Here is a 72089-nt window from a genome sequence, read left to right as displayed (position 1 = left end):
ATGAAACGAATCCAAGACCCCAAAAGTCTTAAATATATCCTTAAGCATGCTTTGGCTTGTCTTAAGTCTTTTAAGATTCTAGGTAAGCAAAACCAATTGCTAGTAACTTCCAAACTACTCTTGGTTAATAAATTAATACCATAATTTATTACATTTCCACAACATGTACCAATATTGCTTGAGTTGCAACCACAATCAAAATGCTCCTTTGGGATGCCTTACCATCTAAGTATCCTAAAATAGCACCTCGCTTTGGCGTAAACCTACTATCTTAGGTCCTTAGAATTTTGTAAGTGCTTGATTTGGAAGGCAATTATAAACTCAATATTACTTTGGACCTAGTTGTTTCTATGTTGGTTTGATTATTTAGTGAACTAATTTAAATCAAACCTACAAACAACATTCATGCATAATATACATTCTTTCAATATATATAAGTGCATAAATAACTTTGGTGAACTACTATGGCCCAAAAACTTGGTCTTGAAGCATCCAATCTTCTCTTCACCTTGTTAGCTTGGCATCGTCTTGAACTCCATTCAAAAGCTAACTTAAAATTCTAAATAATCTAGAAGAACTTGAAATAATAATAACCTAATTATTACATCAAAACTTCAATGGTACACAGACCATATTTATCTATCCTAGATTGGCTATACTAGTCACCTTCAATACCTGCAATACATAAAATAATATCTATGCATTCTTCCATTCGTGTCCTAAAACTAATGGCCCAAGTAAATTTGCAAGTATTTACATGATTTAATAAAAATCACGTTCATGTAAAACGCGTCCTAAAAGATTAATCGATTCCGAATTATTAATCCTTAGAATTATTCTAATCAAAAATTTATTTAATTAAAATAATGGTGCCTTACGAAAAATAATTAAAAATAATTATTTTAAATGATTTCATTTAAAAGGCTCCCACTTAAACCAATATTTAATTTGGACATTTTAATTTTAAATATTTAAAACTCACGGCCCGGTCCAAGTTAAATAAAATAAAATAAATAAAAGGTCCACCGTCAGCTCCTTCATGCAAAATTAAGCCCAATGCCCAAAATTAGACCTTGACTGAAAACGAAGCAAAATAGCATAATTGTGCAACATGGGTTAGGCTTGCGCCCAGCCCATCGAAGCCTTGTGCATTGCGTGGCACACGAAGACAAGGAGCATAACTGCCCCTCTCCTCGCATAGCGCAGCGCACAGCCACGCAGCACTCGAGCTGCTGCTGCCTGCTTGCTTGCCTCGGCCGGCACGCGTTGGCACGCCTTGCCTCGCGTCGCTGCACCAGGCCACGGAGTGCAGCGTGCACGGGCTACGCCTAGCCGCACATGCCGCACACCCCTATGTTCCGTGCCTTTTGGCTCGTGCCATACGAGCGAACCATAAAAAAAATTAATTTCACGAAACATTATTTGCATGACATTTTTTTTTATAATTTTAACAAAATTAATCGTTCTTGTTACAAAACATAATAAAGTGGGTGATTTCCGATTCATTTAATCCGATGATCTGTTACATGCAAATGGTGTGGCCTTATAGGTTCAGTCAAGAGTAAGCTGTGAGCCTAATATAGATTAGAACTCACTGATCGGAAGCATTGCTCCAGCTAGCTGTTCTGATGACTTGATGTCACTGAATTAATTTCTTGTAATTAATCTGAACCTTGGTATTGGACTAATGCACCTTGGGTGAAGGATATATTTCCTTCAATTGGGCATCAAGATCTATAGGGATAGATCTAAGAGGATGATTGGACTAAGCCAAAGCACTTACATTGACAAAGTGCTAGCTAGGTTCAGTATGATGGAAGCCAAGAGAGGCCATCTACCCATGTCACATGGCATATACCTAAGCAAGACTCAGTGTCCCAAGACATCTGATGAGCGTAGAAAGATGAGTGGAATTCCATATACTTCGGCTATTGGATTTATCATGTATGCTATGATTTGTACAAAGCCGGATGTTTCGTTCGCACTCAGTGCAACGAGCAGGTACCAGTCAGACCCAGGTGAGGCGCATTGGACTGCTGCCAAGAATATCTTAAAGTACTTGAAAAGGACAAAGCTAGAACCAATTTCTGGTCTATGGTGGTACAGATGAGTTGATTGTTAAAGGCTATACGGACGCAAGCTTTCAAACCGACAAAGACGATTTCTGATCACACTCTGGTTTCGTGTTCTGCCTTAATGGCGGAGCAGTAAGCTATAGCACTTTTTGCAGATTCTACAACTGATGTCGAGTACATTGCTGCCTCAGAAGCAGCAAAGGAAGATGTTTGGATTCGAAATTTCATCGAGGAACTTGGTGTTGTCCCCTCCATTAAAAGATCAATGGCTTTGTATTGCGACAATAGTGGTGCCATTGCCCAGGCAAAGGAGCCTAGGAGCCACCAGAAGTCTAAGCACGTACTGCGGTGATTTCACATACTTCGAGAAATCGTTGAACAAAAAGAAATCGAGATTTGCAAGGTTGGAACCGACGACAACATCACGGATCCATTGACTAAGTCGTTGCCACAAGTGAAACACAACGCACATGTAGCAACCATGGGAATCAAGCATGTTGGAGAATGGCTTTGATTTTCTAAGTTTTGTTTTAGAACATCTGTTAGATCTATGTTTAAAACGATTAATTTAACCATTTCATATTTATGAAATTCTTTATTACATATTCATTTAATTTTGGTTTAGTATTAAATGAAAGTCCAAGTGATTCAAAACATTCAAATGGGATGTCAAGATGGATTCTTTGACAAAGAAACACCCATAAGTGAACTTGAATATTGAAGTCACAAAGGATCCCTAATGTAGGTCATTGAAAGGTTGGACGACCAATGAGTAATGAAGATTAGATGGCAAGTAGATTTATAGTTCAGTTTCTTGAACTAGATGAACATGTTATGTCAGAAATCTTTTGCATAGATACTTATTGGATCTTGTATCGGATTGACCACGAGAACACTTTAAGAGATTAAAGTCATGTCATAAGTAGTTCTCATTAATGGTGATTAGAACCATTCCTCAAAACATGAGTAATTATGATTGCTCGTTTGAAGATTAGTTCTCTTTGATGCTCGCTAAACGTCGCACCGTAAAAGGAGACTATAAAAGAAGTTATTGGGCGTACTATGAATCAAAGTGATTATTCATAGATTTGAAGATTGGATTGTCCTCCTATCTTTGATAGGATATGGTGTCGTTGTGTAACAAGGCCTCTTGGAGAGTTAAATACTGTGAAAATGCATGGCCGTGCTCAGAATGGTTAAGGCTTAACCTTCTGTACAAGTTTAACAGTTGAACTCAGTAATCCAAGAAACACTTCTGGACCTAATAAGGATGGCTAGGATCTTACGTTATGTTCAGCAAGTAATACTAAGCGACAAAGGAATGTGAATGCACACTTGTCTGAATGACAAGTAGGAGACTGAAGGAAATATTTCCTTCACCCAATGTGCATTAGTCTAATACCAAGGTTCAGATTAATTATGAAATAATTAATTCAGTGAGATTATGTGATCGGAACAGCTGGCTGGAGCAATGCTTCCGATCAGTGAGTTCTAATCTATATTAGGCTCACAACTTACTCTTGACTGAACCTATAAGTCACACCATTGGCATGTAACAGATAACCGGATTAAATGAATCGAAAATTCATTTAATATTTTTTCGGGAATATAGTTCGGAAAAACATAAATATACGATGTTACGTTGGATCGGAATTGTATATCGTATTGCGTATATTCTTAACCTAGGCGAAACGTATAACCGTATCGTACAAAGGTGGATCGTCAAGTACTATATGATTAATAATCTCCGTAAGGCATTGGACGCAAATACGAGAAGGCAACGCTGCCGGCCCAACGAGCCAAGCGCGCAAGGCCCATCAGGCACAATACGCCATCGCGCATGAGCAAGGCCCATGCTAAAGCTGGGCGCGCGCGCGTAGATCGACCAGCAGCAGCGCACACAGCGCGGCCCAAGGCCCAGCGCCTGTGTGGTTGTGCGCGTATGGGCTTGCGAGTAATGATGGACGGTCTTGGCCTTGTGCCTTGGCCGGTTGGTGTTATAACTGAAAGGTTATAACACTAATCCACAACTTATGTTTTTCCACAACTTTAACCTAATCAGTTTTCTAACCTAAGTATAGAGAAAACCTAAAATCTCTTTGTGCCTTCGTTAGAAGTGTTCTTCCCAAAAGCAAACAATCTTGAGTGACCTCTAAGCCATCGATCTCAAGACAGATCTGAACGTGTCGGTGAACCAAGTAGAGGAATGACATCTCTAGTTCTTGTTCGTGTTCGTGATTCGTTGAACTAGGGAAAACACGCTATAAATGTAAGTATTGCTTAATCTGTACTTTATACATGTTTCTTGGCTTTGGGGTTATTCCGCTATCATGTTATGTATTTAACTGTAAACCCCTACAAGCCGCAATAGCCAATTCAGAACCGTCAATCTACAATCGCCCGTTGCTTCAAGGAACGATGATGGAAGATAAAAGACAACGACGAGGAGGGAGAAAGAGAAAAAGAACGCATAGGCCTCTAAGGGTTTTGGGTGAACAAAATCATGAAAATAAGTGGGGAGGGAAACCAAAGAACAATTTTTTTTTATAAACTATTTCTTGTTTAATTTACTTTTAATTTTTAACATGTTTTAGATGGTTGACAAAAAAAACGTTGCAATATCTCATTAAAATATTAAAAAACTAAAAAATGTTGCAATAAAATAGTTATAATATATAAGCGTTGCAATAGTTTTTCTATAGCAACGTTTTTCTAAAGTGAAAATCTACTCAAATTAATACTTATTTAACTGTTGCAATAGCTATGATATAGCAATGCCAGTAAAACTGTTATCTAAAAGGGCGTTGCTATAGCCCTAGCTTACACAATCAGCATGGTGACAACTCACAATTCCATCATAGCTCATGTCAAATTCATCCTCTAAGTCTGATTGACTTACCTTTGACGGAGTTGGAAGGAGTTCCATGAGTTGCTCAAGTTGTTCAACAGTGAATATAGTAGGTTGAACACTTGAGCTTGAACTGCTGGCACTACCTTGTACATTTGCAGCTGTTCTACCACCTCCTCTTCCATTTCTACCTCTTGACCATCTTCCACCCCTAGCATTGTTTCCATAATCTCTAATTTTTCCTTTCTGATCTTTATCTTTTCTGACCTCTTGGATGCCAGCTAGGAAAGCCTGCAACAGTCCAACACTTTTCCCTAGTATGTCCAGTTCTGCCACAGGCTGAGCAATTTTCATAAGTGCCACTACTACAAAATAGGCTTATAGCAACGGCAATAAACAGTTACCATAGATCAATTAACCGTTGCAATAGGCCTATAGCAACGGTTAAAAAACCGTTACCAATAGGGGGCGTTGCTATAAGTTTATGGCAACAGTTTCCCGGTTTTAGGCAACAATTATGATAAACTGTTGCCATAATTAACTATGGCAACGCTTTTTATAGACAACACTTTTAACCTAAGGCAACAGTTATTCAACAACTTAAGCCAACATTTACACGTTTAAGGCAACGGTTTTTGCTAACTTAAGGCAACACTTATTAGTTGGTTGTTGGTTGGAGTTTAAAACTAAAGCAACACTTTCTTACACTTATGGTAACACATCTAATTGTACCTATAGCAACATTTTCTATCGAGTTATGGCAACACTTTTAGTTTTAGTTATAGCAACACTTTCAATCGAGCTTATGGTAACGCTTTCAATTAAGCTTATGGCAACACTTTCAATTGCGCTTATGGCAACACTTTCAATTGAGCTTACAGCAACGGTTTCAATTTAGCTTATGGCAACGCTTTAAATTGAGTTTATATGCTTTCAATTTATCTATAGCTACATTCTCAAATGGATTTAGTTATCCATATACCTGTAATACAAAGCTTTCAATTGATCTATAGCTACATTCTCAAATGGATTTAGTTATCCATATACCTGTAATACAAAGTTTTCAATTGATCTATAGCTATATTCTCAATGGATTTAGTTATCCATATACCTGTAATAAATGTCAACTACATCTAATAAGATTTTCATAACAAATAAGTTAAAATTTTGTAAATTCATAAGAATAATAATATCTATTACAATTGTCTGAATGGTTCAATAAATGTTCTAAAACTACCTCCATTAAAATTAAATAATCCTGCAATAATCTCTATACGTTAGCTTTATTTCTTAAAACCTGTCTAATATTTATGTTCCCTATAAATCTCCACATATTTAAAGTAGCTCATACTTCTTGACTATATGCACCATCCTGCACAACAAACAAATCAAGTATAACATTTTAATAAGAATTCAATATCAATGAATAAAATCCAAATATTTAAGAAAAAAGAAGCTCAACATGAATGACAAAAGATAAACCTTAAAAAATAGGAATGAACTTGTTAACCAAATAAGTTTACAAAGGCAACCTATGATATACAACAAGCTAAGATTTTTGCAAAACAAAAGAAAAAAGAGGTCAACTTCATGCAGTCCTTAAAACTGGTTCTATATGCCATTTCACAAACACAGTAGGCACCAATCAACAGCCCATATGGCGATAAGCACCTTATGGCATTTATGCTAAAGCACAAAACAGAAGGGACATTCATGGAGTAATTATGGTGAAATCGTCCAAGTACATGGTGAAATTACCAATTAGGACCATTCAAAGCTCATTCCTTTTTCTGAGTGGGGCAATTGTTTAGTTGGAAAAAAACCCAAGTGATTGCTGCCCCATAAAAAAAAGGGCCATATTTGTTAGCAGTTGAAAGTTATCAGTTTATGACATCCAAACAATTCTCATGGACTCGTCTTTCAACAGATAAAGCCAAAACATAAATGAATCAAAACATATACTTTCTATTCTCAGTTTCATTTACCAACGATTAAGTTAAGTTAACAACATTCTCTTGCATTTGCTTAGTTGCAATGACGTGATACATCATTCGTATCAACAACTAGCTAGTTTTGTGGTCATATCACATTAATCCGTATCATATTACGGAGTACGTACTCCTTTATATACTTGGCTCAATGTATAGACACGAATTTCAGAAAGTGGTTACAGACTTATCACACTAATCACAGGTTATACATTAATAAACTTTCCCATAACTATATTTCTATACTGAACTCTCATTTTTCTACCATAACTATACGTCTATACTAAACTCTCATTTTAGGGAAAAACCGATAATTCATATTAATAATAGGGCCAATATTGAATACCCAACTCCAAAAATGGATCGATCAAACATATATTATGGACCCCATTGATCTTTGGTCCACCGGATCAGATATATGTACTTGTCAATTTATTGCATGAACATATTGTTGTACACCTTCAATCATTTCATGAACATATATAATGCCTTGATGAATTGATATGATAGCTTTCTAAACCTACTAAGGTTTGATCATTATTGATGTTCTTTGTATTATTTCACAATTTAGCATTCCTGCGTTTTGAAGGCAAAATACTGCGTTGTGGAACAGGTGCACAAAAATAAGGAGAAGGAATATTATGAATTAGAAAACATACCAGTAGGTAAGAAACCTATATGCTATGGACCATCTGCAGTGGCTGACACTATAGCTTTTGCAATCATTTGAGGTGTCAAACTAGGATCTTTTTGGCGTAGTTGTGCAATTGACAGAGCTATCACATCAAGAGTAATATTCTCTTGTTGACTTTCAAATTCCCTACGCATTTGTTGTAGTTTTAAGGCCTCTAATTCAAGTTCCTTTGACTTTCTTTGCATTTCAGCAGCTTCTGTAGCAACTTGTGCAGCATGGACTTCCTTTTCTTTTGCTAACTCTTCTTTTTCAGCACTTATATCCTTCTGCACATCAGCAATAACAGCAGTTTTAATGTTCTCCATGACTTCCTCTGGTAAAATCAAAGAAGTACTAGTTTTTTTCTCCTTCAGCTTCATACGAGTGACACCACGTCCAACTAACAGCTCTGATCCCCGACGTGTATTCCCCATTACTTCAACAAATGAATCCTTACGAGAATCACTGCTTTGTCCATCTTGCAAAGCTTCCAACTTCCTCATTGCTTGCTATATTAAAGAAAATAAGTTGGTTAATTCAATGTGTATGATACAATAGCTAGTTTGTATGTATATTAAAATACAAGAATTGTATAATAATTACTATCTTCTGTTCAGTATCATCATAAGGCCGATCATATGTTTTTCCTTCCTTTCGTCGTCGAGTCTCTTCAAACATCTTTCTTTTTGATGGTGCAACACCATCTTTCCGTAACTAAGAAATGAATTATAAGAAAAACAAAATATATCAGTTTTTCATTACAAAACCATTATAATTAAGCTCAATATGAATTGCATATCGCACCATCTCTTCATGCTTCATGGCGAAAGAAACAGGACCAACTGTGTGCAGGTTGTCTAGTTCTCGACGATTTTCTGAATTCTGCAAACTTGTTTTCTAACAAAAGAAAAAACAAATAATGAGCATATCTTGAAACAGGTAATTTTAGAGAATTAGGTTATATTTTGAGTGTTGTATGAGGATATGAGCAGGTGTATTGTAATCATGCACCATGAAGACACTTCATCATATAGTCAAACCTTTCTTTTCTTTAAATTAAAAGATACAAAAACATCTGATGATTTTTTAAGAAGCCAACTATTCACTATTCTGCTCTTTTTTTTTTTTTTTTTTTGGGTAAAATAGAGATATTTTATTACCAAAGGGAAGAAAAAAAACCAACACAACAACCAAACAACGCAAAAGAGACAAAAGCTACGGGAGCACAACCCGCATCCCTAGCAGTAAACAACAATAAAGCAACAGCAACAGGACACAAAATTTAACCAGAAGCCCATCAACACACGCTGAACCAGGAACTAGAGCACTAGCCAGCAGCAAACAAACCGCACTCAGCAGAAACACTAGCTGAACTAAGAAAACAGACTGACTGCACCTAAACACCAGATCCAGGGAGAAAACCAGGAATAAGACAACACAAACAAAACTGAATGCAGACACAACAGAACAACATTTGCAGCCTGCCAAAGCTAGCAGCCTGAAACCAGACCAGCACTACCCAAAAGCCCCTGCAGAAGCAACAGAACTGTGTCCGCAACTAAACGAACAGAAGCAAAACTCAACCAGCAGAGACCAAAATTAAGGCACTAAGCCAGAGAGTTTAGGATAGTGGAGGCATCTGATATAAGTATTGAGCTGAATCTGCTTCAGTAATAGAGATTCATCAGTTTGTACATTCTGAAAACGCCTGAGATTCCTCTCCCTCCAAATTGTATAAACAGTAATACTAAGTAGCATTATTTCTGTTATATCCAGCAGGGTACCAGACATACCAAACATGAAAGAAAATCGAAAGAAAATCAAAAAAAATATCTAGGCAGCATCCTAATATGACTCCAAGCTTAACAAAAGAAAAAACAAATAATGAGCATGAAAGTAGAGCAAAATCATAATCATCTAGTACCTTTGCTGCGGTCGTCTCCCAATAAGCTAGGAGCGTCTTGTAGTGTTCTTCGGGCACTCTTTCTGGAACATCATTCAATCTATCTTCAAGATTGTCATACTTATAATAATGTTTTTTTTTTCAGCGCACATTTGAATCCTCTCCAAGATTGATCAAGGGTGTCCATTACCCAATCTTGAGATTCAGGTGGAAGGATGTACTTGCTCTAAAATAATGATTTTTTTGTTATACATCAAAATATAACAAATAACATAAAAAGGAAAGAATTAAAGTGTAAGGATCGAGCTAGTAAAGTAAGACAATGAAGCTTACATTCACGAATTCCCATATTTTATCCTTATTTGGAACTGATTTCCAATTTGTATAAGTCAAGGGAGCCCAATTGTAGTCATGAGCAATGGTTCCTAAGAATCTGGTTAGCTCTTTCCTCGCCTTTTCAGGTCCAACTGGTTGTCCTTTCTCATTACAATAAATAGCAATACGGTCTTCCCATTTGCGAGCATGGACATCAAACAAATTTGTCGGGCCTCGGCCTTTCTTTTTAGGACCTGCCATTAGTACACATACACGGCATAGAATCATTCATCGTGACTTGACGCCAAATAACATATTCTTTCATGCTCGGAATAACATTAAAATTGGTGATTTCGGCCTTGGTATGTTTCCACTTTTTTAACTAAGATAAATGATTGTATGAAAAAGTCATGGGGATAGTGGATTATACAACTTTTGCATGCTTTGCCTTCTGACTCTAATCATGTCAAAGAAAAAAAATCTGGTTTGAAACTGAAGAATAATAAGACCCATCTACCAGTTTAAGACCTTCAGGTAATTTAAAAAAATAATAAGACACAGAATTATGCTCCCCCTTATCAAACTGTCTCTGCCAATCAATCACAGAATTCTGCTCCACACCTCAGCTGAACACTAAAAAAACAAATGTTCCATAGTTTCCAGCTTGCTGTTGCATGACACATGACACACAGTTACAGAACACTGAAACACCCATTATCTTAACATGTCATCAGTATAAAGCCTTTTTTATTCATTTTTATCATAAGACTTAGCAGAACAAAATATATGATATGAACCAAAAAGGTGGTGTTTGAAAACAATAACCTTGTTGTGAGAGATCACTTTCTCCTTGGTTTTCCATTGGAACAATGGCAGAAAGTGGGCGCCTAGCTGTTTGTCGGTCTTGTTCCAATCGTTGCACTTCTTGCTGTAACTGTAGTGCTTGAGCGGGATCCATTTGTTGTTCAGTCAAAAGGAAATCATCCATTGCCATCGATGGGCACAATGGTTGCTTCTTATTCTTCCTAGGTGGTTGTTTTCTCGTCCTTGCCTTCTAACACCAAGAAAATAAATTGCCAGTAACAAAAATAACACCAACATAATTTTTTTTGTCGGTCTGGCACACACGCAACATGAGTGGAGCATGACAAACATAAGGACATTATACTGAGTGGTGCAACCTTATTTCCTAGTTTCCTGTCAAGGCTAGAAGTCTAGAATACTGGTTGTTACTTGTTTTCAATAGTAAATACTATACGACACATGAATACGCAAATCATTAAAATTATATGCAAATCATTTTAAAAAGCAAATTATATGCAATCAAGTTAACCGCATATTGCATATAAGTATAACAAAATCCCATAAACAAGTCAGAGTCAGAGTCTAAGGGAAGAAAAATCATTACTATTTTGTATGTTAAGCATAATAAGCCATTTGTTACGCATAATAAGGGGACAAAAAGAAGGAATAAATCTTTGCACCTAAATCTTTACATAATATAAACAACCAGTTGAAGAAATTAGGACTCTTATCATCGGCAGATTTGGAAAAAAAAGAAAGCCTGGTGATCTGATTGACTGATTTCACTCCAAAGGTTTAAGGAAACTACACAACTCTCACGGTATATAATGAATCAACCATAAACAATATAGGCACACCAATATAGACGCTTCTACCTAATTCCTCTTTCTTTGTAATACAGATTACATAAGTCTGTAATATATTCTACAAATTAACATGGCTTTTGGGAAAAAGAAAGTCAGTCAACAACCAGTAGAAGAAGAAGAAGATCAATATCCCATACTTTACAATGATGATGCCATGGGATTCGAAAGTGAAGATGATGATTCTGGGGATGAAGTAACGCCTCCACCACAACAGGAGGTGAAAAACACAAGCCGTAGTTATCTGCCTTTGTTAAATGGTGAAATCACAATCCTGTCAAGAAAAGTAGAAGGCAAGAATCCAGGAGGTTCAAAGTGGTGGACTTGCAACCATTGCAAGGAAACACATAAAAGCTCCTATACCAGAATGCATGTCCATATTTTTGGATCGCGCCCCGGCATAAAAGCAGACGTTAAACGTTGTTCTGCACTACTGAACAACCGTGATGCATATAGAAAGGTGATGCGATGCAGAAAGTTCGGGGCAAGTGTCAGCAAGATTGAAGAACTCAATCCTCATTAAACATACAACACCAACTCCTAGCAGATCCCCACTTGAAATAGCATTTGGGACCATGGAAAGGGCAACAGTTGATTTGAAAATCATGAGGTGTATTTGTGCAAATGCCATAGCTTTTAATTGTCTAAGAAGCCCTCAGTGGCAAGAGATGGTACATGCTATTAATAATGCTCCAAAAGGTTACAAATCACCATCATTTGAGAAAGCACGTACCACTTTGCTTGATGAATGTAAGAGGAGCGTCGAAAAAGATTTGGCTCTAGTAAAAGATACTTGGTACACTCATGGTGTATCTGTTGTCTCGGATGGTTGGTCTAATTGCAAAAGTGATCAACTTATCAATGTCATTGCAACAAACAGTAGAGGTGCCATGTTTATGTATGCTGGAGTATTCAATGCGGTGGAGAAAACAGGGAAGGTGACAGACAATGCTAAGAACTGCATAGCTGCTGGAAGAGAAATAGAAAAGGTACACAAACACATATTCTGGTCTCCATGTGTATGTCATACTTTGAACTTGGTATTTAAAGATCTTGCTGCTGCTTTTGATTGGATGCGAGGCACTTACAAATGTGGAAAAGAAGTGGTGAATTTTTTCACTAGTCATAAATACTTGTTAGCATTGTTTAAAGCTCGTTCAACTAGAATTTTATTGAAGGTAGCAAAGACCAGATTTGGCAGTCACTACAAAATGTTGAAGAGGTTACTCTCTTGTAGAGAGGCACTTGAAACTACTATTTTTTTCAAGGCATGTAGAGAGTGGTTGAAGAGACAAGATGCAGATACAAGAGCTATGGGTGAATTGATAACAAGAACTATTCAAGATCCACATTTTTGGAGTGAAGCTCAAGAAATTGTAAGTTTCACCAAACCACTTTACAAATTACTGAAGTTCTGTGATGGTGATGGTCCTAAGATGGGGGAAATATATGAGAGAATGGATAACATGATTGGTGAAATAAAAGATATTATGAGGGATAGCAAATATGTCTCTGAGTTTGCTAAAGTAGAAACAATATTGGTAACAAGGTGGGATAAGATGACCATTCCTCTCCATTGTTTAGGTTTTGCTCTTTCACCTCATTTTTATGACAAGATTTACTTAGAATCTCCTGCTCCTGGGGGGTATACTAGAAGGGCTCCTAATCTTGATAAAGAGGTGGTTATGGGTTGTATGGAAGCATTTGGGAAAATAACTGAAGACAAATATGAAGAAAAAAAGTTACGTGATCAATTTACTGAATTTCAGTTGAAGAAAGGGATATACTCACTGCCACAAGCCCAAATGGATGCTGTCACCATGGAAGCTATTGATTGGTGGTCTATGTATGGATCACAAACTCCCGAATTGGCAGAGGTGGCTAAGAAGGTGTTAGCTCAACCCATTAGTAGCTCTTCGGCAGAGAGGGCTTGGAGTACATTCGGGCTTGTTCATAGCTTGAAAAGAAACAGATTAAATTGTTCAACGGCAGATAAGTTAGTTTACATCCATTCTAATCTTCGTCTTTTGTCTAGGTTCTCTGAAAGTTACAAGCAAGGTCCCTCTAGAAAATGGGATATTGATCCTGAAAATTCTTGTCTTGAAGACTCACCTGCTGAATTAGAAGACATGAGATGGGCTGGATTGGATTCAAATGTTGAAGATGAAGAGGATCTCACGATAATAGATAACCCATATAAAAGAATAAAGGTGGAAGCAAGTGAAATAAAAAGTCAGAAGGCAAAGGGGAAGGGGAAGAAACAGATGCAGTAGTAGAATTATTTGTTTGTTTAATGTTCATGCAGTAGAGTTCTTTGTTGTTTAGAATTCATGGCAGTAGAGGATCTTTGCTTTTTAATTACTTCTTAGTTTGTTTAACGTTCTTTGTTTTTTAAGTACTTTGTTTGTTTAATGTTTATGCAGTAGAGTATTTAAACTTCTTTGTTTGTTTAATCTTCTTTGTTTTTAGTTTTTTATCTATTGAATTTTATTTAGTTGACTTATTTTTGAGCATCAGTATTAATTATTAAATGTTTGATCAATATCCCATACTTAGAAAATTACTAAAAGTCAGACTCTGCAGTCTGCACAGGTCAGCTAGTTCTGGTTGTACGAGTACTTAAGAATTTAGGCCTCAATTTTAATGACACTAAAACACACACACACACACACACAAAAAAAAAATCCCATAAACCTCTCACGAACCGAAAATCAGCTACCCGCGAACCGCGAACCCGAACTCGTACCCCGTACCGAAGCGAACCACGAACCAGGTAACTCTGCTTCCAAGTGGTGATTACTAATCCTAAGTCTTGTTTGTTTTAGTTGCCAATCATTGAATAAAGGCACTTACTTAAAATACATTTGCATTTAATTTTCTTTTAAAATTTCACGTAATCATAAATGTATATGCCATCATTTGCATCACCTTTTATATTTGTAAAATTCTTGAAACATGGAATTGAAGGCAGGCATGCACCATCACTTAATGCACAAACTAGAAAGTTATCAACATCCATTTTCATGTGAATGACTGCTGGAAATCAGATCAGAAAGGAAGAAAATACAGTATATCAGTAATAGGGGTAACCTGATGGGAGGCCTATTTGGGTTCCTTGCAATGACATGCTTATACAAGGTGTTAGGTGATGTTAAATAATACGGAGTAGAACATTGGCTAAATGTCTGGGCACGTCTGTAACTTGTTCAGTTGTTAAAGTGTTTGATCAGGTTAATTTTTAGCAGACACTATGTCTGTTTTGTTATAAAATTGACATAGAATTTCATCTGTAATTGTTGTCAGATTTTGGCGGTCTAACTGCAGTGTCTAATGTCTTGACTTGGAGCCATATTCAGCTTTGAGAGGTACATGGAGATAGCAACTAAGGCGATCTCCAATAAGTGATTCAGTAAAAGAACCAAGCACAAAACAGAACCAAGCAAAAACAGAACCAAGTAGAACAAAATTCAGAAATTCAGAACACTAGACACAAAAAAGAAGAATGATAATTGGAAAGTAAAACCTTTTTTGGTATAGATTTTGCTGCGGAATTGGTTGTGGCTTCAGTTGCCACCTTTTTCACTCGAGAAATCTCCACCTCATCATCATTAGAGTCATGATCATTTTCAGGTACATAGTCTTGATCATCTTGGTTACAATTGACATTCTCCTTTCCTTTTGCAAAACGTTTATTTTTATCCCGCATTTGTTGAGCAATATCAAATAACCCGAGGTCTCTAAATTTTTGGGCATTCTTTTCTATGGTCATGGACCTTATTTTCTCATACGGTGCTAATGCAGTTGTAGTTGAGCTTCTGTCAGCTTTTTGGTTTCCATTCTTTGCCATTTTCTACTGCAATAATGCAAACAAAAACAAACAAATATTCAAAAGATTAGTTCGAGGGATGAAAAGAAAATAAACGAATTGTAGGCATCCATATTGGAAAAATAAGTAAACCTTTTAGAACAATGGTTTGACGATATGACACAAGCAGAATATAATAAAATCTCTGAATATTTCACAAAAGAGAGACAAATCAGAAATCTCAAAATTCAAGACAGCCACAGAGACTGTAATATTACCACAGAAATACAATGCACTAATTACAGTGCATAAAGAAAGAAGAAAAGAAACTAGACATTAGAATTTAATTTTCAGTGCTATACTAGTGTTATTAGAATTTTTGAATATTAGAAACCACAGCACAGGAAGTATTAGAATTTAATTTTCAGTGCAATACTAGTGTACTCCAGGAGAAGATGCAAAAACGAACTAAAAAAGTCCATGATAGATTTTCAGCAGGGCAATTGAGTAGTTGGTGTCTGCAGCATATCTATTCTACAAGTTTCCAAAGTTACTAGGTCTAAGTCTGTCATGCTGTTGGAATGCCTTGATTGTCAGCCTTCTAAGTTCCAACTAATATTTGAGGTAGATTGCCTACTAATTTTCAGGAAATCCACAAAATACTGTGACCTTTTTAACAAAAAATTCCAAACAAAATGATAATTTTTTTTGTTTTCATGATATAATGGAAAGGGGGAAGCATCAGGGTTAAATTAGAACAGGGGCATTTGAGAAGAAAATGTAAATGATCATTAGAATTGCTGCTGCATTAAGTTTATGGATGTGCTGCTATTGTACTCGATTGATAAATTTGGAAGCAATAACAAAACCAAGTTGCAAGCTAGCCTAAAACCTATACAAACAATAACAAAACCAAGTTGCAAGCTAGCCTAAAAGCTATACAAACAATATCAAAACACATCAGTACATTAGTAGTACATTATAACTAACCACCACAAAAAAGCGGAACTAAGTAAGCAGGCGGACCTGACTACCAGAACCGAAGAACTCGGAATAAACAACAAATCAGAAAACAGCAGCCAGCATGGTCGATTTTGGAACAAAACACACAAAGTCAACATTTAAGGTTATAAGTAGGCAGAACATTACTCAACAAAGAAGCTGAAAAAATAAAACTAAGCACTAAAAATAACCTAAGCACAAAAAATAGAACTAAGCAGACCAGGAACATCAAAAGGTTCAAACTCATCTTTGGGGTATCTTCAACAACAAAAATTAAAAGGTTCAAACGCATTCCCTTATCCAAATATTACCAAAAAAGTATATAAAAAGTATATTAAAGAAACTAAAACTGATTGGATTGGTTATCCTTAGGTAACCCCTATGACTCAGGAATCGGGATATCCTCAATAGCAAGCATCCAATCCCAATCCGTATCATCATGGTCAGAGTCAACTTCAGGCTCGGTCGGAACATCTAACAAATCACTTATGTTTATAGATCGTACTTCACCACCGGCTCTTGCATGAATATCATTTGCATCAACATGAGGCATGCCATTACAATTGAAATCAACAGGATCCTCCCAATATGTTTCCTTATTAAGCTCTTCCTCAAAATCAAAAAGATCTCTTGGAACATCCTGCATAACATACTGAATATCATTTTCAACTGGATCTTGGGAGAAGTAAACTTGTTGAACTTGAGAAGCCAATACAAAAGGATCATCTTTGGAACATTTCTTCTTGAAATTGACATATGTAAGCCCACACTCATCGACATCACCAAGGAACCAATCACACTTAAATAACACAACACTGAATTGAGACCAAAAGTCTAATTCAATAATTTCTTCTATAACACCATAGTAGGTAACATCTCCATCTACAGGATTTCGGTCCCTTGAGCTAGCAAAACTTGAAGTCAAGGCTGTTAAAGTGACTCCGCTGTTTTGCGTCTTTACTCTTGAGTCGCGCTCTCTTGTGTAAAACTTATAACCATTAATACATTATCCAGTGTACCTCCTGGCCTTAGGATTAGGACCCTTAGACAACCAAAAAATGTCACCATTAACTTGTTCCATTTGAACCTTTTCCTGAAACCAAACAATAAAATCTCTACTATGACTTTGTGCGGTATCCCATCTACGCTTTCGACCCTGGCTATTCACCCAAGTTTGGTGTTCTCTAAATTTGAAGAAAAAAAATGTATAAGTCATTATTAAAATAAAAATGAAGTAAATAAAAAATATTTATAACATCTTACTTGATATAAGTTTCCACTGTAACATCGCCGCAATTGAAGATGATATATCTATGAGCTTGCTTCAAACTTTGAAAATCAAAAGTAAATCCCTTCCCTTTTCTTTTCCCTTTTCCTCCAGGAGGATATCCTATCTTAGGAAAAATAGATGATTCCTCATCCCTATCAGCCACCCCGAAATTCCTAGCACATCTTCTGTCCAGTCTAGTGTTTACACCTTCACGTAAATATCGAGAAATAAAAGTCAAGCATTCTTCCATCATATACCCTTCTGCTATGCTTCCTTCGGGGTTACTCCTATTTCGGACATATGACTTCAACCTACCAAGATACCTCTCAATAAAGTACATCCATCGATATTGCACAGGTCCACCAAATTTGATTTCCTCTACTAAATGAACGGGTAAATGCATCATAATATCAAAGAAAGCAGGAGGAAATATCATTTCGAATTGACAAATTACATCAACCACTTCAGATGCTAATCTGTCTAATTCTTTAAGATCGACAATTTTACTACATATACCCCGAAAAAAATTACCCAATCTAATCAAAGGTACTGCTACAGTTTTTGGCAATGTTTTTCTAACAGCAACTTGAAGCAAGTGATGAAGCACAACGTGTGCATCATGAGTTTTGTAACCAGCAAACTTTCTTTCTTTAACTTGTACACATCTCCCTATATTCGATGCATACCCAGAAGGTAACTTTGTTTCTTTAATAACTTTAAGGAACAAATCCTTCTCTTCATTACCCATTGTATAAGGTGCCGGTGGAAATAACATGTGGTTGCCATCATCAGAAAGATAAGGGTGGAGATGTGGCTTTAGGCCAAGGGCCACTAAATCAAGACGCGCATTGTTGTGGTCCTTAGACTTTCCTGGAATGTCTAACAACGTGCCAACAATATTGTCAAAAACATTTTTCTCAATATGCATGACGTCAAGATTATGACGACATTTGATATTAGGCCAATATGACAATTGAAGAAAAGCTGGTTTCTTTTTCCATGGACCTTTACTTCCTCCACCTTTCTTTGGTTTCCCGAAATCATTTACAAAGTTCTCTAACTCATTTACTAGGTCAGTGCCTGATAACGGAGAAGGTCCACACCTATCCTCTGTTTCTCCATTAAATGATTTCTTATCCTTTCGCCATGGATGACTTGCATCAAGAAGCCTACGGGTGTCCATATAACAATTTTTTTTGATGTGAGGCAAATATTTCGGTGTCACATCATGGTTACAATTAGGACATGCATAATTTCCTTTAGTAGACCATCCAGATAACATAGCGTAAGCCGGGAAATCATTTATCGTCCCCATTAAAGCAGCATGCAATTGAAATGATTGCTTTTTAAATGCATCATATGTCTCAACCCCATACTCCCATAATTCCTTCAGTTCATCAATCAACGGTTGCAAATAAACATCTATGTCATTTCCAGGAGACTTAGGGCCCGAAATTAACAAAGACAACATAAAATATTCAGGTTTCATAGAAAACCAGGGTGGAAGGTTATAATTAATCAACACAACAGGCCATGTGCTATGAGCAACACTCATAGTTCGAAATGGATTAAATCCATCGCTGGCAAGAGCTAGTCGAACATTTCTTGGTTCCTTTTTAAAGTCAGGATACGTCTCATCAAATTCCTTCCAAGATTGTGCATCTGCTGGATGTCTAATTTTGTCATCTTTTGTTCGCTCTTTATCATGCCAAACCATTGACTCAGCTGTTTTAGAACACATGAAAGTCTTTGGAGTCTAGGCTTCAAAGGAAAATGCCTCAAAACCTTTGCAGGGACGTTCTTAGACTTCCACCTTGATGTTTCACACTTGGGACAAACATCAGCTCCTTCATACTCCTTCCTGTAAAGAATGCAATCGTTGGGACAAGCATGTATCTTTTTATAATCAAGACCCAAATCCTTGATTATATTCTTAGATTCGTTATAGGATTTTGGAAGTCGAGCCATAGGAAACGCCTCTCTTAATAACTCTAAGAGATCCCCAAAGGCCGCATTGCTTAAGCCATTAAGGACCTGGAAGAGAAATAAACGGATTATGAAGGATAACATTGAGAAAGTTTTACAACCCGGATAAAGCTCTTGCTTCCCTTCTTCTACTAGCTTATAAAACTTTCTAGCCTCCTCATTTGGCTCACTTGGAACACCTTGATCTCCATCTAAACCTTCTTCCACCTCAATAAAAGTATCATGTAATAAACCATCGATATCATCATATGTATTTTGATCATTAATTCCAGACATATCGTTACTTGTAGATGAAGATGCTTCCCTTTGAACGACCCACTCCCTGAATCCCTTTACAAATCCGTCAACAATCAAATGATCATAAATGACGTCTCTAGAATGGCAAAAACGCCTAGAACACTTTTTACAAGGGCAAAAGGTTTGTCCTCCAATAGCATCCTTTGCAAAATAACCATCAAGAAAAATATTCAAAGCAGCTTTAAAACCTTCTGACCCTCTAGGGAAGTTCATCCAATTTTGATCCATTGTTAAATATATTTCACAACGACAATGCCTAAATTACACAAAAAAAAGTCTATAGATCACAAAAAAGTCTATAAAAAGTCAAGAGATCTAGAGCATACAAAAATAGGAAAAGGGCATAAGAAGTAGAATAGGGAATCAATTCAAAACATCAACTTCAACATAGATACCAAAATAATTATGGGCAAAAATAACGAGTAACTTAAGTTACAACCAATTTAAATAACAAGTAATTTCAGTTACAACAAACCAAAAAATAATCAAAACGATAAAGTTAGTCAAAAACCCAATAAAGAAAGCACAAATCAATGAGTGGAAGTACCTTTGATTCCAAGAGAATTTTTGCCCAAAACCAACAGCAGTCAAAATGTGCTCAGTCTGCACCAGCTTAACGGAAGGGCTGCTTCATAGCAGAATTTCAAAATCAAAAAATCAAATCCAAAATAACAAGTACCAAAAACCAAGTTCAGAATCATTATTGTTGAATTAGAGAGTATGATATTGATCGAGCATATAAAAACAAGAACAGAGTCATAAATAAGTAAAATAGGGAATCGACACTATGGTTTTACTTGGAATTAATTAATTAGTATCCTTAACAACATACACGATACACAAAAACATTGCAATAAAAGCAATTCCCCAAGTGAGCTTTTCTCTCTTTGTCTACATCACAACTCAGTTACTCTTTTCAATTAATAGATAACAGTAGCCAAGACAGTCATGTTCTCCCAACCGTGTCCTAAATATATCCCCCGCATTCAAGCTGCTGGCAATCAGATTGGAAAAAAACTAAGCAATAATAGTTTCTATTGATGTCAAAATATTGCACACCAACATCTGAAAATACAGAGTAGTTGTTTCACTTAGATATGGATAGTTCAATAACAACCAACTAGGACAGCAACCCAACTTACAAGAAGAACATATCAAGTTGAACAAACAAACAAGTGTTAAGTAGCATACCCAACAGCTACATTAGAACCAGACCCAACAACAGTGCAACATCAAACCCAGACCCAGAACCACAGCTACACCCAACCAGCTGCAAAACACACACAACCTAGCAAGAACAGCACAGTCTGCAGAAGCAGCAGAACCCCAACCAACTACACAAAACACAGCAGTTACCATACCTATCCATCAGACTATACCAACAACAACACATCATCAAAGAGCTAGCACCCAACACCTGAATAGAACGAAACCATCAGCCACGCACCAGCAACACCCAAGCACCCAAAAAAAAAAACTAGCAGCATCATATGTGAAGTTATTTGCTCGTGGCATTACTAATCAGGTCTGTGACTCTAAAAAGGGAAACACCGAATTTGAAGCATAGTGCAGTAGCATTTAGTATTAGAAATTTTAAGATTAAGAACTCATAGGAAACAAACTTGCATTTAGAAGAGAAATAGATGCAACTGCATACACAGAAGTAAGAACACAGAGGAACAAGTTCAGAAAACGAAGAAGGAGACATTAAAGAACAAATAAATTACAGCGGAAAGTACCAAAATTCAGAATAAAATCATCCAAAAATAACCATCGATCGATAATACAGTTGATTGATATTGTGGAATCAACAAAAACAAATTGTAAATAAATCATACGCACATAATAAAAATCAACAGAATTCCCGAATTAAGAAACAGACTCAAAACCACACAAAAAAATTCCAATTTTAACCAGTTAATTAAGCAGCATAATTCTGAAATTTAAGACAAAATTCGATGAAATATATACAAACTTACCTTGTATGTCCTTCTAGCCAATTCACAAAAGCAATTTGCGGGTTTCTACTTTTCTCCGATGCAAAGGACCCAATTCTTAATTCAGAAACGCTAATATCCAATTCGCCTGGCTTCGGGAAACGATGATGGAGAGGATTGACAAGAACGAATCAGGTGGAAGAGAACAGAGAAGAAGAACGAAGCAACGAAAGAGACGAAGGCTTTGGGTGAAACAGAAGGGTTTGGGACTTTGGGGTGAAACGTAAGGGTTTGGGATTGAAGGAGGGAAACCAAAAATAATTAGCGCTCAACAAAAAGTTCCAAAAACTTTTCAGCATTTTTAATTTTTGATTTTTAATTTTTAATGTTGTTTAGATATTTGACAAAAAAACCGTTGCAATATTTCATCAAAATATTATATAAATAAAATCTGTTGCAATAAATAATTAAATTATACAACTGTTGCAATAGATTTTCTATAGTAACACTTTTCTAAAGTTAAAGTCTACTCAAATTAATAATTATTTAACTGTTGCAATAAGTATGATATAGCAACGCCATTGAAACTGTTGCATAAAAGGGCGTTGCTATAAGCCTATTTTGTAGTAGTGTGCCCTTTCTATACATGGCTAGAGGTTCTGATTCCTCTTTGATAGGTTTAAGAATCTCTCTTTGAGACTCTTCTTGTTGCAGTGCATTGCAGGCAGAGTCAACAGATGGTAAGGGACTCATCATCAGGAGATTGCTTCTCAATCCTCCATATACATCATCTACACCATTCAGAAACTGAAATAGCTTCTGCTCTTCTTGTTGTTGATGGAGTGCATTGATGAATGCATTTACTTCTGTGGTCTTGGAAGTTATTGGTGGGTATGTGTGAAGAGACTCAAGTTCCTCCTACAATCCTCTCAGATCTGTATAATAGTCTGTAATCGGTTTTCCTTGTTGTTTCATCTCATAAATCTTCTTGTTTAGTTTGTACTTCCTTGACCCATTTATGACTGAATACCTTTGGTCAAGTTGCTTCCATATTTGAGAAGCATTTGTACTAAACATGATAGACTTTTTTATGTTTTCAGTCACATTTCCAATGATCCATGAGATCACCATGCTATTGCAGGTGTCCCAATGTTCTTGTTTCACATCATCAGTAGGGTCTCTTTTGACTAAACTAGTAAAAAATCCTAGCTTTATTTTTGCAGCTAGAGTGATTTCAAAAGATCTCTTCCACGATCTGTAGTTAGATCCCCCCTGAAGTTTTTCTACTACTACTGAGGTACTACCATCAGAAGGATACAAATATAAAGGGCTAGTGGTTTCTATGGTTGTCATATTTCTATTGTTGGATCTAGATCTGGGCATGAACACGATTCACACATACCAGGATATATATAACAAAGTTTGAAGCTTTATCAATCAAACTATTCTAATCATGTATTAACTAACACTAATTGAAGCATACAATATTTAAGGAGATGTTGAGACAATACCAACCTGAACTGGTAGCTCTGATACCATGAAAACATTGTTGCATATAACTCAAAGAAGTAGGGAAATGCAGTTGCTCCAATCCAGTGTTTCATTCATTGCGGTTTGCCCTAAAGAGAGGCTAAGCAAGGCTTTATATACAGCCCTAAGAGTTATACCAAACCAATGAGAGAAAGACAGCTAGCATGCCTAGAGAATCAACCTAGAAAAACACATCATGTCACACCTAGAATCAGTCACATGTTGCCACAAAATAGTTGACGGAAATGGCAAAAAACGGCTAGTTAATACATGGTCTTTACATGGAATTCTAGTAACTGGATTGGGCTTCATTATGGCTCATAGGCCTTTCTTCAATACTTATACAATTACAATTTATATCTATGTATCATGGCTGAAGCTATTGCCCTCCACAAAAGTCTCCAAGAAGCTCGACGACTCAACATTACTCACATTCAGATCGAAGGTGATAATCTTCTTGTCATCAACTCTGTTAAAGGAAATTGTGCGCCTCCATGGAAAATTAATAACATCATAAAGGATATTAAGCATCTCCTCGACCTTTTCGACACTTGGGAAATTGATCATGTTTTCAGATAATCAAACTCAGCAGCGGATTGGATAGCTAATGTTGGACACCTCATTGTGGGGAAAATGTTTAGATCCTAAGACTAGTCATAATTTATCTTCCATTCTCTGTAATGATTACTCAGGAGCGACTCTCGTGCGGAGTGAAGGAAATAATGCCCTTGGTCCAAGTATGCATTCTATGATAAGTCTAATAAATGCGGTTCAGTATTAATTAACAAGTTAATAATTCAGTGAGATCAAGTGAGCTGAATGCCTAGCTAGAGGCCGCTTCAGTTCAAGTGGAATTAATGATATTAATCCACAGCTTACTCTTGACTGAACCCGTAGGGTCACACAAATAGTACGTAAACGGATCAAGTATTTAATGGCATTAAATACTCCATCTATGAATATTCGGAATCGAAGGATCTTGGTTTCAGTGGGAGCTGAGATCGTCACAAGCAAGAAATGAATACTCCGGAAACAATGATATTGCCGGAAACGGAAATATGGATCGTATCGGAAATATAAATATTATCCAAGTCGTAGATGTTGCCGGAAACGGAAACATGGTACGTATCGGAAAATATTATCGGAAATGGAAATATTGCCAGAATCGGAAAATAATTCCGGAAACGGAAATATTAAATATTTGTTCGAAACGGAAATTAATTCCGGAATCGGAAATGTTAAATATTGTTCGTATCGGAAATGAATTCCGGAATCGGAAATTTAATCGGAAGCGTATCGTACGAATAAGCATCGGACGAGGCCTGCCGGACGAGGGCCCAGCACGAAGCCAGGCCATCGCCCAGCAAGCCAAGCGCGCCACACGAACAGCCAAGGCCACGCCAGGCCCAGCGCAAGGCCAAGCCCAGCAGGTCGTGGCAGCGCGCACAGCGCGCGCAGCGCGCGCAGGTGCTTACGTGGGCTTGTAGCTCGCGTAGGCCTCGCTGCGTGGGCTGCTGCTCGCACGCACGCGCATGGGCGGCCCATCGTGGCTGCCGTGTGTGTGTGTGTAAGTGTTTGTGTTCATGCACGATTCCTAAAACGTGCAGAGTTTGGTTAATGATTAAATTCCTAATTCTATTTGATAAATTAATTAATTAGAGTTCTTGTAGGATTCTAAGTTTAATTAATTTGTATCCTAATAGGATTCCAATTCTCTTTCCATACCCCTATAAATATGTGGCCTGGGTTCACAATTTATAACGAGTTTTAAAGTATTCAAAGTGAGTTTTGAGAGAAAAATTCAGACACACATCTTGCTCAAAAGTGCCGAAAATTCTAGTACCTTAAGGGCGGTTCTAGTTGGTCAATCTTAAGGCGGATCCGGACGTGCTGTGGACTATCTACGGAGGGACGACACTTGGAGTCCTAAAGACTTGTTCTTGTTCGGTTCGGGCGCAGCTAGGGAGGGCACGCAACAAAGAGTATGCATCTAAATTATGCTATATGATTATGTGTAAATAATATGTATTCCTGGGTTAATGGTTGTTTCCGCATGATTTATGTAGTATCATATGTATCATAACCTAACAGTGGTATCACGAGCCCCTTATTATTTTCATAATCTAATTTGCATGAACATGGTTAAATATTACAAATTTGCAAGAATTAAAAGGGGTGATTAATTTTCGTAATTGTTAATTAATTGCAAATTGCGTTTATTTAATTATACGTACGTAGTTTTTCGGCAGTTTCTTCGTTACTCATCCAAATCGAGTGATTTTTGTGTCAATTCCGCATGTAAAAGGCATTCTAAAATTTTGACAAAAATATTTTTTTTCTGCCGAACCCAGAATTCTCAAATTCGAAGCCTAACTATGACTTTTCGAAGGTTTTAGTTTTTCGAATGCAAAATTTCGTAAATTTAAGATGTTAAATTAAATATTTGCGATTCTTGTTGATAAATCTTGAATTTTTGATTGACCTACTGTATATGTTTAACAAGTTTGAATGCCTAGCCTTGTTAATTATGCAATCTAATTTGTAATTATGATTAATTTGTTGAAAATTAGAATAATTTAGAATTAATTTGATTTTCATAATTAATTATAATTTAATTAGAAACCTATGATTAAAAACCACCATAAAAATTGTAAATTTATGATAAATTTTAAATTTTTATGACCTAGACTTGAATCCATAACAATCGAAAATCAATTGAATAATAAATTTTCGATTTTTTCGCCCTAAAATTATGAAATTAATATTATTTATTAATTTGTCATTAATTTTAAATATAAATTTTAAATTTTTATGCGATTCGTTCATATAACTTGCACGCACTAAGCAATGGACGCTTCGTGTTACCCTTAAGGGGTGTTGTATAGTGCGGGCATGCGACGACGAGCAAGGGAGCTCGTCGCCCGTGCGGCACCAATGCAATGAGCAAGGCAAGGTGCACGAGCACAAGGCAGCAGCCCTGCCTTGTGTCGTGGGCCACGAGCTATGAACAAATGGGCATGGGCGAAAGGCAAGCCAAGGCAGTCGCGTGTGGGCAGCAAGCGAGCTGCGCCACAACGCGCACTGCCTCGCGCAAGAGCGCGCAGCCTCGCGCGCAGCGAGCGCAAGCTCTCGTGCCACGAGCGCTGCGCCCAGCGTTGCTCGCGCGCACAGCGAGCGATGGCTCGCGCGCACAGTGAGCAATGGCTCGCGCGCACAGCGAGCTATGGAGCGCGCGCAGCGAGCGCTGGCGAGCGCGCACTGCGAGCGATGGCTCGCGTGCGATGAGCGCTGGCGCGCACAGCGAGCACCACAGCGTGCGATGGCTTGCGATGGGAGATGCAGCAGCTATGCGACGAGCGCATGGGCTGCGTGCACATGGCCTGCAATGGCTGTGTGCGTGCGGCCCATGGGCGTGCAATGCGTAGGGTGTTTGCGTTACGATTAGATCGTTTTGAATGTTTAATTTGAAAATTTCAGTTCACGTAATTTTAATTAATTTTAAAATTAATAATTTAAATTATTTTCTTGGATTTTAATTTTGAATATTGTAATTATAATAAATTTTATTTATTCTAATTATTTTACTAAAATTAAAATCATGAATTAATTTAAATAACGACTGAAATTAAATTAAACTTTTTGGATTCAATTATAAATTTATATGAGCTTTAAATTTTAATTAAATTTGTATGTTTCCGGTTAGACTAGAAATACATTTTTATGTTTAAAATTAGTAAAGCATATGAATTTATTGGTTTAAGTGGGAGCGCTTTTTAGTCATAAACTCTTGATTAGGTCTACAAATCCTTAAGGTTAAAACAACTTGATTAGAATTAATAAGGACTGAATAATTGGTAGATTATTGGTGCCCTTGATTAATTGCTGCAAATGTTTACGTGATGCATAATGTGTTTTACTAACCAGCTATGTGGGCCATTCATGATAATGAATGGGTGAATGGTATATATTATATATGTACTGTTTTGCAGGTTATGAAGTGACTAGTATGGCCCAAATAGGATAGAAAATATGGTCTGCGTACCATTAATTTGAATGTAATTGGTCTAAAGTACCAAAGTTATTTTTCAATTCAAATATGGTCTGCGAACCATCAAATAGTTGTAATTAGTTATAGCTTATCCTATTTGAAGAAAATGGTGCCTCCCACGGAGATTTTCAAGACGGACTTTGAAGTCAAAGCTTCAAGATGAAGTCGGGCCATACTAGATCACATTTAATCTTATGCATGTTTTAAGTTATTTATTGCTTTTAAATATGTCTTAAAATGCATGAGATCAAAAGCTTGATTATGTTGCATGATTAAGGATTTTAGTTCACTTAAAATCTAACCAACATAGTAAGAGCCTTAAGTTCCAAACTTAAAAATTGAGTTAAAAGGTGCCATGCCAAAATATACACTTGCTTGGATATCCTTTACATCAATCTAGTAATAGTTTTCGCTCAGCGAGGTGTTACTTATTGGTCCTAAAGGGGCAAGGTACACAAACAATTGTGAGTACATGTTAGTTTTGGTGAAACTCAACGATATAAGTAAGGAGTCCTTTTATGTCGTGGCAAAATCGATAGGTTTACCTAATAAGTTCTTAGACGTACCTATCAACCAAGAATAGTTTCTAGACTATTAGCAAAAGGCTTTTGCTTACCTAAGATGTTCTAGGATTAAGTCGACAAACTGTGCTTAGTTCTTCAATGATTTTAGGATCTTGGAATCATTTTGTTCACACCTGCCGGAACACATAACTTGAATAAAATGCTTAATAAACATTGAATTATGCATGTATGCTAGAATTTAAGTTTATTAAGAGAAACTGTGAATGGTTATTTATTTGTTTATGCTTTTCAATTGTAGTTTTTAATATGGCAAACAACAATTCATTCAACATTCGACCAATTCTCGAAAAGGAGAAGTTGAACGGGAAAAACTTCCTTGACTGGCAAAGGAACTTGCAAATAGTTCTTATGCAGGAAGAAAAGGAGTATGTCCTAGATGAGGCGATGCCCGAAGCTGCAGGCGACGGGGTCACTCAGGCAGCCCTCAATCGTTGGATTGATGCCAACAAGGATGTGAAATGTCTAATGCTCGCCACCATGAGTGCGGATCTGCAGAAAACGTTCATCAACTCAGATGCTTTCACAATCATCAGTGAGTTGAAGAACATGTTCCAAGATCTGGCTCGAGTCGAAAGATTCGAGACTCATAGGCAAATTCTTGAGACCAAGCTTAAGAAAGGCGAGCCCGTAAGTCCACATGTTCTCAAAATGATTGGACTCATTGAGAATATGAGTCGGCTGGATCAGCAATTTTCTCAGGAAATGGCTATAGACACCATCCTCCATTCTCTTCATAGCGGGTATGATCAGTTCAAACTGAACTACAGTATGAATAGTCTGGACAAAACGCTCACTGAGCTTCACGGTATGCTGAAGACCGCTGAAAAGACGCTCAAAAGTGATAAGCAGGATGTGCTTATGGTGCGTGGGGGCAAGTTCAAGAAATCTGGAAAGAAGAGGAATGCTAACAAAGGTGGCAACAAGGCCAGCCCAACTAAGCAAACTGGCGCCAAATCTATAAAGAGGAAGGTCAGTCAACCCACTTCTGAATCCGAATGCTTCTACTGCAAGAAGAAGGGGCATTGGAAGAGAGATTGCTTGAAGCTAAAGGAAGATCAGAAGAACGGAACAGTCGTTCCATCTTCAGGTATTTTCGTTATAGACTGTATACTTGCTAATTCAACTTCTTGGGTATTAGATACAGGTTGTGGCTCACACTTATGTTCCAATCCACAGGGACTAAGAAGAAGTAGAAAGTTAAGCAAGGGTGAAGTCGACCTACGAGTGGGAAATGGAGCACGGATTGCTGCATTAGCTGTAGGAACTTACTATTTGTCGTTGCCCTCCGGGCTAGTTTTGGAACTGGAAGAATGTTTCCATGTTCCAAGTCTTACTAAAAACATCATTTCAGTTTCTTGCTTAGATGCTAAGGGATTTTCCTTTTTAATAAAAGACAATAGTTGTTCGTTTTATTTTAAAGAGATGTTTTATGGATCTGCTAGATTAGTCAATGGACTTTATTTATTAGATCACGACAAACAAGTATATAACATAAATACCAAAAAGGCCAAAAAAGGATGATTCAGATCTCACCTATCTGTGGCATTGTCGATTAGGCCATATAAACTTGAAACGCTTAGAAAGACTTCAAAAGGAAGGAATTCTAGAACCATTTGACTTAGAGGATTATGGTAAATGCGAATCATGTTTACTTGGCAAAATGACAAAGCAACCTTTCTCTAAAGTTGGAGAAAGAGCAAATGAACTATTGGGTTTAATCCATACAGATGTATGTGGACCAATGAGTACAAATGCTAGAGGTGGTTTCAGCTACTTTATCACTTTCACTGATGACTTCAGTAGGTATGGTTATGTCTACCTAATGAAGCATAAGTCTGAATCCTTTGACAAATTTAAGGAATTTCAGAGTGAAGTAGAGAATCAATTAGGCAAGAAGATTAAGGCACTGCGGTCTGATAGAGGCGGTGAATATCTGAGCTATGAATTTGATGACCATCTGAAAGAATGTGGAATTCTATCAGAATTGACTCCTCCTGGAACACCACAATGGAATGGTATGTCGGAACGGAGGAACAGAACCTTGCTAGACATGGTCAGGTCAATGATAGGTCAGGCCGAACTTCCATTAGAATTTTGGGGACATGCACTAAATACAGCTGCACTCACTATAAATAGAGCTCCGTCTAAAGCTGTCGAAAAGACTCCATACGAATTATGGTTTGGAAAGCCTCCAAATGTGTCTTTTCTTAAGATTTGGGGATGTGAAGTTTACGTCAAACGATTAATTTCAGACAAACTTCATCCAAAATCTAACAAATGTATCCTTGTGGGCTATCCAAAGGAAACAAAGGGGTATTACTTCTACAATACATCTGAGAACAAGGTGTTTGTTGCTCGAGATGGTGTCTTTTTGGAGAAAGATCACATTTCCAAAATGACAAGTGGGAGAAAAGTAGACCTCGAAGAAATTCGAGTCGAACAACAAACTCTAGAGAATGCTCAAGATGACATTCAGGATGAAACTCAGAGATCTTTAGAAGAATCTGGTGAGAATCATGGTCAATCTAGAAATGTTACCCCGCGTAGATCGCAAAGATATAGATCTCAACCGGAAAGGTACTTAGGTATTTTGACGAACGAGAGCTATGACGTTCTATTACTTGAAAGTGATGAACCTGCGACTTACAAACAAGCTATGACGAGCCCTAGCTCCAAACAATGGCAAGAAGCCATGCAATCTGAATTGGACTCCATGTCTGAAAACCAAGTATGGGATTTGGTCGATTTGCCAGATGGCTACCAAGCCATTGGAAGCAAATGGGTTTTCAAACTGAAAAAGGACAAGGATGGGAAACTTGAAGTTTTCAAAGCTAGATTGGTTGCAAAAGGTTACAGGCAAGTCCACGGTGTGGATTACGATGAAACCTTTTCACCAGTTGCAATGCTAAAGTCTATTCGAATAATGTTAGCAATCGCTGCATATTACGATTACGAAATATGGCAGATGGATGTCAAAACTGCTTTCTTAAACGGCGTTTTAACAGAAACTGTGTTTATGACACAGCCTGAAGGTTTTGAGGATCCAAAGAATGCTAAAAAGGTATGCAAGCTAAAGAAGTCAATCTACGGATTGAAGCAGGCATCCAGGAGCTGGAATATACGTTTTGATGAAGCAGTCAGTGACTTTGGTTTCATCAAGAACGCAGACGAATCTTGTGTATACAAGAAGGTCAGTGGGAGCAAAATTGCTTTCCTAGTATTATATGTCGACGACATATTACTTATCGGAAATAACATTCCTATGTTGAACTCTGTCAAGATTTGGCTTGGGAAATGTTTTTCGATGAAGGATCTAGGAGAAGCACAGTACATATTGGGCATCAAGATTTACAGAGATAGATCTAAAAAGATGATTGGACTTAGTCAAAGCACTTATATCAATAAGGTGCTTGATAGGTTCAAGATGGCGGACTCTAAGCGAGGCTACCTACCCATGTCTCATGGAATGACTCTAAGCAAGACTCAGTGCCCAAAAACACTTGATGAGCGTAGACGAATGAATGGGATTCCATATGCATCATTGATTGGTTCAATAATGTATGCTATGATATGTACACGCCCGGATGTTGCGTACGCACTCAGTGCTACGAGCAGATACCAGTCAGACCCAGGAGAGGCGCATTGGACTGCTGCCAAGAACATTCTGAAGTACCTGAAAAGGCACAAAGATGACTTCCTGGTCTATGGTGGAGATGATGAATTAATTGTTAAAGGCTATACGGACGCAAGTTTCCAAACCGACAAAGATGATTTCAGATCACAGTCTGGGTTTGTCTTCTGCCTCAACGGAGGAGCAGTAAGCTGGAAAAGTGCTAAGCAAAGCACCATTGCGGATTCTACAACTGAAGCGGAGTACATTGCTGCACATGAAGCAGCAAAGGAAGCTATATGGCTAAGGAAGTTCATAGGTGAACTTGGTGTAGTCCCCTCCATTAAAGGACCAATAGCCCTGTATTGTGACAATAACGGAGCTATTGCACAGGCAAAAGAGCCTAGACACCACCAGAGAGTCAAGCATGTACTTCGTAGATTTCACCTTCTACGAGAGTTCGTTGAAAGAAAAGAAGTCGAGATAAGCAAGATTGGAACTGATGACAACATATCAGATCCATTAACTAAACCTCTGCCGCAGGTGAAGCACAACTCGCACACTGCAGCTATGGGAATCAAGCATATTGGAGAATGGCTTTGATGTCTCTGTTTAATGTTTTAAAGTTTTAGAGTTTAAATCTTTGTAAAACATTATTGGTTGATCATTCACAATAAATGAAAAGAATTCATTTTTCCATTTAATTTGTGGTTTATTAAATGATGAGTCCCTTCAACTTGACGATATATTCAAGATAGACTGTCAGGACCAGTCCTGTGACTAAGAAATGTCTATCAAGTGAACTTGAATGTCAAAGGTTGAAAATGGTCCCTAATCGGAGTTTTCTATAAAATTGGACGCATAGAAAACGTTAGACGATTAGAATACAAGATGACTAGTAGTTCTGTTTCTTGAACTATGTGGACATGGCAATGTCATAATCATTTGCATAGATACTTACTTTGGGAAGATTAGTATCGGACAAGACCTATGAAACTTTACTGTAAGAGATGAAAATCTGTCATAAGTAAATTTCATTAAATTATTAGACACTAAATCCTCATACCTGAGTGATTTGAGATTACTTGTTTGAGAACTGGTTGCTTTGACGTTGACCAACCGTCGCACCGTAAAAGGAGGCTATAAAGGCAACGCTCAGGTAATCACCTATCAAACGAAGTCTAATCTCAAGATCACAAGATTGGGATTGTCCTCCCATAAATCGGGATGAGATGCTTAAAAGTTGTACAAGGCCACTCGGAGAGCTAGAAACTGTGAAATGCATGGCCGTGCTCGGATGAATCATAGGCTATGATTATCTGTTTATTTGATCAGTTGAACTCTGAAACCGAGGAACACCTCTGGACATAATAAGGATGACAACTCTTACCTTATGTTCAAGAGTAAGCATCGAGCGACAAAGGAATTAGGAAATGCACACTTGTCCCTAAGGACAAGTGGGAGACTGAAGGAAATAATGCCCTTGGTCCAAGTATGCATTCTATGATAAGTCTAATAAATGCGGTTCAGTATTAATTAACAAGTTAATAATTCAGTGAGATTAAGTGAGCTGAATGCCTAGCTAGAGGCCGCTTCAGTTCAAGTGGAATTAATGATATTAATCCACAGCTTACTCTTGACTGAACCCGTAGGGTCACACAAATAGTACGTAAACGGATCAAGTATTTAATGGCATTAAATACTCCATCTATGAATATTCGGAATCGAAGGATCTTGGTTTCAGTGGGAGCTGAGATCGTCACAAGCAAGAAATGAATACTCCGGAAACGATGATATTGCCGGAAACGGAAATATGGATCGTATCGGAAATATAAATATTATCCAAGTCGTAGATGTTGCCGGAAACGGAAACATGGTACGTATCGGAAAATATTATCGGAAATGGAAATATTGCCAGAATCGGAAAATAATTCCGGAAACGGAAATATTAAATATTTGTTCGAAACGGAAATTAATTCCGGAATCGGAAATGTTAAATATTGTTCGTATCGGAAATGAATTCCGGAATCGGAAATTTAATCGGAAGCGTATCTTACGAATAAGCATCGGACGAGGCCTGCCGGACGAGGGCCCAGCACGAAGCCAGGCCATCGCCCAGCAAGCCAAGCGCGCCACACGAACAGCCAAGGCCACGCCAGGCCCAGCGCAAGGCCAAGCCCAGCAGGCCGTGGCAGCGCGCACAGCGCGCGCAGCGCGCGCAGGTGCTTGCGTGGGCTTGTAGCTCGCGTAGGCCTCGCTGCGTGGGCTGCTGCTCGCACGCACGCGCATGGGCGGCCCATCGTGGCTGCCGTGTGTGTGTGCGTAAGTGTTTGTGTTCATGCATGATTCCTAAAACGTGCAGAGTTCGGTTAATGATTAAATTCCTAATTCTATTTGATAAATTAATTAATTAGAGTTCTTGTAGGATTCTAAGTTTAATTAATTCGTATCCTAATAGGATTCCAATTCTCTTTCCATACCCCTATAAATATGTGGCCTGGGTTCACAATTTATAACGAGTTTTAAAGTATTCAAAGTGAGTTTTGAGAGAAAAATTCAGACACACATCTTGCTCAAAAGTGCCGAAAATTCTAGTACCTTAAGGGCGATTCTAGTTGGTCAATCTTAAGGCGGATCCGGACGTGCTGTGGACTATCTACGGAGGGACGACACTTGGAGTCCTAAAGACTATATAAAAAATTTAGTATATAATATAGTGTTGGCTTCAAAATATTAAAAAATTTATAAGTTTTTATAATATGTAGTTAAAGATATTGGTGGTCAAAGTTGTGCATCGGCATGCGTGTTCAGTCAAAACGGTGCGAGTATTAAGGGACGGAGGGAGTAATATATAATTGAATATATTGATGGTCAAAGTTGTGCATTGACAAGCGTGTCCAGTCAAACCGTTGTGAGTATTCCGGGACGGAGGTAGTACATATATTTGAAATACATTTATATTACGCTATTACTCGAGAAGTACCAATCTTTAGTAGATCAGGGGCCTCACTACTCACTTACTCAGCTTCTTTTTGTTCAAGTCTTCTTCTTTGGTGAGGTACTGAATTGGTACTCGTGGAGTCGTGGTAGACTGGTAGTGAGCAAATTTGTCACTAACCAATACTTTTCTTTTCACGTTAGATGCTCGTCCAATCATCTTTTTGTGAAAATCCAGCGGCCTTGACATCAAAAGCGTACCAAAAATTGATCAAAATCCAATATCAATAACTCTCACAGAAAACAAATTCAACATATTTTCACAAAAATTGATCATCTTCATCCTCCAATTTTTCACAATCTTAAACCCAGAAACGCAGCGCAGAAGATAAATTAATTCTGTCAAAGAAAACAAATACGATGTCGTTTAGTTCATCTTTAGCAACTCCTCCATCTCTCACACTCTTATCCAAATCTTTCAATGGGCAACATAGGCCTACGCACTTCCCTTCTCCTTCTTCCCGCTTCAGGGCTTCTGCTGATATCCCTGATTTTCTATCTGCTGTTTGGTAATCTTCTCTTCTTTTTTTCAATTATTTTGTAATTTAAGTAACATATATTGTATTATTGTTACAGTTTTATTGATTGATTATTGTGTAGATGCAAGTTAGCTTAATTGGTACTAATTAAATCATGGGTGAGAAAATGTAGTCGAATCCCGCATACATCATTGCTACTTCCTTAAGGCTCGTTAGACACTATCATGAGTGATTGTTCTGTAGAATTTTGAGGTGGGTTTGGTCCAAAAATGGGCTTTAATAGATGGAAGAATTCAAATTGGCAGATAATTTTGGGAATTAGGTTTCCTAGTTGATTTCCCAATTGATTTAACTTGGAATAAGGTTTTGTTTGGTTCCTTACAAGAAAACGTTTCAGTGAAAAATGATTGAAAGCCACTATTCCAAATTACTTTCTTTTGTTTGGTTCCTTACAAGAAATTCAAGAGTAAAGGAAAATGGGAGTAGACGGGTGAATATCCATGGGAAGAAAGAGGAGGGACTGAGGGAGGTAGAGAGGAAAAGTAGTTTCCGTTTTTAATGAAAAATATTTTCCACCTTTGAGAGGCAACAACAACAACAACAACAAAGCCTTAGTCCCAAAATGATTTGGGGTCGGCTAACATGAATCGTCGTAGGAGATCGTGATTGTCACCAATCAAACAAAAAAGGAGCAAGAAGTAATAAGAAAAACAAGGAAGAGAAAGTGGAATTAATGAAAGTAAGATAAGAGAAAAATGTATATATATTATAGAAGATATATTGTAAGAGATAATAAAAAAATAAGTAAAGTTTAAAATAAATGATTAAGTAAAATAAGTATATTTCAAAATAGCATGTAAATTAAAAAAAATTAAAAGAATTTTAAAAATAAAATAAAAATAAAAATAAGAATAAAAAATAAAATAAAAATAGAAAGAAACAAAAACATGAAAACTGTATAAATCAACTGAAGTCATCAATGCATATTCTCTCCCTCCACTCTGTCCTATCCAACGCCATATTTTCCTCAATCCCAAGAAAGCTCATATCGTGCTCAATCACCTTCCTCCAAGTTTTCTTAGGTCTTCCCCTACCCCTAGCAATTCTATCACTTTGCCACCCTTCTATCCTCCTAACCGGGGCATCACTTGGTCTTCTGCTCACATGTCCAAACCATCTTAAACGATTTTCCATCATCTTAAACTCAATCGGTGCAACCCCTACTTTCTTCCTAATAATCTCATTTCTCAAACGATCCTTTCTTGTATGCCCACACATCCAACGTAACATGCGCATCTCCGTCACATTCATCTTGTGCACGTGACAATGTTTCACTGCCCAGCATTCTGTGCCGTATAACAAAGTTGGTCGAATTGCCGTGCGGTAAAATTTTCCCTTCAATCTTTGGGGCATGCCTGAATCACATAGGAACCCCGTGGCACCTTTCCACTTCAACCAACCTGCTTTGATTCTATGGGCCACATCGCCATCCAATTCTCCATCCTTTTGGATAATAGATCCTAAATAACGAAACGTTTCAGAGCCTTGGACAATTTTCCCATCTAAGGTAATATCCCCTGTCTCTCTATCTTGGACTCCACTAAACTTACACTCTATATATTCCGTCTTGTTTCTACTTAGCCTAAAACCCCGAGATTCCAACGTTTGTCTCCATAACTCCAACTTACTTTCCACTCCTTCTTTTGTTTCATCAATCAACACAATATCATCTGCAAACATCATGCACCAGGGAATACCATCTTGGATTGACCTCGTCAATTCGTCCATGACTATAGCAAAAAGAAACGGGCTAAGTGCGGAACCTTGATGCACTCCAATCGTAATGGGGAATTCTTCGGTCTTACCAACACTAGTTCTCACACTCGTGCTAACTCCCTCATACATGTCCTTGATGATATCAATATACTTCCTCGGTATTCCTTTCTTACTTAATGCCCACCAAAGGATTTCCCTTGGTACCTTGTCATACGCCTTCTCCAAATCTATGAAAACCATATCTAACTCCTTCTTCTTATCCCGATAATTCTCCATTAGTTGCCTTATAAGATGAATGGCCTCCATAGTCGATCTCCCAGGCATAAATCCAAACTGGTTCTCCGAAATTTTCACAGTTTTCCTCAGTCTTTGCTCAATAATCCGCTCCCAAAGTTTCATAGTATGACTCATTAGTTTGATTCCTCGATAGTTGGCACAATCCTGGACATCACCCTTATTCTTGTACAAGGGGATGATAGTACTCTTCCTCCACTCTAATGGCATCCTATTACTTCCCCAAATCTTGTTGAAAAGAGTTGTTAACCATACAACCCCTCTCTCTCCCAAGCATCTCCAGACTTCGATAGGTATACCATCGGGCCCCACTGCCCTCTTGCGTCCCATCTTTTTCAGTGCCATTTCGACTTTTCTCTTTTGAATTCTTCGCATAAAGTCTAGGTTAAACATATCCCTAGGGATATTTGTATCCCCAATATCGCGCCCTTGATCCCCGTTGAACAAGCTATCAAAATAGAACCTCCATCTATCCTTGATTTCCTTATCTCCCACCAAAACTTTTTGATCAATATCTTTCACACATTTAATCCTCCCGATGTCTCGCGTCTTTCTATCTCTCATTCGAGCAAGTCTATAGATATCTTTTTCACCTTCCTTTGTATCCAATCTTGCGTAAAGATCCTGATTCACCTTTGCTCTAGCCTCTCTTACGGCCTTCTTTGCTTCCCTTTTAGCCTCCTTGTACTTCTTGTAGTTCTCATCACTTCTACATTTTCCCAACTCTTTATAGCATTCTCGTTTGCTCTTTATAGCTTGTTGCACAACTTCGTTCCACCAAGATGTGTCCTTACTTGGTGGCATGATTCCTTTAGATTCCCCTAGGACCTCTTTCGCCACTCCCTTTATGGTGTGCTCCATTCTTGTCCATAATGAGTCTATATCCAAATCCATATCCTCGACCCAAATACCTTCACTTGCCACCTTTTCCACGAATTTTAGTTGTTGCTCCCCTTGAAGTTTCCACCACTTGATCCTAGGCTCCACTAGTGGTCTTCTCTTTCTTATATAACTTCTACCTCGAAAATCAAGTACCACAAGTCTATGTTGGGTTGCTGTACTCTCACCCGGAATCACCTTACAATTGGTGTAGCACTGTCTCAAAGCATTCCTTACTAAAAAGAAGTCAATCTGACTCGCATTATCTCTACTCCTATAGGTTACTAGGTGAGATTCTCTTTTCTCAAACCAAGTGTTCATTATACCCAAGTCATATGCCAATGCAAAATCCAAAATAGCATTTCCCGCTTCATTCCGCTCCCCATACCCAAAACCACCATGAATGCTTTCAAATCCATCGCGACTCGAGCCTACATGTCCATTGAGATCCCCACCAATGATGAGTTTCTCACTTCTAGGGACACGTTGCACCACTTCTTCTAAATCCTCCCAAAATTCTTGTCTAGTTGACGCATCTAGTCCTGCTTGTGGTGCATAGGCACTCACAATAGTTACAAACTCATCCCCTATCACAAGCTTAATACTCATAATTCGATCACTCTTTCGGGACACCTCCACTACATCATCAATATAATCTCTGTCAATAAGGATACCTACCCCATTCCTACCCCTAGTTTTTCCCGAATACCAAAGCTTATAACCACATGGAGCTATTTCTCTTGCCTTGTTTCCAACCCACTTAGTCTCCTGCAAACATAATATGTTAATTCTCCTCCTCATAACCTCTACTACTTCGACTAATCTCCCTGTCAAAGAGCCAATGTTCCAAGCCCCAAATCGCATCCTACTACCCTTACCCTTACCCTTACCCTTACCCTTACCATGAAACCTTGGATAGTTAACACCACCATCGGGTGGCGCGCCGCTTCCGGGCGACGGCCTAGCAACCCTTGCATATTTTCCACTACACCCGGGCCTAGGAAGTGTAGCGCACCCTTGCATATTTGACACCACCCCCAGGTGTAGGGGTGGCGCGCCGCTTCTGGGCGACGACCTAGCAACCCTCACATATTTTTCACTACACCCGGGCTTAAGAGGTGTAGCGCGTCGCTGAGAAGGGGACGCCCCCACGATATTCCATTGTCGATTCATGTCATGATATGTGGCTTAGTTTTAATGCTGGCCGCCACCGACCTACCGCACCCTCCTCCTTTATCCGGGCTTGGGACCGGCAGCGAATGCCGCATACGCGACACTCACAAGTGAATGCCGCATACGCGACACTCACAGGCGGAGTTATTTTCCACCTTTGAGAGGATTATTGGAAAATTGTTTTGCTAAAACAAACAACGAAAAATGATTGAATAGGGGAAAGTCATTTTCGAGGAGAATATTTTACACGTTTGACTAACTCTTTTATTGATCAAGGGTACGTTTTATTTGGACGTGTCAACTAGCTTAGTTGGTATCCTTGGCATCATTGCATTTTGTGGCTGGTTGTATTTAAAACCCGGTTTAAACCTGTCTGCATCATTGCCTTTTCTAGCTTGTGTGAACTCGGCTTCCTAGTGCCTATTACGGTATTGGCACTTGGATTATAGAGGCTCCTATCCAGGCGGGGACACGGTCAAATGTACGCAGCCTTACCCTGTGATAACCAAAGCCTGTATTTGCGCTACTATGTGATAAGAAGTGCAAACAGTTTTGGTGAATGTTTGATTGGACATTGAGGCTTATACTTTTAGTCCATTGCATATGGTGTTAAGGCTAAAACTGAACTGAAGAACCAGTTTATAATTGTTGATTTCTCTCTCTTTGTTTATGTGTGTGGATTCTGTTTAAGGGACTACGGGTGAAAAATAAAATGAACCTATCATGAGAATAATTGGTACTTGCTAGTATGCACTTTGCTGACTCCTGAATTTAGCCTTTTAGGGTACGGTTTTGACATTGTTGAGGGCGTATTAGTTCTAATCAAAACTCTGCAAATCCCTGCCCCCTCCGTGCCAATATTGGAATGTCTTTCTTTAGTTGTTTCTCACTGTCTCCACCCGAAGAAGCAGGGGCTGCAGTAGCTGCTGAATCTTCTACTGGTGCTTTGCACATTATCTCCTTTTCTAGTTGTCTTCCAGTTTTGAGTTCAGCACTGATGCTAAACTTTTATACTGGAGTATAAATATCTCCCCTTCTTAACTTGAAAGCCATGCTTTACGCTTGACGCTTGCAGCTTGAGCTTTTTGGTCCTGTCATTCTTTTACATGGACTGGACCTTTTCCAGTTTCATGTTTAATTGGGGTAATACATTCTGGAAAGTGCCTGGCATGTTGGTGGGCGTCTATTGAAGCTTACCCCCAGCAAATTTCTTGGATCAGTCTAATCTCTAATGCATTACTTGCTAATTTTCCTCCTCCATAATTCTGTAGGCTTGAAGCTCGCAAGAAGAAACCTTTTGGTCCAACAATAAATGTAATTTCTCTTTGCAAAGTTTGTTGCTTTTCTAAAATTCATTATAAAATCTATTTTAACTTATCATATAGTTTAGTGCAGAAGAAGCTGTTAGCCATCAGCTTGATGCCTTGAAGTACAATGATCAACCTTATCAAGATTATGGGATCGAGGTCATGTATAGGGTAAAATTGCCATATACTCAGATGGGATTCAGCGTTTTTTCTTTTTATTCTGCGACATAAAATTTTGTTTGCTATCAACAGTTTGCTGGATTTGATCCTTTTGAAAGATCTACTTATTTCGGACCACACTTTGATTTAGGGCAGGTCCGTACATCTCTGGAAAATAACTTCATCTTCATTCTTTATGATTCATGTTTGCAAAATAACATGCAGTTAACTTTTCTGCTTCTCCTGCAGTTTGAACGATTCAGGCGAATATTTCACCATTCCAGCTACCGAGTGTTGCTTGGTCATAAGGAAAGGAAAATACTGAGCAGTTTATGGGTTAAGGAGGTAGGCTTGGATATTTTTGCATTATTCAACATGGGATATTTACTATTTGCAGGTCCTGTGAATTAATGTTGTTATACCTGCTAATCTTCATTAGTGCTATCGTGGCTCAGAATCTCTTCAAGCAACGAGTTTGGTTGCAAGGAACTCGTCCAGCAGAAGAAGAGATATTTGAATTTACCATGGTTCAGGTTTGTCACCCTCTGAAAACGAATTATCTTTGGACGATTAGTGGATTTATTCAGTTAATAAAATAATAATAATAATAATAATAATAATAATAATAATAATACCATTGCATAAGATTGTTGATGTACTCTTTTTAATTAATTTGAAAATGTCTAGTCTCTGTTACTTTATTACACGAAGTTTTTTTTTTTTTTTTTTTTTTTTTTTTTTTGTGATGTCTGTTCTCTTGGTTCATGCTATTAGTTTTCCGCATCTTCTTTCATCGGTCTAATGGATCATGATAGCTAAGAAATCGTCATAATTTGAATCGTAGGTGCTCCAATTTGGAATTTTAAGTTGCCCCTTATTTTGAACATATTGAGGGAACGAAATGGAAGGATAGTAAATCCCTGACTTCTCTCTTTGATCATCATCGAAAGAGGTCGATTTTTGGGATTTGGCCTTTGATCACCCTTGTACTGATCAAGAAATAAATGAATTAAAATAAAATTAAAATGGAATGGAATGAAAGTGAAGTTGTTCCTTTAAAGTTTTCTTTTTACTGTGGTTTAGTTCTGCCTGACACATATTGAAAGTTTGAATTTTCTGAATAAGCAGCGGCTTGGTGGGTCTTGGGATGGTTACTGGCTCACCGAGAGTCTACATCATGACGGAGACAGCTTCTCCGGTGGTGTGGCTTACTGAACAATCCTTTCATGACAGTATGGATCGATGCAGGTGATTACTTGATTGCACGCGGACACCAAGTCTGTGTGAGGCGTGGAATTACATGGCTGTCCCACCTTTAGAATTTGTACATAAAGATCCAAACTGTCGTTCAGCTTAATTGTGCTTGTAAATTGTTACCCTTGTGTATAACTGTATAAGACAATGTAGTTGGCTCTGCCATCTTTTATTCATATACTTGGTATGTTTTTGCTCATAATACCAAAGAAGTAGGCTGTAAAGCCATCATCGTTAGGCTGGGTAGTTGATATGGCTTGAATTTCTCAAGTTCGAAACTATAATTGGGCTACAAAATCAAGCCTCAATTCCATTTTTTCCTTGAATGCAGCGCTTATACGTTGAATAGGTAAAAGCTCAACTACATCTGTGTATGTTTACATTGTAATTATAATTGCAATACGCAAAGCAAGGTTTTCCAGTTGAGAAAACTGTTTAGTTTACCTTTGTTACCTACTCCCTCCGCTCCTTTTATTCTTCACCTTTGGTATCATACACATGATTTAACAACTAATTAGTATTTAGGTCCAGGTGATGCCCCGGGTTATTATGTAAATAACAACTAATTATATATTCTTTAATGAAATTGTGTTTGTATTTTATTCACACTAATAATATTCTATTATTATATTAATATTAATTTTGCAAAATTAACATGTAAATGTTATAGCTTAATTGGATAATGCCGTTGTATTATGCAAAAATGACATTTCTTGAGATGGAGTATGTGCGTAATTTATTTATATTAATTGAAACTAGTATATGTCCGTGCTAATGCACGGAATAGCTATAAATCTTAGGTGCTTTCTGTTTCCCTAGTCATGTATAGGTATCCGTATAAGTAAATATAGGTATATGTAATAGGTATAGACTAATTTTTGGTCAACTATACATGTATTTCCTTCCAAATTTTCTTATAAATAAGTATAACAAATTTACTACTTACTCCGTGTACTTTTGAGATAATTGTTAATCGTATAATGGTTTCATGTAAATTGGTTTAAAATTTAGCATGCTTACTTCTTTGGTTTGTAGAATATTGAAACACTTAAGTAAATTTGTCATGCTCACCTTTTTAATTGGCTTCCCTTTCTAATTTGCTACGTTTTCTTTTAATTTCGCATGATTGACTTAAGAGGTGATTTATTTATTTAATTTTCAAAAAAATATTGTTGACATTTCCTAATTTTAATGGTAAGTGGCATCCCATCAAAGTTAACGTGTTTTATTTAGGAGTTGTTTTTTGGTTTTTGTTTAAAAGTAAAATGGATGAGATTTGCTAATATAACTGGTTAATGGGAGTTGGTTTGAGGTTTTGAGCCCTCTCGTTCCTTATTACTAGGTAGAGTTGAGCAGAACTATCTGAAAAACCAAAAATTCGAAACCCAAACCGGTATCCGATCCAAAAAAAGTGGATACCCGATCCGATATGGTTATCGGTTCGGGTACCCGATCTGAAATTTGGTTATTGGATATGATTACGGATATCATTTTATAAATAACGGGTACCCGATAAAGATCTGATAAGCCCATTTTTTTAAGTATTTCCCAATTTAATTTTTTTTCCCAAGAGCTCAAAATCCTAATTGTAAATAATCAATGTATAATTTGAGTAAATTCTAATTTCATTAGTAACGTAGTCAAAATCATGTGTTAGTGTTGGTATTTAGTGTTGGATGATATTACAATAATCTAGTTATAAAGTCTATTTTTTCCAATTGGATATCATAACGGGTTCCCGATATCCGATTCGAAAGTTTGGGTACCCGAAGTACGGGTACCCGAACTTAACGGTTCGGTTCGTGGATATCAATTTTAGGCTTATTGGTTATCGATTTCCCGACCGAATAATGCATTGGTTCGGGTACCCGACCCATGCTCACCCTTTTCACTATGCTTTAATAATATAGACTAGTCTTATATGCACGCGATGGGTGCCATTTTTTTTTTTTTTTTGAATTAAAATTAATTCATTAATAAAAGTCATACGACATCTACAAAAGAAATCTGAATCTATCAAATACATAACAAATCGAATCAAATAAAACTCGTTTTCTGCAAAACTACAATCATCGCGCATCGAACATCTTGTATACCCTCTAACACATCGTTGTTTGATACAACTTTCAACGAGGGGGTCTTTTGATCTGTTGTAATTTTGATATTGAATTAAATCAGATTCAATTGATTGTAGATGTAGAACTGACATCTGCTGCGACACCGCACAAATCTTCATCGCTGAATCAATTTCTCCTGCGAAATTAAATAATATTCTCCCTCGTAAACCAGAAATTTAGGATCCTCTAACCTAAGAAAAATTCTCCCTAAAAGGAGAAAAAAACCCTGCATGTCTTTCGAGGGAGAACAATTCCTCATACAAGGAGGAAGTATTATTAAAACCCTAATCAAACAAAATTAAAAAAGAACAACAAAATAAAAAGATCGGGGCTTTCCACCGATAAAATCGATGGAAGCCCCTTCGAAATTCACTAACGGAGGCTAGGGTTTGAGAGAAACCGTAAGGATTGTTGTGTAAAAGTTATTAATTAAAGCTTCTTGCGTGCGAAATTATTAAATACCTTAAAATTGTGTTGTTACAACTTATCACAACAAATATTAAACACTAAAATTCATTCGCAGAGTTCAAACAATAAGGTCATACGATGTGTCAATCTTGCAATCTAAATAGTGAAACTCCCTAATTCTCATGCTCTTACCTGATGAAAACTCTAAATTTTAATATAAAAGTAAAGTAATCTATCTATCTATCTATCTATATATCTATTTATCTAATAGGTAAAAGACACCAAGAATAACAGTGTCACATCCTGGTTAGTCCTTATTATTTTTTTATAAATAATATATTTAATTGAAGAATCTTTTATCCTTAGTATTTTTTTTCTTTTTAAAAAAAATTAATTGAAGAATCTTTTAGAATATATGATTTTCTGATTTTTTTTTTCTTATTTTTTCCTTCTATTTAATATAATATAAGGATATATGAAAAAAAAAATATGATTACATGTATTACGATAAGGATAAAACAAATATATTAATACTGATTTGAAGAACATATATGTTACGGATAAAAAAAATATCTATCTATTATCTATCTATTACTATATACTAAAAGACACACCAGAAATGCACTACCTCAAAAATCCCAAAAGAAACCATCTAAAAAACACATAAGAGACCTCGTGAGAGGTGGTCTCAGAATCACATGTCTCTTAGGTTAAGAAACCACTTTTTGGGGGTGGTTTCTTTGTTAAAAATAAGAAACCACCTGCCCTAGAAAGGTGGTTATTTATATATAAAATTTATTATTTAATTGTCCTATATAAGGAACCACCTATTCAAGAAAAGTGGGTTCTTTATAAAATTAAAAAGACCACTTCCAATCGAAAAGAGGTCTCTTTAATTTTATTTAAGAAACCAACTTTCTAGAAAAGAGGTGTCTTATATTTTACTGGGCATAGATAATTAATAAACCTAAAAAACCACTTTTCAAGAAAAGATCGAGGTTTCTTTGTTTTTTTTTTGCGCTTATTTTTTTTTGTTTGGCGCTGAATGTATTTCTGTTTTTGCACTAAATTGTACCGTACGTTCTAGGGTTGTAGCATTTGTCAAAAAAAAAAACAATTGTATCGTACGTACGACCTATATATCCGGTTCGAGTCTTGTAGCTATTTTTTTTGCCACCTGATAATACTATTATTATTTTACAAATGTAGCATACTTATAATACCAAAATAATCCAAATCTTTCATTAATCGAAAAAAATATTACAAAAAATGTTAACGTATAAAGCAACTTAATGTTTCGTCTTATAATCTTCTTTGAAAGAAATACAAAATTCTATAATAAAATGAAGTCATAAATCACCTATGCCATATCATCATGTTCATAATACATGCCATCTTTAGACTCTACATCTAGATGCCACCATCTAGTTCCCGATGACACAATTAAATTTCAACTATGGAGTCGAGTTGTAGAAGTCCATTACCTTGACATCATCTCCTAACCTAATGTAACTATATAAGCCTGCAAGGTGTAATACAAACATTTGAGTATTTTGGAGTACATTATGAACTGATGTCAACAACACCTGAAGTTGATGTTGACGCAAAAGCTCGACAACATTTGAAAGGATCTGAGGGAAACAAGAAACCACGAGGAAACAAGAGAGAAAGGAGACTGAAATGACATAAATCACACCGTGATGCAGCAATGCCATGGATACTGTATTGATCTAGCTCCATACTGATACCATATGTATCTTTATCTTCCTCTTCATCTTCGTTAACTCTCATCAAATTTATCTGTAACTTCATATACAAAATGAAACCCTCATAAAAAAAAATACAAAATTTATAAGTTGAAAAGACCGTTGTAAGGAAAGAGCAAGTAAATGTTACATTGGGCATTAGTTATTTAGGTTGAGACCTTGAGATCACCATCGGCAATATGCCAATTATCAAATACAATCAGCTTCACAGTCACAGATTTATGAACATCTAAGGACTCGCGTCCCAGATTTGGACCATGTTTTAACAAGTACGAATTCAGACACTCAATTAGCTTGCGCGAACAACCTCCCTGCAAATTTCGACGTGGATAAAGAATCTACAGATACTGACAAACATTGACTAAATAATATGAAGCAACAAACAAAATCATTTATGAAGCAGTATTGAAGGGTTAAGGGATGCACCTCGTAGATTTAAAGATCTCAATGAAGAATACAACTGTTGTTTCTCTTTGATGATCAGGAAAATCCCCCGGAGGATTTTCAATTTGCAGACAGCAAACACAGAAGTTGTAGCTCAAAAACCTGAACCCCTACAGCAGACAAGACCAGTAACATCACTAAAAATGGTTTGTATGACAAACGTGGCAAAAGCAACTACAAACAACAGCCTCAACTGACTAACCAGACTTGAAGTCCACAGAAGCAGCATCCTACCCACACCCAACAACAGTATCTAGACATCCAACCCCCCAATTTAGCCAAGAGCTAAGTTGCCAGTCACCTTTCAAACAGAACAAAATAGCCAGCAGTAGTGATTTCAAATCACAGAATTGCCTACCTAATATCATACCACAAAAAAAGAATCAAATTACATACATAATCCAATTAACAAAACCCCACACAATCAGTATCATTATTTAACCCAGATCCATATCAATCAACAAAAATTCTAAAATAGAACAAGGAAAGACGAACAATCAGTATCAAACAAAGAGTAAGGGTAAATACGCACCCATGAAGGCACTCACTTTAGGCTATAAGGTCAAAAGCCCTCGTTTTGTCGACCTCTCATAAAATCGCTTGTCTGGGATAATTCCGCCAACTATTTCGTCGATGTTGTCTCTCTTGCAATTCGATGTAAGTCATTACTCTTTTTAACAATAATATTCACACCATATCCTCCCAAAATACAAACCATATTTTTTAAAGAAAATGTAAAGAACCAATCTTTTTTCCCTGAGAGCCTGGTACATTTAACTAACAAACCATGCATCAACAACCCGTAGACACTGAATCACCGATATGAAAGCAATAGATTAATATATCTTTAATCAGTGTGAATTAACACAACCTCAATCACTTAAAGTAACAAAACTACTCCCTCCGTCCCATAATTATCTTCCTGTTTGACCAAAAACACGGATTTTAAGAAAAGTGGAATATAGTACATGAAAAAGTGGAATAAAGTACAAATGATGATTGAATTGTATGGAAAAGTGGAATAAAGTACATGTGAAAGAGAATATAGTACATGGGAAAAGTGGAATATAGTACATGGGTGGGGTTTTCAATTCAATTTTAATTAATATAGTACATGAGAAAGTGGGGACCTTAGTAGCCAAAATTAAAAACAGGAAGATAATTTTGGGACGCTCGTTTAGGAAAGCAGGAAGATAATTTTGGGACGGAGGGAGTATATTAAGAAGTTGTGTTTACTTGTTGAATATAATATTTATGTTTGATGAGTCATAACCAAGTATTAAAAGTTAAGTCATGTAAAGTGAAAATGAGTAGCAATAGCTTTAGACTGTGCACGTCTAAAGTGACGGACAATCAGGAGTTGGGGTCATGGGTAGCCTATGGCTTTTTCTGGGGCCGGATTGATCACCGGTTCTATTTTTATTTAAAAGTCCCTCGATATCGCAGGTCATTGGGGTTTACGGAGTCGCGTCCGTACCTCGTCTTCCTTAGTGAAGAAGACACTACAACATAAATGAGCAAATGCAACCGGAAAATGCAACGGTCTAGGACTAATGCGACGCATATTTGCAACGGCCTTGGCTAATGCAACGGTTTTGTACAACGGTCTTGGTTAATGCAACTGTATTTTGCAACGGTCCAAGCTAAGGCAACGGTGTTTTGAACGAGCCGTTGTATTAGAACTTGAGCCGTTGCATATTGTGAAGCTATTACAACGTGTCCTTATCATAGCTTTGCGTTAATATAAAAAAAAAATCAAAGAAATGGGCGCTCAACACTCCTCATTTCCCAAAACTTCCAGAACCCCCTTCAAGTAAATATGAAAACCCACTTTCGTTTTCAATGTAATTGAAGAACACAAATCTGTAATTTTATTCAACAAATTCATTCTCCTATTTTCTCATAGTCATTCATAGATTATAAAAGCTTAGAATCCTATGCTCTCCCAGTTCAGATAGCTCTCCAAAACCTCTTAAATCCGACTTTCTCTCTTTGAATTTTAACTCGACCTCTCGCAAATTCTATGGAAGCTAATTCTGTTAACTTTAGACGAAATCGTCTCCACCTCTAATGGTTGCGGCGCCGCTGATCTCTTACGCTGGCCCCTTTCTCAGGTACTCTTTTCTTCGATTTTTAGGGTTAAGAATTCTCAATTTTTAGGTTATTTTTCAGCATTTTATAATTGAGTACTAATTTTTTATTTCTTAATAATCTGAGAACATTAATTCTCTTAACATTTGAAGGATGTTCTCAATCTCCCGGAGCTGCTAAATTCTATTCCGATGCGTTGGGTTTCACCGCCGATGTCTGCTCTCCTTGTTCGGTCGAACTTCACTCCCACTCCTTCGAGGTTTCTCTCTTGCACTTTACTAGGTTTCTCGTTTCTTTTGCTTCCAATAATTTTCTGTGTTTTTTTGTATTGAATGTTATTGTGGGTACCAATTTTAACCTAGAAGAACAGAGCTTTAATTCATTTCCAGCAATCCTGTTGTGAAATAGCTTCAAGATTCAGATTATCTATAATTGGGTTTCTAGTTGGCATGATAATTAATGTTTTAGTAAGTGGAATGGCTGAATTATGTTCAACTTAATTGGTTATTGAAATTTGTACTAGCTTGTTTGCTCTTTATAAGGATTTAATCAAATTAGATGAGAAGAACCACAAATACCACTGTAAGAAAATCAAAAATATTTCTCCTCCTTTTCTTAATGTCAAAAATAATGTAGCAAAATTTAATAAAGAAGTTAATTCTGTTCTTCTCAGTGACTTAGATTTTGTTTCACATATGACTAGTTTTTTTGGACTTTGCTAAGCCGGTATCAAAGAATCCGATTTATTTGAGTTGATTGCAAGAAATACTCCCTCCGTTTCGAAATAATAATGGGGATAGTTTATCTTTTCACGCTTGTAAAGGTAAATATTTGAACATTAATATCTCTAATTTTGTATTCTTAAAAATTATAAGAAGTTGATATTCCGAAAGTACATATCGAGATGAATTAAATGAATATACTCACGACTATATTTTTCCTTGCCCATAAATCACAAATGATAGTCAAATTAAAATTTATGAATAGGGTCAAAAGTAAAAATGTCCCTATTATTTCGAAACGGAGGAACTAATTAGATTGTCTTTAATTTTGCTGTCAAAATTGTATTAGCATGTAAAAATAAATGCTTAAGGAGTTAAGGCTCTAAGACTTATTGTTCATGTTATAAGCTAGTATTCTCTAGTGTAATATACTTAATTTCATAATAGTGTTTCCTTATTTGCTAACCGCCAATAACATGTGATTATGTGATCCGGAAAATGTTAATTTGTATGTGGGAGTGGCACATATTATGACTAACTTTGCAAAACTAATGGCTAAATGAATCACTGTATCCATTCTCATATCACGTATTAAGTAACAGTGCCTTCAGAATTTCTGAATATCAACACTAGTTGGTTGTGCCACAGAAACTAGTCAATGTATCTTTGAGAGAGTTGTGGTATAACGGTTGGGTAGATGTTTAGGAATGCTCATGTACCTGTGTTTGTAAATCGTAATTTTAGACTCAGATGCCATTTGTTGGATCTTGTAGGTTGTTCCAAGGTGGTTAATTGTTGGACCACATATTTTCAAGGTGTTGGCTAAGATGTGTGTTCGTAGAAATGAATATGGCTAAATATTGTTCATTATTAGAGTTGAAAAATTCTCAGAAAAAGACTCGCTTGTATGTTCTCTTTTATTTATTTGTTTATTCATTTTAACAGAGAGGAGAAGTTCATGGATAATCTAATGCACCGTATTTATTAGTCTTTGGAGAATATTTTATTCCTACTGCATCGAGGTGGTTAATATCTTGGTACCGCAAGAACAACGATGTGTAGATATTGTCTTTTATTACTTGATTCCTCTCTTATGTTACTGTCTTTCTTATTTTACACCATTCTATTTCAAGTTCTTGTGAAATAATATGCAACCAATGTTCATTCATTTTTTATCTTGCTACTGGAAGCTAAGGTAGTGTTCCTTCGTCTACTCTAAATTAGATAATACTATGTCCAACCTGCTGCCAGTGTCCCTCTTATTTATTTTGGTACAGTTCGTAGCAATGTCATGTCACTTGGTCCAGTTCCTCTAGTATCAAAGACAACATAGAGAAGTTTTTAGGATCAGACGACAAACTTGCAAGTAGTGGTATGGTGCAGCCTTTAGCTTCTTTTTTAAGCTATAGGAAGCTCTTGCTGCAATATATAAGTTAATTGACTTATCTGGCTTGTGTGTGGTTTTCTTTATGCTATTGATGTAGCAGTTGTCGCCAGTGGAGTCTTCTCTCCATTTGTGGTTCATGGAATGCAAGTGAAGGCCTGGGAGCCGAAATCCGAGGTATGGTTAATGGTTCTTGCCCTTGGAATCATTTAACCAAAGTTACTATATTATCTTGATTTTTCTTATTTTAACTCTCAGTATGATACATACACTCCTTTTTCATATTTGAGAATGTGTTATGTTTTATTCTTTCATGGAAGCTATTTTATCTGGCTTCATTCCTACTGCCTATGATAAAGTTTTTCTATTCTCTTTAATCTCTCTCATTTAAGTTGATAAATTGTCAACTCTATATTCTTAAGGCATATAAATGCTCTCGTACTTCATGAGTTAATGTTATGTTTTTCTTAGCTTAATTTCTTTGTATGTTGGAACAGATGCAGGCTCTAGTGTCTCAAAAACACGTAGAAGGTCTCAACTTTACGGGATGGATCCCTGTGGTGAAGTAAGAAAATATTTATATCTACAGGTCCCCTTCAAGATTTAAATATGCTAGACAAGGAATAATTACTACTTTTTATCTTGACTAATGTAAATTGTGATATGTAACCTTTGGGGTTTGATACAAGTATGGCTTTATAAGCACTCTAAATACCATTTTGTAAATTTCCAAACTATTGGAGAACAATGTAAATATCTATGGATCTTTTTAATAAAAATTAAATTTTATCATCATTTAGTTGTTTTATTTTTAATTGCTTAGTTGTTATTAACATCAAATAAGCAGGGTGTACGATTTAAATTTGCTGGGGATCTGTCCTATTACAACGGTTCTGATAGAGAGTGTAAAGGTTGTTGTAATAGGTCCAAAAGACTGTTGCATTAGACATAATGCAAGGGTCCCTTTGAATCAAATGTCGTTGCATTAGGTGCAAAAGACCTGTAGCATTGGACATAATGCAACGGTTCTTCTGTACGGAAAGGGGTTGCATTAGGTCTAGAAAACTGTGGCGTTAGATCAAATGCAACGGTTCTTCTATATAGGAAAGGGTCGTTGTATTAGGCCTACTAGACCGCAACGGCAGCAACAGCAACGGTCTATGAACCGTTGCAGTAGGCATATAGCAACGGTTTTTAGGCCTATTGCAACGGTTTTTCAGGGTTGCATTAGCTCGTTTATGTAGTAGTGAGAAGAAGTTTCTAGTAGACAACTCAGTCCATTGACTATTTCAATTAAAATAATGTTAATGATACAAAGGTCTAGTTCAGTCAAGTATAGTCTTCAAGTCAATATATCTTGATTATCCTTGCTTATGTTTTATTTAGTACCATGTTAGGATTGTTCGTTTAATAGAATCGTGTTAGGATTATTATTGATTTAGTATGTAGTACTCAGCTTTGCTGATTACGTGCTTTTGCTTGTGCATGTTGATCATGGTTATGCCTTATTGATCCTGTGATGACCCAATCTTTGGTGAGCAGTCTCTAAGGATCAATAAGCATTGTCCATCTGCATGTTTGAAGATGTTGCATCATTGGGATCGGGAATAGAGAGCTTGTATTTAGTTTTGATTTGCTAAGTTAACTTGGGTTTGTTTAATTGGACTTTAAACTTGTTAGTTGATCTTATTTTCGTTGATTGGTTTTGGGATTAACTATGTAATCGATTATTTATAAACCTAAAGTTAGTTTTATGTTTTCCGCTGCAAAATTCTGAATAAGCCGTTACGTTTTCACACGGGCGATAATGCCTTGATAATTCTCTACGTTTTATATTAAAATGTTGTTTTAGAAAAGAGAGAATTGTCGGGGTGTTACAAAGTGGTATCTAGAAGCTAAGGTTTTACTTTAATAAATTTTTAGGCGCCTAACTATCTAGTTATTTAAAATAAATTTCTTAAAAATCGAGATTCTACGTATTATAGTGTTCAAAAATTGGTACTTTTTTTTGGGGGGCCGATTTCCTTTTACCTTGTTTGAAAGTATACGATATTCCTTATTTACGTTCGAAATCAAATTATTTTTCCAAGTTAAAGTGATACTTTCGACATTTTTATTTTTCTTATTATTTATTATTCAAACAAATAAATAAAAATAATATGAATACATTTTTTTAAAAAAGAGTTCAATTTTTTTTAAAGTTGTTTCAAGAGTTAGAATTCGTTAATTAGGAAATATAAATATTTTCGAATTAATAACTTTATTCTCGAATTTATTCGCTACGCATTTTCTTAACTTATTTCATTTTATTTATTTTATATTTTTATTTATGTTATTATTCTATGTTATAATTTTCTTATATTATCGTCCTTTTACTTTGCTATTTAAATTATTCTATTGCTTTAGTTTATGAGAGATGGGTAATATAAGAATGGCATATAAGATAGAATTATATGTGCATTAGTAGCTAGTCAATGATAAGAAATTGATTGTTATGTATGTGCATGTGCTAATTGTTTAAGTGTTACATTTACATGTGCATAAAGAATTGTTTGATTCCACCAAACTTATTGATTATTGAACCTTGTTTATGTTTTGGCTGGAAAATCGTTAGTGAGACCTTGAATTGTTTATTTCAGGAATAAAATGTTTCTTTCCAAGTATACCAACATAGGATCCTTCGAGAAACTTGATATAGAAACCCCTGATATTTACGTGAAGAAAATTGGGTTTGGATGTGAATATTATGCTAAAGTTCAAGGGCAACCTATCTTAATGAGAAAGGATATCATAGCAACCACTATCATTAATTGCTTACCTAACAAATTTCCATACCTAGAACTCAAGGAAAAGTTTAAAGACATGCATTCTGATAATGGAACTCCAAACTTGGCTAAGTATGGAACTTGGGATGGTAGATGGAAATATGATTCAGAAATTCTGACCACCATTATTGAAGCGGCAGAAAGTGGGTTTAGAGACGGTAAAATCGTAGGGAGTCATGTTGGGGATTCAGTTACAGAAGAACCTATGGGAATTAGTGTAAATAATGACCTAGAGGAAAATGATGTAGCTGTGGAGAATGAGAATGTAGGTGTTGAGGTAGAGAATCCTAACCCAGCGGCTCATGAGCCAACCATTGAGATCTCTAGTGATTCGGATGCAGAGCTCGAAAGTGAACAGGAGATGGCAAGTGAGCCTAATCAAGATGAAGACATGGGTGAAGATGCAAACCCTGAGGAAGACCCCGATGAAGACCCTGAAGAAGAGTTCGATGATCTTGAGATCTAAATTTCACTTCGCAAGTTTCAGGAGCAATGGATAGGCAAGAGGCCACAAAGATTTTGAAGTCATAAATAGTTAGTTAGCTCTTTTATGTTTTAAAGAATAAGTAGCAAAGCTACAACTGTTTAAGGTTTAAGTTTATTGAAGTTTGAAATATTCTTTATTATTTTCAAGGATGTAATAAACCTCTATGGAGTTAGCAATAAAAGTTAAAGTTTTCAAGGAATTGTTCTTTATTCTATTTTGAGGATTCCATAATACCCCAACCTCTAGGTAGTACGTCGTGGATTAATCTTCCTATTGGTTGCATACTCAGTGTGAATTGTGGATCAATTCAATTGCCACAAAAATATTAAATGATTTGAGTACATAAAGGAAGTGAGGGCCAATCTAGACCCTCATGACCAATATGATTCAAAATGTTATGCCTTATGTGCAGTGTGTAAATGTCTTTCGTGAATTATTGAGGATAATTATTTTTCAATGATTATTGCATCTTGTAGACGATCGTTGCACCTTCGTAAACGATTGTCGTGCCTTCGTAAATGATGTGTATTAATGTGAACATTGTTGGTTGAGGCGATCTTTATGGTCAATTCAAGTATTAAATTGTATGGGATAACGTATAAGTGATGTTTCAAACCTAAAGTAGAATATACTAATTGCAGGTCGCGTTCTAGAATGGTCAACAACAATGATCTAGCTGCTGCGATTCGCCTCTTGGCGGAAAAGCTAACCCAGGAGAGAACTGAACGCCCTGATTTTGCAGGGGAAATGTTTGAAAGACTTTCTAAGGTTAAGCCACCGTATTTCAAGGGTCAAGCAGATCCAACCTTCCTGGAAAACTGGATTAGGGAATTTGAGAAACTATTTGAGGCTGTGGGTTGCCCTGGGAATATGAGAGTAAGTCAAGCTGTCCTTTACCTGAAAGATGAGGCCGACCTTTGGTGGAAGGAAAATGGAACTAGACTAAGTGCTGCTGAGGGATTCAATTGGGATTCGTTTATTGTTGCCTTGAGGGGGAAATTTTATCCTCCTTTTATGAGAAAGCAGAAAGCGCAGGAGTTCATCAACCTTAGGATGGGGAATATGACTATTGCTGAATACTATAGCAAGTTTATAGCTTTATCGAGGTTTGCACCTGAAGTGGTAGCTACTGAGGAGCTAAAGGCTCAAAGGTTTGAGCAAGGGCTGACTGATGAAATTCAATTGGGATTAGGTGGAGAAACTTTTACATCCTTAGACATAGTATATGGGAGAGCTGCTCATATTTATGGTCTGCAGTCTAGAAGGGACAAGAAAACTGTGGTAATTGGGGAAAAGAGGAAAGATTTTAATGCTGGGGGTAACCAAGAAAACTTTAAAAGGAATAGAAACAGAAATGGGAATGGAAATTTCCAAGGAGGAAACAATCAGGGGCACCACAACAACTCGAACCCATCTGAGAGAGTGCATCATTGCAAGATGTGCAGTAACAATCACCCTGGTAAGAACTGCAAAGGAGAATTAGTGACCTGCAACTATTGTCAGAAAAGGGGGCATAGGGAATACGAGTGTTTCACTAAGCACAGAAAGGAACAAAATAGTAATGGAGGTGAAAACCAAGTGAAGTTTAACCAGTCTGGAGGTCAAAATTCAAAGCCTGGAGGGGCACAAAACAATCAAGGGAACTATAATAAGCCTGTAAATGATAACAACAACCCGAATAAGGCTCCAGGAAAGTTGTACATGATGAATCGGAATGAGGATGAACGATCTGCCGATATAGATTCTGGTACTTTTCTATTAACTCTGCGCAAGTTAAGCATTATTTAATTCGTGGTGACTTGTTCTTTTGTTTCGTCATCTGTTGTGAAAAGTCTAAAGTTAGTAGTTTTAGTGAAATAGGAATTTTGAGAATAGAATTCGTCGAAAGAGAATTTTGGTTAGCTATTCCCTAAGGTGAGTTACGAGGGCGTAACTCGTTTTCTTTAAGGGGGGTAGAATGCGATAGAAATTCGCGCTTTTTACTTATTTTATGGTATTTTTATGAATTTTATGCTTATTTTTTAGCAACCTTTACAAGTTGATGCAAAGCAAATAGATTCTCCGCAAAAGAAAAGGTGTTCATGAGTAACACAAACAGCTTTGAGTTGGCAAAATAGTGCACCTAGGTGGCACAAATACTTCTCTAGTAAGAATAAGTTAAAAGCTTTTGGGGAAAATGTTGGAAATTTCGTGTCAAGTTTCGGGACGAAACTTCTTTTAAGAGGGGTAGATTGTAATCCCCCGTAAATTTATAATTTTTATTAATATATTTTAACGTATATTATTTATATTTAAATAGAATTTATGAATTTTAAGTAATGAATATATAATTAACGTATATTCATTTTATTTTAAGTATGTTCTAAATATTTAACGATTTTTGAACTTTATTATATTTATATATTTAATGTATATTTAAATTCTTTTAAATATAATAAAAAAATATTTTAACGGTTTGCGCAATCAAGAATTATTTTAGAATTTTATGTTGAAAAGAATTTGAATTAGGAAAACTCGTTGAATTCGAAAAAAACAATTCTATTCGGTTTTGACTCAAACACTAAAATCCAAATCTTAATCCTAGCCCACATGGGAAAAGCCCAAAATAAAAAAAAAACAAAAAAAAACCCATACCCCTCTTTTCTAATTCACGTGAAACCAACCTCACCCAAAACCCCTTCCTTCCTCTCTTTCACGTAAAAAGGAAAACTCAACCCTCAACCTCCATTGCTTGCTTGTTGCCCAGCCGCCACCACCCTGCCTGACCGCCGCCTGTTCCTCCGCCGTAGTCCCTCTCCGTCGCCGCACGTTAACATCTCATTCTCTCACTTGTTCGTTCTCCTTCCCCTTCGTTTTCTTGCCTTACTTGTTTCGGTTTCTCGCAGCAACCATAGCAACCACCGCAGCCCGCCACCATACCCACCACCAGTCGCACAACCACCTTCGTCGTTCCCTCCACGCTGCGCCGCCACCTGCAGCGCCGCTGCTGCACTGCACACACCAATTCTCTCCTTCCTCTTTCGTTGCTTGCAACCACCCGCAACCACCAACACCAGTCGCGCCGCCCAGTCACGTCGCCACCAGCCGCGCCTCCGTCATCGTCGTGCCTGCAACAGCCGCCGACAGTCCCTCTCTCTTTCTCCTTTTGGTTATTTCTTGAATCCTAAGTTATTTAAATGTTTTAATTAATTTAATTAATTTGAATTTATGTTTCTTGAATTAAATTTATGATTTTTATGATTAAGTTATGAAATTTCAGATTATATGTTGTTGAAATTAATTGAATTATTTTCAGACTTATTAACTATGTTTAAGTTAGGGTTTTAATGAAGTTTTATTAATTTAATTCATGTTTCGTGAATATAAATTATAAGTTTTTATGATTAAGTTAGATTTTCAGATTATACATTATGCTTAATTGATAATTTAATTTTCAGATTACATAGTTGAATTGAAATAAGGAATTTAATTATTAAAGTATGGATTTTTAAGGTTTTAATGTTCTAAAATCATAATAGAATGATTATACATTATTAAAGCTATTATTTGTATGATTTTAAGAATGTTAATTATGTTTTGGAGTAGTTTGAAATTAGTTATATTGCTGAAAATTTAAAGTACGATGTTTGCAAAGAGTTTTCAACGAAGTTCAATCACTAATTCAATAGTTATGATGCTAGGAAATCAAAGGTTTAAGTTTTGATATTGGGGAATGTTCTAAATATGTTTAGGATTCATTTAGAATGCTTTGTTATGGTAGCCAATGATTAGGAATTGATTTGGGTACGTTTCTTGATTATTTTAGGCGGAGAATTCTTTGTGGGTGACTTTTGAATTCGTTAAAGTGGCCTATCAGTTTGTTTACACAAGGTACGTACATACCTGTGTGCTTGGATGTGTGTTGTATTGAGAATATGATGAATATATTTATGAACTTGTTTATGTTGGAATTTCATGTTCAATGTCGTTGAATTAATGCGTTGAGCATAGGACTTTATTTATAAGAATTGAATCATGTTAGCATGGAATATTGATGCAAGCATGTTGGTTTTGTGGAACTTTATATTATTTAATATTGGTTTAGATCTTTATTGATCGTTGTTCCTCTTTAGATTTTCACTACCTTATAAGGGCCGAGGACCTTGTTTGGTAGTTGAACCTTATACCTAATAAAGGTTTTTAAATATGGATAAAGAAAGGATTAAAATAGTTGGAATTGGCTCTTGGTTGAACGTTGTGATCACTGGTTTAATTCAAAGATAAAAGAAGTTGTGTTTACTTGTTGAATATAATATTTATGTTTGATGAGTCATAACCAAGTATTAAAAGTTAAGTCATGTAAAGTGAAAATGAGTAGCAATAGCTTTAGACTGTGCACGTCTAAAGTGACGGACAATCAGGAGTTGGGGTCATGGGTAGCCTATGGCTTTTTCTGGGGCCGGATTGATCACCGGTTCTATTTTTATTTAAAAGTCCCTCGATATCGCAGGTCATTGGGGTTTACGGAGTCGCGCCCGTACCTCGTCTTCCTTAGTGAAGAAGAAGAAGTTTCTAGTAGACAACTCAGTCCATTGACTATTTCAATTAAAATAATGTTAATGATACAAAGGTCTAGTTCAGTCAAGTATAGTCTTCAAGTCAATATATCTTGATTATCCTTGCTTATGTTTTATTTAGTACCATGTTAGGATTGTTCGTTTAATAGAATCATGTTAGGATTATTATTGATTTAGTATGTAGTACTCAGCTTTGCTGATTACGTGCTTTTGCTTGTGCATGTTGATCATGGTTATGCCTTATTGATCCTGTGATGACCCAATCTTTGGTGAGCAGTCTCTAAGGATCAATAAGCATTGTCCATCTGCAGGTTTGAAGATGTTGCATCATTGGGATCGGGAATAGAGAGCTTGTATTTAGTTTTGATTTGCTAAGTTAACTTGGGTTTGTTTAATTGGACTTTAAACTTGTTAGTTGATCTTATTTTCGTTGATTGGTTTTGGGATTAACTATGTAATCGATTATTTATAAACCTAAAGTTAGTTTTATGTTTTCCGCTGCAAAATTCTGAATAAGCCGTTACGTTTTCACACGGGCGATAATGCCTTGATAATTCTCTACGTTTTATATTAAAATGTTGTTTTAGAAAAGAGAGAATTGTCGGGGTGTTACAAAGTGGTATCTAGAAGCTAAGGTTTTACTTTAATAAATTTTTAGGCGCCTAACTATCTAGTTATTTAAAATAAATTTCTTAAAAATCGAGATTCTACGTATTATAGTGTTCAAAAATTGGTACTTTTTTTTGGGGGGGCCGATTTCCTTTTACCTTGTTTGAAAGTATACGATATTCCTTATTTACGTTCGAAATCAAATTATTTTTCCAAGTTAAAGTGATACTTTCGACATTTTTATTTTTCTTATTATTTATTATTCAAACAAATAAATAAAAATAATATGAATACATTTTTTTAAAAAAGAGTTCAATTTTTTTTAAAGTTGTTTCAAGAGTTAGAATTCGTTAATTAGGAAATATAAATATTTTCGAATTAATAACTTTATTCTCGAATTTATTCGCTACGCATTTTCTTAACTTATTTCATTTTATTTATTTTATATTTTTATTTATGTTATTATTCTATGTTATAATTTTCTTATATTATCGTCCTTTTACTTTGCTATTTAAATTATTCTATTGCTTTAGTTTATGAGAGATGGGTAATATAAGAAGGGCATATAAGATAGAATTATATGTGCATTAGTAGCTAGTCAATGATAAGATATTGATTGTTATGTATGTGCATGTGCTAATTGTTTAAGTGTTACATTTACATGTGCATAAAGAATTGTTTGATTCCACCAAACTTATTGATTATTGAACCTTGTTTATGTTTTGGCTGGAAAATCGTTAGTGAGACCTTGAATTGTTTATTTTAGGAATAAAATGTTTCTTTCCAAGTATACCAACATAGGATCCTTCGAGAAACTTGATATAGAAACCCCTGATATTTACGTGAAGAAAATTGTGTTTGGATGTGAATATTATGCTAAAGTTCAAGGGCAACCTATCTTAATGAGAAAGGATATCATAGCAGCCACTATCATTAATTGCTTACCTGACAAATTTCCATACCTAGAACTCAAGGAAAAGTTTAAAGACATGCATTCTGATAATGGAACTCCAAACTTGGCTAAGTATGGAACTTGGGATGGTAGATGGAAATATGATTCAGAAATTCTGACCACCATTATTGAAGCGGCAGAAAGTGGGTTTAGAGACGGTAAAATCGTAGGGAGTCATGTTGGGGATTCAGTTACAGAAGAACCTATGGGAATTAGTGTAAATAATGACCTAGAGGAAAATGATGTAGCTGTGGAGAATGAGAATGTAGGTGTTGAGGTAGAGAATCCTAACCCAGCGGCTCATGAGCCAACCATTGAGATATCTAGTGATTCGGATGCAGAGCTCGAAAGTGAACAGGAGATGGCAAGTGAGCCTAATCAAGATGAAGACATGGGTGAAGATGCAAACCCTGAGGAAGACCCCGATGAAGACCCTGAAGAAGAGTTCGATGATCTTGAGATCTAAATTTCACTTCGCAAGTTTCAGGAGCAATGGATAGGCAAGAGGCCACAAAGATTTTGAAGTCATAAATAGTTAGTTAGCTCTTTTATGTTTTAAAGAATAAGTAGCAAAGCTACAACTGTTTAAGGTTTAAGTTTATTGAAGTTTGAAATATTCTTTATTATTTTCAAGGATGTAATAAACCTCTATGGAGTTAGCAATAAAAGTTAAAGTTTTCAAGGAATTGTTCTTTATTCTATTTTGAGGATTCCATAATACCCCAACCTCTAGGTAGTACGTCGTGGATTAATCTTCCTATTGGTTGCATACTCAGTGTGAATTGTGGATCAATTCAATTGCCACAAAAATATTAAATGATTTGAGTACATAAAGGAAGTGAGGGCCAATCTAGACCCTCATGACCAATATGATTCAAAATGTTATGCCTTATGTGCAGTGTGTAAATGTCTTTCGTGAATTATTGAGGATAATTATTTTTCAATGATTATTGCATCTTGTAGACGATCGTTGCACCTTCGTAAACGATTGTCGTGCCCTCGTAAATGATGTGTATTAATGTGAACATTGTTGGTTGAGGCGATCTTTATGGTCAATTCAAGTATTAAATTGTATGGGATAACGTATAAGTGATGTTTCAAACCTAAAGTAGAATATACTAATTGCAGGTCGCGTTCTAGAATGGTCAACAACAATGATCTAGCTGCTGCGATTCGCCTCTTGGCGGAAAAGCTAACCCAGGAGAGAACTGAACGCCCTGATTCTGCAGAGGAAATGTTTGAAAGACTTTCTAAGGTTAAGCCACCGTATTTCAAGGGGCAAGCAGATCCAACCTTCCTGGAAAACTGGATTAGGGAATTTGAGAAACTATTTGAGGCTGTGGGTTGCCCTGGGAATATGAGAGTAAGTCAAGCTGTCCTTTACCTGAAAGATGAGGCCGACCTTTGGTGGAAGGAAAATGGAACTAGACTAAGTGCTGCTGAGGGATTCAATTGGGATTCGTTTATTGTTGCCTTGAGGGGGGAAATTTTATCCTCCTTTTATGAGAAAGCAGAAAGCGCAGGAGTTCATCAACCTTAGGATGGGGAATATGACTATTGCTGAATACTATAGCAAGTTTATAGCTTTATCGAGGTTTGCACCTAAAGTGGTAGCTACTGAGGAGCTAAAGGCTCAAAGGTTTGAGCAAGGGCTGACTGATGAAATTCAATTGGGATTAGGTGGAGAAACTTTTACATCCTTAGACATAGTATATGGGAGAGCTGCTCATATTTATGGTCTGCAGTCTAGAAGGGACAAGAAAACTGTGGTAATTGGGGAAAAGAGGAAAGATTTTAATGCTGGGGGTAACCAAGAAAACTTTAAAAGGAATAGAAACAGAAATGGGAATGGAAATTTCCAAGGAGGAAACAATCAGGGGCACCACAACAACTCGAACCCATCTGAGAGAGTGCATCATTGCAAGATGTGCAGTAACAATCACCCTGGTAAGAACTGCAAAGGAGAATTAGTGACCTGCAACTATTGTCAGAAAAGTGGGCATAGGGAATACGAGTGTTTCACTAAGCACAGAAAGGAACAAAATAGTAATGGAGGTGAAAACCAAGTGAAGTTTAACCAGTCTGGAGGTCAAAATTCAAAGCCTGGAGGGGCACAAAACAATCAAGGGAACTATAATAAGCCTGCAAATGATAACAACAACCCGAATAAGGCTCCAGGAAAGTTGTACATGATGAATCGGAATGAGGATGAACGATCTGCCGATATAGATTCTGGTACTTTTCTATTAACTCCGCGCAAGTTAAGCATTATTTAATTCGTGGTGACTTGTTCTTTTGTTTCGTCATCTGTTGTGAAAAGTTTAAAGTTAGTAGTTTTAGTGAAATAGGAATTTTGAGAATAGAATTCGTCGAAAGAGAATTTTGGTTAGCTATTCCCTAAGGTGAGTTACGAGGGCGTAACTCGTTTTCTTTAAGGGGGGTAGAATGCGATAGAAATTCGCGCTTTTTACTTATTTTATGGTATTTTTATGAATTTTATGCTTATTTTTTAGCAACCTTTAGAAGTTGATGCAAAGCAAATAGATTCTCCGCAAAAGAAAAGGTGTTCATGAGTAACACAAACAGCTTTGAGTTGGCAAAATAGTGCACCTAGGTGGCACAAATACTTCTCTAGTAAGAATAAGTTAAAAGCTTTTGGGGAAAATGTTGGAAATTTCGTGTCAAGTTTCGGGACGAAACTTCTTTTAAGAGGGGTAGATTGTAATCCCCCGTAAATTTATAATTTTTATTAATATATTTTAACGTATATTATTTATATTTAAATAGAATTTATGAATTTTAAGTAATGAATATATAATTAACGTATATTCATTTTATTTTAAGTATGTTCTAAATATTTAACGATTTTTGAACTTTATTATATTTATATATTTAATGTATATTTAAATTCTTTTAAATATATTCCAAATATTTTAACGGTTTGCGCAATCAAGAATTATTTTAGAATTTTATGTTGAAAATAATTTGAATTAGGAAAACTCGTTGAATTCGAAAAAAACAATTCTATTCGGTTTTGACTCAAACACTAAAATCCAAATCTTAATCCTAGCCCACATGGGAAAAGCCCAAAATAAAAAAAAAAACAAAAAAAAACCCATACCCCTCTTTTCTAATTCACGTGAAACCAACCTCACCCAAAACCCCTTCCTTCCTCTCTTTCACGTAAAAAGGAAAACTCAACCCTCAACCTCCATTGCTTGCTTGTTGCCCAGCCGCCACCACCCTGCCTGACCGCCGCCTGTTCCTCCGCCGTAGTCCCTCTCCGTCGCCGCACGGTAACATCTCATTCTCTCACTCGTTCGTTCTCCTTCCCCTTCGTTTTCTTGCCTTACTTGTTTCGGTTTCTCGCAGCAACCATAGCAACCACCGCAGCCCGCCACCGTACCCACCACCAGTCGCACAACCACCTTCGTCGTTCCCTCCACGCTGCGCCGCCACCTGCAGCGCCGCTGCTGCACTGAACACACCAATTCTCTCCTTCCTCTTTCGTTGCTTGCAACCACCCGCAACCACCAACACCAGTCACGCCGCCCAGTCACGTCGCCACCAGCCGCGCCTCCGTCGTCGTCGTGCCTGCACCAGCCGCCGACAGTCCCTCTCTCTTTCTCCTTTTGGTTATTTCTTGAATCCTAAGTTATTTAAATGTTTTAATTAATTTAATTAATTTGAATTTATGTTTCTTGAATTAAATTTATGATTTTTATGATTAAGTTATGAAATTTCAGATTATATGTTGTTGAAATTAATTTAATTATTTTCAGACTTATTAACTATGTTTAAGTTAGGGTTTTAATGAAGTTTTATTAATTTAATTCATGTTTCGTGAATATAAATTATAAGTTTTTATGATTAAGTTAGATTTTCAGATTATACATTATGCTTAATTGATAATTTAATTTTCAGATTACATAGTTGAATTGAAATAAGGAATTTAATTATTAAAGTATGGATTTTTAAGGTTTTAATGTTCTAAAATCATAATAGAATGATTATACATTATTAAAGCTATTATTTGTATGATTTTAAGAATGTTAATTATGTTTTGGAGTAGTTTGAAATTAGTTATATTGCTGAAAATTTAAAGTACGATGTTTGCAAAGAGTTTTCAACGAAGTTCAATCACTAATTCAATAGTTATGATGCTAGGAAATCAAAGGTTTAAGTTTTGATATTGGGGAATGTTCTAAATATGTTTAGGATTCATTTAGAATGCTTTGTTATGGTAGCCAATGATTAGGAATTGATTTGGGTACGTTTCTTGATTATTTTAGGCGGAGAATTCTTTGTGGGTGACTTTTGAATTCGTTAAAGTGGCCTATCAGTTTGTTTACACAAGGTACGTACATACCTGTGTGCTTGGATGTGTGTTGTATTGAGAATATGATGAATATATTTATGAACTTGTTTATGTTGGAATTTCATGTTCAATGTCGTTGAATTAATGCGTTGAGCATAGGACTTTATTTATAAGAATTGAATCATGTTAGCATGGAATATTGATGCAAGCATGTTGGTTTTGTGGAACTTTATATTATTTAATATTGGTTTAGATCTTTATTGATCGTTGTTCCTCTTTAGATTTTCACTACCTTATAAGGGCCGAGGACCTTGTTTGGTAGTTGAACCTTATACCTAATAAAGGTTTTTAAATATGGATAAAGAAAGGATTAAAATAGTTGGAATTGGCTCTTGGTTGAACGTTGTGATCACTGGTTTAATTCAAAGATAAAAGAAGTTGTGTTTACTTGTTGAATATAATATTTATGTTTGATGAGTCATAACCAAGTATTAAAAGTTAAGTCATGTAAAGTGAAAATGAGTAGCAATAGCTTTAGACTGTGCACGTCTAAAGTGACGGACAATCAGGAGTTGGGGTCATGGGTAGCCTATGGCTTTTTCTGGGGCCGGATTGATCACCGGTTCTATTTTTATTTAAAAGTCCCTCGATATCGCAGGTCATTGGGGTTTACGGAGTCGCGCCCGTACCTCGTCTTCCTTAGTGAAGAAGAAGAAGTTTCTAGTAGACAACTCAGTCCATTGACTATTTCAATTAAAATAATGTTAATGATACAAAGGTCTAGTTCAGTCAAGTATAGTCTTCAAGTCAATATATCTTGATTATCCTTGCTTATGTTTTATTTAGTACCATGTTAGGATTGTTCGTTTAATAGAATCATGTTAGGATTATTATTGATTTAGTATGTAGTACTCAGCTTTGCTGATTACGTGCTTTTGCTTGTGCATGTTGATCATGGTTATGCCTTATTGATCCTGTGATGACCCAATCTTTGGTGAGCAGTCTCTAAGGATCAATAAGCATTGTCCATCTGCAGGTTTGAAGATGTTGCATCATTGGGATCGGGAATAGAGAGCTTGTATTTAGTTTTGATTTGCTAAGTTAACTTGGGTTTGTTTAATTGGACTTTAAACTTGTTAGTTGATCTTATTTTCGTTGATTGGTTTTGGGATTAACTATGTAATCGATTATTTATAAACCTAAAGTTAGTTTTATGTTTTCCGCTGCAAAATTCTGAATAGGCCGTTACGTTTTCACACGGGCGATAATGCCTTGATAATTCTCTACGTTTTATATTAAAATGTTGTTTTAGAAAAGAGAGAATTGTCGGGGTGTTACATGTTTAGACTTCTATTAGGACACAAACTCTAAGGTAACGTGATCTAAATACTATACTCATGCAATCCTATATATATTACGTGTAGACTAGGACCAGTACCCTCGTCATTGACACTGTTCCACGTACGTTGTTCCACCAGCTCCGAACTTTCAGTTTCTAAAACAAATCTATTAAGCACACTAATGCTACTAGATTTTCTTCTCTTCTCTTTCTCTGTACTTGTACTCTTAATTCTCCTCGAGTCCAAGTTCCTCTTCTCTTGGATTCTCTAACTCTTGAATCCTCGTTCTTCCTGTAAGTCTTTGGGTCTTCTTCAAAGTCTTACCTACACACGTCATTTATCATTTATTTGCATGCATCATAAACCACGTTAGATATTGAGTCAAGTATGATAAATATGCATAAATCATATATTATAATATTTGCTTAACTAAAATACACATAGGATAATATGGAATATAATATACTAGTGGATAAATACTATTCCTATCCTAATATGAACTTAATATTTACGGCAAGTATTATGTGACTCAAACACCTAAAATACATTGAATCTAGACAGTCCTATATTATGCATAATACTAATTATAAAAGCTTAAACTCTAAACATTTAATCTTTCCTAACATGCTTATGCAAACTAAAACTCTTAGACTCCTACATCGTCTACAATGCACCATAATATATGATAAATGAGACCAGCTATGATATGCATTCCTAGAAGACTCCTAATGCATATAACTATATGAAGAGTCCTAATCACACACAACTATGTGTACTTATGATAGGATATTATAAGAGACCTAAACTAATGCAAAGTCCTAAGTCTAATAAACAACTTATCCCAATATGGACTCTTAATTACACATGCATATAACGAACATATTAGGATGCAAATATGAAAGAACTATATGCACTCCTAAACTCTATTGATGCACGCATGCGTATCTCGTACAGGTGACTGGGAACAGGAACAGTCAGACAACTAGGAACTCTGTTAAATTGTTTCTGATCTCTTTCTTGTTGTTCCTGCTGGACCATATAAAGTATCATTTCGTTCCTCCTTTGTCACTTTACTTACCACATGAAGTTTACCAATGTAAATGCTAATTTACATATAAACAACATGTATAACGTAGCCATCTCCGCTCTCGTCAACAATAACTTATCATTGCTCATGTCCCTTGTCTCTTGGTTTAATCATAGCTTGTTCTTCCTATGCACATCTTAGCACACATGTTAATTAGATAATCATCATTTGTTTATAATCATCAAAACCTCACTACTCAACAATTTCCCCCTTTTTGATGATGACAAACTAATGATGCTTATCACAATTTAAGCAATAAATCGATTACACTTATTCCCCCTTAATTTTGTAAACCAACAAGTTATGAACAAGTATAATGACATAGTAAGAGCAATACTAATAAACACCATATAGATAAGGATTTAGATTGTATTATATCAAACAATAAGCATCATACATACTCTTCCCCCTTTTGGCATTATCGAAAAGGGTTACTTTGCACACAATCTTTTTAGGTTAACCATACACACCCTGAGTTTATATGTCATACACACCACCTTATAGGTTAGACACTTGTTTGTCCCAAAAGTCCTCGAGTTTCCAATTTTGAACTAAGGATGTTGTTGCTACATAATTCCAATTCACAATCCAAAGACCCAATGTTAGAAGCAATGAAGTAACTTGACAAATAATATCAAAAAAAGGTTAGAAGAAAATGGTTTCAATGTTAATTGCCAAGGGCGAGAATTAAGTAGAAATGGTGTGAAGAAAAGGCTTGGTGAATAATCGAGTAGAGGGAACCAAGGGTAGATGATGTGTTTGTGGTTTGTTCTTTTAAATGAGGTCCTCAACAATCATTAGAGCTTTTTAATGAATATGAAACCAAACCCAACACACCTCCATCTCTTTGTATGTAGCACCTTATCGTACCAAGTTCCCATATATCACCAATCTTCCATAAGGAACTGACATCATAGTGAAACGTGGACTGACTGCTGAAATCAGTGCCTGCAGTGGTTGTTCAACTTACCAAGTTTAGTGGAACAGGAACTAACATTAGTGTTGCTTCCTTTTCCTGTTCCTGGTCCTAGAACCGTCCGTTCCTTTACTGCTCAACGAGTGTATGAGTTTAAATTTCTGTAACTCATTGATATTCTTCATAATAATTGAATTCTAGGAGAAAATAATAAAGTACAAGAATTGATCACCTTTGGTTCAATTTTTTGATTTTTTTTTTAATTTTTTTTTTTTAATTTTTTTTTTTGAATTTTTTTTTATGAATTTTTTTTTTTTTGAATTTTTTTTTTTTTGAAACAAAGGCGTCATTACAAAATTTTGAGCTTTCCTAGAGTATAAGATCATATAATAATATAAAAAGGACTTACCATTAAATATAAGTTCCACCATCGAATATCAAAACCATGTTCAAAGTTCCCTACCTTATTCCCCCTGAGTTCCTTACCATCTTCTTTCATGCGGAACCTTGTAGAAGTGAAGTTCCATATGATACCTAGTAAATTTCTATGTGATACGTACATCATACGGTGATTTTCCTTCAAAGCTTTTATTGATAAATTATAACCCGCTGCTTCTACTTCATCTTTGCCTTCCCTCTCACAACATATTCATAATTATTACTCTTCATGCATCGTCGAACCATAGGAAAGAAGAATATATTTTTGGAGTTCAAGGGTAGTGAGAATATGAAGTGGTAGAGTACACATATGATATGAGATAAGGAAAGAACATTCAAAATTATTGAAAGATGATATGGAGAAAGACAAGATCAGGATTGTAGAGTATGATTGAACTTAGCACACGCCCACAATCATAAGATTGTAGAATTATGCTAATGGCTCGGCCTGGGTAGGCTTAACCCAATCACGAAAACACAAACCTCACTTGGGGAATGATATTGGTATTGAAAGTTTGTTCCCTCTAAAAGATTTAAAAAGAAGTGCAATATTTCAGGAACACTACTGCCTTATTCCTTCAACGTTTCTTTCATTGTTCCTTTGGCAACTTAGGAATTTTGTATTGGGACAACATCCAAATTTCTCAACGAGTCCTCTAATAATTTTGGGCAAGTGAATATGTCTTTTAAAACATGAGAATTGAGTGTGACACATTGACTTATAGGCGTGCATGATTTACTTCAATTGAAAAGTGTACAAGGGCCCTAAACGAAAAGTTCATTTGGGAAAAGGGTACTTTATGCTCATGTTAGTTTCAACAAGTCTTGTTCCTTTACTACTTGGTGATAGCATCAAAAGCATTTATTCACATGAAATAGCATTTAGAAAGTTGCTTAAAATAAATGGTGCGATATTCATGCAATTTGACACATCATTAATATGAGTAAGAGTGTTATAGCTCACATAGTCCAAACTTGCTTGAAAACATTGGATATGGTTTGATCATTGATGGCTTGCTTACGAGTTTCATTAAGTGTTAGTTTCACATGTACTCCAGTTGCTCCTTGTGACACCTTTTAATTGTTGAGATCTTGTTCGTGTTCTTTTCTTCTTTGCTGGAACGCTCTAAGTGATGCTGAATGGTTCGTCTCAACTTCTCCCTGTTCCCTGTTCCTCTTTCATCTGAACAGGAACTCGTTCTATTTCCTTTGGTCTTTATGCTTGACCATGCTTCTTCATCTTGGTTTGTCTCTCGTAGATCTGAGGAATAAGTTGCATTGGCCAGTTTGGGGTCTTTATTAACCAGTAAAGCATCTTTGTTTTCGCTCACAATGATGTAATCTAAAATTAAGACCCAAGTGTAATCTTTTGTGCAATTATAAGGTTAGTAGGTTAGTCTTCAAGAAATAAATATATATTAAAGCATAGAAATAATATACAGAAAATTCAAGACGTGAATACTCCCTTTTGATAGTCTCTTACAACAGTACACCTTGTTGATGTTCCTTGTTGTATATTCACTAAGAGAGTTGTTCCCGAACTTCTGTTATATTTGTGAAATTGAGTTCCTCATGAGTTGGAACAGGAACTTATGCGTCGGCGTCAAAGCCTTCTCATGGATAAGTTGTTTTTTCGTTCCTGTATTCTTAGGTACTTCAGTCGTTCCTCCAAATCTTGGTCTCTGTTTCCTTGATACGTGGAACATATTTTTACGCTTCAATTTCATTTACTTCAAGAATAGACCTTCAAAACCTTATCGTTAATTTGCACAACTGACCAAACACAAAGTGAAGTTAATAATATAAGAAATAAAGGAAACAAAGTAAATCACCCAAAGTAAATAAGGATTTTGATTAAACTCCCTTCTTCATATTACTCATAACTCAGTCTCCTTAACGTAGTCTTTGAAACTTCAATTTAATCCATATGAGTTTGTTCGTTGTCTTCATCCATCTTGATTACAAGGAACTGATTTGTTGTGGAGGAATTGAATTTGACTTTTTACTGTTTTCTTATCCAGTTCCTACTGCGCCTGTTCCTAATATTTCAACGGACCTTAAGGGATATACCATCTTTCCTTTCTTCTTTGTGTGATTCGTTAGCTGTTCATTTCTTCGTTATAGATCTCTTGCATAATGATATAAACCTGTAATACAACTTCTCTTCTAGAACCTCTTTTAAAGGCTTTTTCGTGAGAACGCACTTATATGTCTTCAAATATGTGCATGAATAACATTTTTATCATGAGCTTTATATTGTCTTTTCTCACATATGGCCTGCAAAATAGATCAGTTCTTGGTCTTGGGTACCCAAATTTGCTTGAGTCCCTTCTTGTTAGTAGGAGTAGTCATATGTGCCCCTTTTTTTTTTCCAACATGTTCTACTATACTACTAATACTAACAAGATTAATTATGCATTCATATGGTACTGAATAAGTAAATAGTTCATAATGCATAACCTTCTTGACTTTAGGCATACTTTTTGAAAATATTAAAATAACAGTGCCTAAATAATTCAGTTCCCATAAGTAGGAACAATCAGTTCCTCCAGATCTGTTCCTTGTACTGTTTCTAGTGAGATGAAGATTGATATTTTTTTGAAATGATTTGAAAACCTTCTCTTCCATTGAAGACACATAAAAATCGTATTTAAAACAGTTAAAGTCGGATTTCAAATTCTAAAAATAGATAAGGTCATCTTTACTAGAAACAGTTGTAGGAACATGTCTGAGTTCCATCAAAGTCAATTGAAAACTTAAAGTCGGAAATTTCCATATAAGCTACCTACATGTGTTCAACACTTCACCAATAAGAAACTTATTTTGATTCGTAAAACCTGTTTTGAAATTGATATGACTTGTTCCATAAACGATATATAGGTTGTTCCTAGTAAATTCAAATTTTGAAAATTTTATTTTGAAAATCTGATTTTTCCTTTTTATTTGCATTATGAAGAAGTTCAATAATTTTTAAACACAGATTTCAAAACTCTTTTGGAACCAAAAATTGTTTTACCGAAAACAACACAAGGAACAACGAATCTCAGTTCCATCTCAATAATTTTGGTGTTCATGGTCACATGGTTCAATTCAAGTTACATGACCTTTTCGACAATTTGCAAAAACAATTTTTGATATCTCAAATCAATATTGTTTTTAACAAGTCTTGTTGCACACATGTTCCTGGTAAAATATTTATGAAACAAATTCTTTGCAATTTTTAAAATCTATTTAAAAATCAAACTTTTCAGATTCAAGATAATAAAATTATATTTCAAACCTTTTGGAAAAATAGAAATATTTTTAATATCGACAAGACTAGTAGAAAATTTTAATTTTGCTGGAATTGTGCAACAAACAAGACCACTTTGTTCCTCTTCAAAACCGCAAGAACTATTTTAAATTTAAAGCAAAGCCCTATTGAAAACTTGTAAATGAACATGGTTAATTCAAGGTTGCTCACAATCAATCGTTGATTTCTATTTCTACGTTACGGAATGAACACACATATGGCCAATAATATATAACGTATGATGTTCATAATATTTAACAATTAAGAGCGAACATAAATAATATCATAAAGATTGAAAATTTACCTCTAATTATTTTTCTTCAATCTTTGTGTTAATCATCATCATCAAATACGTGCTATCCTCCTTTTCGTCCATCAGGAACAGCAGAATTGTGGGAACTGTTTCTTTCATAACATTGTTCATCTTTTCCCGGATCACTCATCAGAATTACTTGTAAAATATAGAGCACCAGCTCTGATA

At 36.2% G+C, this 72089-nt stretch overlaps 3 protein-coding genes and 3 long non-coding RNA genes across 10 annotated transcripts; 4 read left to right on the top strand and 2 right to left on the bottom strand.

Annotated features, from left to right (window-relative positions):
• Positions 1–6160: 6160 nt before the first annotated feature.
• Positions 6161–8390, bottom strand: LOC130465977 (uncharacterized). The gene is made up of 3 exons (XM_056834742.1): positions 8022–8390; positions 7571–7871; positions 6161–6295 (listed from the first exon to the last, which is right to left on the bottom strand). The coding sequence occupies exons 1-2, from the start codon at positions 8085–8087 to the stop codon at positions 7593–7595; spliced, it is 345 nt and encodes a 114-aa protein (XP_056690720.1). The 5' UTR covers positions 8088–8390; the 3' UTR covers positions 6161–6295; positions 7571–7592.
• Positions 8391–12044: 3654 nt separating this feature from the next.
• Positions 12045–13742, top strand: LOC130465473 (uncharacterized). The gene has a single exon (XM_056834242.1). It carries the CDS (start codon positions 12045–12047, stop codon positions 13740–13742), a length of 1698 nt encoding a protein of 565 aa, XP_056690220.1.
• A 20786-nt stretch (positions 13743–34528) lies between these two features.
• Positions 34529–42182, top strand: LOC110779853 (uncharacterized). 2 transcript variants are annotated; one of them, XM_056834989.1, is made up of 7 exons: positions 34529–35044; positions 40408–40450; positions 40522–40614; positions 40696–40758; positions 40852–40947; positions 41042–41135; positions 41731–42182. In XM_056834989.1, exons 1-6 carry the CDS (start codon positions 34896–34898, stop codon positions 41117–41119), a joined length of 522 nt encoding a protein of 173 aa, XP_056690967.1. In that variant the 5' UTR covers positions 34529–34895; the 3' UTR covers positions 41120–41135; positions 41731–42182. The 2 variants fall into 2 exon arrangements, with proteins under 2 accessions (XP_056690967.1, XP_021840008.1); XM_021984316.2 differs by having other exon boundaries at positions 34532–35044; positions 41058–41135.
• A 3413-nt stretch (positions 42183–45595) lies between these two features.
• On the bottom strand, positions 45596–47797 carry LOC110778813 (uncharacterized). 3 transcript variants are annotated; one of them, XR_008926281.1, is made up of 5 exons: positions 47124–47795; positions 46794–46949; positions 46574–46701; positions 46278–46458; positions 45596–46187 (listed from the first exon to the last, which is right to left on the bottom strand). It is a non-coding gene; the product is annotated as an uncharacterized lncRNA (long non-coding RNA). The 3 variants fall into 3 exon arrangements; XR_008926283.1 differs by having other exon boundaries at positions 45596–46458; positions 47140–47797; XR_002530943.2 differs by having other exon boundaries at positions 45596–46458.
• Positions 47798–48347: 550 nt separating this feature from the next.
• Positions 48348–51583, top strand: LOC130466244 (uncharacterized). 2 transcript variants are annotated; one of them, XR_008926280.1, is made up of 4 exons: positions 48348–48705; positions 48835–48941; positions 50889–50965; positions 51286–51583. It is a non-coding gene; the product is annotated as an uncharacterized lncRNA (long non-coding RNA). The 2 variants fall into 2 exon arrangements; XR_008926276.1 differs by having other exon boundaries at positions 48349–48705; positions 50892–50965.
• A 6111-nt stretch (positions 51584–57694) lies between these two features.
• On the top strand, positions 57695–59187 carry LOC130465976 (uncharacterized). Its single transcript, XR_008925993.1, has 2 exons — positions 57695–57970; positions 58934–59187. It is a non-coding gene; the product is annotated as an uncharacterized lncRNA (long non-coding RNA).
• Positions 59188–72089: the final 12902 nt, after the last annotated feature.

The sequence above is a fragment of the Spinacia oleracea genome, chromosome 1, assembly GCF_020520425.1.
Source record: "Spinacia oleracea cultivar Varoflay chromosome 1, BTI_SOV_V1, whole genome shotgun sequence".
Classification (NCBI taxonomy): domain Eukaryota; kingdom Viridiplantae; phylum Streptophyta; class Magnoliopsida; order Caryophyllales; family Amaranthaceae; genus Spinacia; species Spinacia oleracea.
Note: the sequence above shows the minus strand (reverse complement) of the source record. Positions and strands in the feature narration are given on the sequence as shown.

What these genes read in the sequence shown, in the direction of transcription:
- LOC130465977 (XM_056834742.1), bottom strand. Translation starts at nt 8,087, where the DNA reads ATGAGGAAGTTGGAAGCTTTGCAAGATGGACAAAGCAGTGATTCTCGT. An exon ending in GTAAGGATTCATTTGTTGAA is followed by an intron (nt 7,872 to 8,021) that starts GTAATGGGGAAT and finishes GCTGATGTGCAG; the next exon opens with AAGGATATAAGTGCTGAAAA.
- LOC130465473 (XM_056834242.1), top strand. Translation starts at nt 12,045, where the DNA reads ATGGAAAGGGCAACAGTTGATTTGAAAATCATGAGGTGTATTTGTGCA.
- LOC110779853 (XM_021984316.2), top strand. Translation starts at nt 34,896, where the DNA reads ATGTCGTTTAGTTCATCTTTAGCAACTCCTCCATCTCTCACACTCTTA. An exon ending in CACACTTTGATTTAGGGCAG is followed by an intron (nt 40,759 to 40,851) that starts GTCCGTACATCT and finishes CTTCTCCTGCAG; the next exon opens with TTTGAACGATTCAGGCGAAT. An exon ending in GCAGTTTATGGGTTAAGGAG is followed by an intron (nt 40,948 to 41,057) that starts GTAGGCTTGGAT and finishes ATCGTGGCTCAG; the next exon opens with AATCTCTTCAAGCAACGAGT.